The sequence below is a fragment of the Erigeron canadensis genome, chromosome 9 (genome assembly GCF_010389155.1).
Source record: "Erigeron canadensis isolate Cc75 chromosome 9, C_canadensis_v1, whole genome shotgun sequence".
Classification (NCBI taxonomy): Eukaryota; Viridiplantae; Streptophyta; class Magnoliopsida; order Asterales; family Asteraceae; genus Erigeron; species Erigeron canadensis.
This window is the reverse complement of record NC_057769.1, coordinates 8,244,525-8,316,613: the sequence shown is the minus strand read 5'-3', so window position 1 is coordinate 8,316,613 and position 72,089 is coordinate 8,244,525. Positions and strand designations below refer to the sequence as shown.

Sequence of the window (72,089 nt, the reverse complement as noted above, 5' to 3'; positions counted from 1 at the left end):
ATTAGTTTTTAATTTTCATAAGTACGAAAATGTTTCAACCTTATGATTATGAAAGAAAGGACTTTGAATATTATTAGAATTATTTGAATGAATAACATATACTCGTGAGTAAGAATATTGTTACCAGAAAAAGTGAGTTTAAGAAAAAAACAATATCTAGATTTTGAGCAATTCATTTTAGTCGCTATCATTTCTTGGCCTCCCCACAAACAGAGGTATGATATCATTCTGCTTATTTTTTCAACCTACCATTAATATTAGTATTAATCTTTGTTTGAATTCAAAAGGAAAATCTTTTTTAAAAAAGAAACAAATTCTTACAGTAAAATAAATTTTAAAATCATGTATGATGATTACACAACCATACAAACAAGACAAGAAGGCAAAATAAATAAATAAACAAAAAGCAAAAGAAAACAGCTATACATGATTTGGGTTTGTGAAATCAGATAAGGTTGCTGTTTGTAACAGATCTGTAATATGTGAGCAAGAATAGAAGGTAAGATCTAGCATTAATGGTGCCGAACAGTAGTTAATTTGAGCATAAATGTTGATGAAAACAATGACAACCAAATAGGGTTTGAGTTTGTAGTTGAAGAGGAAAGGAAACATGTGAATTTCTTTTTTTTTTTTCTTTTTTTTTGATTTGGGATGGAATGTGCAAGTCACGTGAAACTGGTACTTATACCAAGCCTTTTCTTAACCAGGCATATCATTCACATGAGAATGAGAAGTGAGAAAGCTCCCGTTTAAATTTTCATTCTCCACCTTTCTTTACCTTTTTTAGTGGAATCAAAAGTAGAGAATGAGAATGAACATTTCATTCCATGTTTCCATTCTCTACATCACACAAACAAGGGATGTGATTCTTTTTCCTTTCTCACAATTCCTTTCCACCCTACCAAACATCCCCTAAGTTCCTTCATTACATTACTTAATACTAGCTTATTGGTGGGCTGTGCAATGCAAAGCCGAATGAACGCTAGTATATATATGTAATTAAATAAATAGGGAATTGGGTCCTAAGTGCAGACATGGGTGCCACGTAAGTAATGACCGGCTCCACATCATGCCTCAGCCGGTACGAACCTATAATAGATGCTTTAGCCGGTTTTTGTCCCCAACATAAGACAGATTTTTGTTTGGACCTCAATAAAGTAAAAAGTGACAAGTTTAAGTACTTTCTAAATAAAAAGCCCTATATATATATACTAGCTAATAAACCCGGGTTTAACCCGAGTATTTTAACTGAAACTTTTAAAAGCAAAAAAATTATAAAAAAAATATATGTAATTTTTGTTATTGACATATTATAACTTGGTTTGGAGATATTAAATTGACTACCATAATTTATATATACGAGGGTTGGTGTCCGCGCGTTACGACGGTTAAACGGTGATAATAATACAAGCAGTGGGGGAATCAATATGCGTGTGTAAATATGAAGGAGAGAAAAAAGTGACTATGTGTTAGATCTTGGTAAGGTGTTTGTCTGATTGTGTTTAGAGATATAGAATTAGAGGTAACGTGTGAATTAGGGGTAATATGAGGATATTGAATAGATTGTTGAATTTCTAAAATAGTGAGTCCAATATACTTTATAAGGATTATAGATATATGGGTACCTTTTGCATTACCAAAACATAAATATATTTTTAAATAAAAAATAGAAATTTAAAATAAGTATTTAATGAACAATTTATCTTTAAAAAAATTCAATATTAAATATAACATCATAAACAAAATAAAATTTTTTTAGAAAAAAATATAAACATGCCACATAATATTGTTTTTTAAAAATAGTTTTGTAAGACAATTTTCTTTTATTATATATATATATATATATATATATATATATATATATATATATATATATATATATATATAGAGGCTCCTACCTAAAAGTTAGACATGAAACTTGGATATAAATTTACTTAAAAATAAACACAAATCAAATCAATCCTAAAAATAAATAATATAATTAATACATAGAATGATTTTTAGTTTGCCATCCAAGTCGGATGACTGCATCAATATGATTATTTTGTTTTGAAATAACAATAATCAACGTTGAATAATTTATTAAAAAGTAATCTTGACATTTTAGTATCATTGATAAGAAGTTTAGAAATTATGTGAATCCTGATTGCTTATTATGGAAATGGTAAATTTTGGGGTCCATTTGGTGGGTGTAATGGAGGTTCACCGCTTAGTTGTTTGCATTTGTACGTTAGAAGTTTTTGAGTTATATTGCATTGTTAGATATCGATGAAGTTATTTATTTTTTATTTTAGCATTTCGATAGGTTTAATCATATTATAACATCTGTATAGTGTATAGAGGCTGTCGAGTTAGTTGTATTTCTTGGTTGGATCATTATATTTTCTGTTTTTATAATTTTTAACTATATTAAAATTATACATCACCTTCAAAAAAACATATTCAAAATATGACATACATGTTAGAACCTTTGACTAATTTCTAGGTTGGACTAGTTTTGCCTTTCCAATTCGTAATTGACAATTTGACATATATGTTAGAACCTTTTGTTAACATCCATGTCATATTGAATACAAGTGTCACTCTCATGACTTATGGTTTAGACTTTGGAGTGTGTTAAGAAATCTTATATTCAAGATTAATTTGACTATGTAATTCGGATTAGGGGTGTTCATTGGTTTAGTTTTCGGTTATTTGGTCTATCTAGTTCGGGTTTTTCGGTTTTTTTTTTTTTTTTCAAAACAAAAACAGAACCAAAACCTAATTCGAAATAGAAAAACCAAACCGAAAACCAAATTAGAATTCGGTTCGGTTTCGGTTTAAAACCGAAAAAATCAAATATGAAAAACACAAATTTACCATTTCTTTTTGTCTAAGTTGTGATTAACCAAAATAGGTTCGTAATTTCAATTTTCACTAAAGTAGTAAATTTAAACCATATGGATAAACAAATAACATAAATGAAACAACTAAACTCTTGTTTGTCATTATTATTAAAAATTATTCATCAAAATTGAATTTATCTAATTTCATAAAAAAAAAAGTTAATATGATAAACAAATAGACATAAAAAGTAAAAAATACATTAATGATTGTCCATAAAAAAAGAATACGAATTAAATATTTTTAATAATACATAATAGTAATATAAGTTATTCGGTTTAACCAAATTCATTATCCTTTACCCATAACCAAAATATAATTCGGTTTCGGTTACAAACCAAACCCAAAACCAAATTCAAAAACAATTTGGTTTGTTTTCGGGTTTTTTAAACGGTTCGGTTTACAGTTTAACCGGGTAAAAACCAAACCGTGAACACCCCTGATTCGGATCAATATTAGAAAAATTTTTAAAAAAAAATTCAAAATTTTAATTAAAAAAAAAAAGTTTTAATGTTAATGTTGATGATTATTTATCATTGTACATATGTTTTAAAAATTAATTATATGAGAATAGAAAAAGAAATGAAAGTTTAAGATAGCTAAAAAAAGTAAACATTGAGTTTAGGGTATAGTAGCTCGGAACTAAGAACGACAATTCCGGATAATTCTACATTTTAGTGCTGACACTAAATTTCGTGTAAATATAATGTGCTTCAATGTTAGTAATATGGATTACACTAAATCTGATGTGACGAATAATAGTATTGCTCAAATTACGCCATCTAATAGTATTGCTCAAATTATGACAATGACAATTAGTTTAACTGGTCAGAGGCACTCTTAAGTTTACCCAAGGTCTTAAATTTGATCCTTCGGTATAACAAGTTTTGGGGTTTTTTATCTGAATATTTGTAATGACATATAGCCAACATTTCATTGTTTAGGGTACGTGCAAGGCTTCACCATTATACGGTGATGTTTCCCTGATGTCATGTACCGACTGAATTTTCGAAAAAAAATCCTTTTTATTTTTATTATTATATTATAGGGATAAGTGCGCCGGAATGCAATCAACTAATCATGAAAAGTTATTGTGTGCACGAACTTTAGGTCAGCTTTATTGTGTTCTGGAAACTTGAAGTTATGGTTATAGTAACACTCAAAATGGATTTTGCTTATGTAGAACCAGTTACCTCTCCACGTGGATGACAAATTCCAAATCAATATCACAAACCTAATATTGAGTCAACTTTTCATTTTCAATGTTATAATTAATTAAAAAAAAACACAAAAGAAATTAGAAAAAGAAAAAGATTCAACAACTTTTTCTTTCATCTTCTCTCTTCGATCTCAATTCCGTTGTTCAGCAAATCGATCTGAAATTCATAAGGTTTTACTCGCGGTCAAAATCCGAACAGAATGATGTTTTTGAATCTTCGATTGGTTAAGTTTCACTGACGATTCGTTTTCCGGCGAGACTCCATATTTTCCGGCGACGTCAAAACAGAAAAGCGGTCAGGGTTTGTGCGGAAATCATCACTAGGTAATTTGGTGGAAATTTCAAGTTTTATCTCGAAGAATCAACAAAGTTATCACCGTTTTAATTTTCCCAGCGAACGGACATTTTTTCCGGCGATCTAGATCACAACAACTGTTGGGCTGGGTTTGTGCGGAATTCAATTCGGAGTACTTTGATGAAAATTTCAAGTCTTAATTCATAGAAACAACATGGTTATCATCATTTTAATTCTTCTGGCGAACTGACATTTTTTTCGGCGAGTCTCAATCAACTTTATTTTGGATAGGATTTGTTCGGGATTTGATTGTGAGTGGTTTGGTGTCATTTTCGAGTCTTACTTCGGAGAAAAGTGAAAGATATCGGATTTAGAAGTTTTTCCGACGAAGTTTTGTTGTTTTCCGGCGCATAACGAAATTGTCCCTCATTAGATGCCGATTTTAATGGACCACATATTTGAAGTTCTTGATCAGATTTCATGTTATTTAATTTGATAGGTTTTCTTATAGATCTTGATAGGGCTTTATGTTATTTGAATGACCACAGATTTAAGACTCAAATCTGATGGGATTATCAAGATGGGTTTGAAAGTGAAGAGGAATTAAAACGAGTAACAAGTTCAAGAAATTAGGGAACATATAATTTGGGGATTTGTTTGGATTCAGATACATGTTGTTTTTGTTGTGCATGCCACGTAAGGTTATTGTGTGCATAAACTAATCTCAAAAGGTTATTGTGTGCATGCCACATAAGCAGTCAACGGGTCAAACTGAAAGTGGTGACCGACTAACTTTTACCTGGTCACTTTTGCATGCTATGGGACTCTTGAACAAGTTTCCTGAATACAATAAAGCTGACCTTAAGTTCGTGCACACAATAACTTTTCATGATTAGTTGATTGCATTCCGGCGCATTTATCCATATATTATATATCTATATACTTGTACAAGATATTAAAGAATAGTTTATAATTAACGTTTAACTTATTTTGTTGAGCAAACCATTATTTAACATTGTGTAACGTTGACCAAAAAATTTAACAACTACTGTTAGGCTGGACGGAGTGTCGTGGGGACCAAACTGGTACCTGTCCGGTACTGGATTGAACACCAGTCCATTCGACCGGTACCGGTAGGGTGGGGAAGAGATTGGGAACCTTGGTGCCGGTTTCACTGCCGATTGATGACTGTTGCTTATGTTTTTTTTTTCTTATTTTAACTAGCTTCCATTTCCATCGATATATATATATATATATATATACACGCAGCCAGATTCCAAAAGGATAAAGCATTATATATATTTACATTTTACACCTTGAACTTTTAAACTAGTTATTAAATTAGCTAACAGTTTTTCTTTTTGTTTTGTATAAAATTATTAGTTCTTTTAATAAACTATTATTATTATAGGGGAAGGGAATATGAGGCTGTTAGGCATTTAAGTTGGGTGAAAAATCCCTCACATATATTTTTTAAACCATAAAAATCATGGGGGAACATACAACTATTCAAAATATTAAAATATTGATATGTGGTAGGTTTTTTCACTCAAGTTGAGTGTATAACAGCCCCATACTCACTTCGAGGGAGGAGAAAAACTGGAGAGGAGAGGGGAGGGGTGGCGAGGCGCTCCCCCCACCCTTATAACTTACATTATTTTGTTGAATCAAAATATTGAGCTAGTACAATACTTAAGATCGAGGTTTCTAAAGATGGTCCAGGGCTTCTAGTAATAGTGTGAAACCACATATGGATGTATACATAGGACGTAAAATAAGCTAATCATTCTTTCCCTGCTGTCCAATCTCATATGCTCCATATTGTGATTAGTCTTATGCTGTACGAAGTAGTAAGATATGCTGCTTTATCGATTTCGCATTATATCGAGAAAAACTTGTGTCACGAAATCGACTGCTTGTACTCTTTTAGATGTTTAATGATCAACATACCTTGCATTACAATATTAATAACATGCTCTCCAATGTCTATTTGACTCGTTTTTAATCATGTAATCTCATCTCTGACAAGCTTAATTATGTGTAAAAATAATTACTCTCTCCGTATCATTTTAAGTGTTTTAATTTGACTTTTAAAATATTTTTCTTTAAACTTTGATCGTAGATATTTTTGTATTTATTACGTAATAGTTGATGAAACTTATATCACTGAAACCTATATTAAAATTCAATACATATACATATATATATATATATTTCATATTAAGTCACTACAAATAATTTTGCATTGTCCACACTTTTAGTTAGCGTGAACAAATTTAAAATTTTATCACACTTTTATGTGTGTAAAAATATGTAGAACTAAAAGTGTGTAGAAACTTATCACACTAAAAAGTGTGTAGAACTAAAAGTTCACACTTACACACTTCTTAGTATGAATAAATTTATACACATTTTTAGTTATATATATTTTTACACACATAAAAGCGTGACAAAATTTTTAACTTGTTCACACTAATTAAAAGTGTGGACAAATGCAACATTAATTGTAGTGAGTATCTAACAATAATGGTAAAAGAGAAACTTAAATTCAACCATAAAAAATATGAACCATTGGAAGCAATTTTGTTATTAAATTTGAGCCATTGATCAACAAAGATGACGTTATCTTTGACTAGCTTTTAGTCAAGACCAACTTTAGTCCTTCAATATCAATAATTTTTATTTAATCCCTTATAAAATAAGTTAATTTAGAGAATTAATTAAATTATCATATTTTTGGATAATTTTAATATGTTTAACATAGAATTCCCAACTTATTCCAGTTATGAATTCCAAGACATACGTCTATTTTTTGATAATGGTTTGTACAAAAACATACAAACTTTTGCAATATTATAAACTTAATTAAATATTATATATATAGACGTTTTTTATGGTTTGTAATAAATGTAAATCTTTTATTTTGATATTCACTGTCCCGTTAATAAAAGAAGAAGAAGAATTTAGCACCAAAAATCCCATTTCTTTTCGTTGGTCAACAACCAACAAAACAAATTTATTAGTTATTCACTACTCGTACAGGAAGGCCTCTCTTTTTGTATGGAGGAATCCTTTATTCTCAATCAAATGGTAAAAGAATTTTAAAAATATTGTTATATAAAGTTCAAAAGGTTATATTTAGGGTGTATAAAAAATTATATTTTTTTAAAAATCAAAAGTCTGATTTTTGAATTCTATTGTAAGTGTACAACTATTTTATGCGGCTTAATGACAACATATGATTGTATTTAGCAATACTCAAAAGTTTCTCAGAAGTTTATAAACGATAGAAGATAATGGGACTATTAATGCATGATTTGTTATTATTTTGGGCTTGATTTCTGTTTATTTTATTGTTTTCACGTTAGAATTATTTGTCTCATTTAAATTTTACCCGCTTTGAATATTAACAAGAATAGGAATAAATACGTTATATAGTAAGGGCAAACGCATAAAAAGTTTAGTTGACGTTGTTTGACGTCCTTGATAGTTGTGTAACAAAAGAAATTATAATGTTAGTACGTTATAAAGTTGATATTTTTATTTTTTTATATTTGTTTTTATTTTGACTTCTTATAGACAATAGAAGATAATAATATATAAATATAATATGAGTAATTCTTAAGATTTACTATTGTTGTTAAATATAGTTATCCGCGTATTACGCGAGCATTAATCTAGTTATATAACATAGCCAAAGATAATTACGGTTAAAGTTTGAAGAAAAAGACTTTAAAAGTTAATGACACTTAAAATGGTACGGAAGGAGTATAATTTATCTTAATTAACCAGAAAATCTCAGAGCATCTCCAATGGTGTTTTTATAAAACTTTTTCTAAGACTTGATACTATTATAAAAACCTTTTATAAAGACTTTTTTATCATTGAGAGTAAAAGCTTTTTTTCCAATAACTTGTAAAACTTCAAGCTTTTACACTCTCTCTCTTACATATTTTATTACAATTTAAAGGATTTAATGCTAGTTTCAAGCTTTTACCATTGGGGCAAAAGCTTTTTTATAAAAAGCTTTTGGGAAAAAGCTTTATCATTGTGGATACCCTCGTTACCTATGCCTATTTGTTCGTACTCTCTTTATGAAGAACAACAAAGGCGCTCTCTTTGTCTTTGATATGATGTTATGATTAATCTTTTTGTCGCACATTCATGGATATGATGATGCATTGTGAAAACTTGATTGCCGTGCATTATAATTCAAGGTATTGCTTCTTTACTCTTTCTAACCACATATGCCAACTAGGGGTCCATGACTCCATACACATCTTTTATGTATCAACAATCCACAATTTTTTATATCTCACTACTAGAAAAATTGCTTTTAATGACACCGATTGCGTGTCATAAAAGGGGTTAGATTACCGAGTGTAGAATGCTACCAAACGGAAATTCAGCTAACGATTTTTGTCCCTTGAGTAGCGGAAATTCAGTTACATGCGTGTCAGACTTCATAATTCTTCTGGTAAGATGGTCCTTTCCTACCACTTGATCTAAGGCTCTAAATGCAGCAAGGTCAAATCGACTACTTCTTCGATGGCTGACTAAAACCATAACATAGTCCAGGATGAGTGCATCAAGAACAGTATCATGGCAGCACAACTTACAAATGACCCCATCCATCGTCACAGAACGACTTAACGAGTTGCTATAACTTCCAAGAAGCAGAGCTCCCTTACCAGCACAACAAACTCTGCAAACCTTGCGTCGACACTCAGAGCACGTAAATATGGATATAAACGACACTAATTTCACATAATTCGTACAAAAACAGATATAGATTCAACTATATAATCATATATTATTTCAGAACTCATAAACTTTCACAATTCCTCTCTAACTGCAAAATTCAAAATCAACCAAAAATACTGAGCAAACACTCGAAAACTTTCGGTGCATATTATCATAAATCATTCCGGAATCTAAACCCTGGCTCAACAACACTAATGTCACATAATCCGTACAGATATAATATACACACAACATACAGATTCAATTGTAACTGTAAATACTATACACACATACAATATATAGATACAATTGTAAATATGAACAGAGATATAGATACAGACATATTATATATATATATATATATATATATAGAGAGAGAGAGAGAGAGAGAGAGAGTTGAAGTTGTTACCTGTTCCGTAATGATAAAATCGGCAGCAGAAAATCAAATGTAAAAAACTGCAAGTAAGAAATCTAGGGTTTTATATTAAGATAGATAGATCGATCGTTCGATAGATTGAAGAAATCCGTGAGCTTATGTATGTATGTGTGTGTGAAAAACTATATATACAGCGAATTAGGAGAAGATTATGTAGGAATTTTGGGGGCTCGATTCATCTTAAAGACATCAAGATCAAGATCAAAATCAAAATCACTTGTGGCTTCGATTTTGTGGGAATTTTGGGGGATTGATTTTTTGGATTAGCAGGAAAGTAAGCTTTTATATACGGGAACAAAATTATAAAACGACACCTTGAGGATGACACACAAATGTAAGCGTACTCCGCGTTACACCACATTTTTTTACACTAAAAATTGAGTGTCATAACCCTTCAGATTTTATAAGTTAATGACAGTTTTTTTATGACACACATTTTTGCTTGTCATCGTAAATGCGTGTGTCATAATTTTAGTGTTATTAAAGGCTATTTTTCTAATAGTGTCTATATACAAATTATAAGGCACAATGTACAAGTTCTTTTATCTATTTATAATATCTTCATACAGTAAACAAAAATTCAGGATCCAATCACTCGCTTTGAAAAAGTATAGCTACAAGAACAATATATAATCCGATCAAAGACAAGATATGAGGAATGTAACATTCATACATCTACCCAAAGATAAATACACCAATTCCATAAAAAAAATTGTGGTAAAAATATGTATCTTTAATTATGGCCCCTAAAACTTATTAATATCATATGTGAGCACAAAAGAAAAACAAAGTCCCACAACTTAACTAGCTATATAAGCCCATTACGTACAACCATATAATGCATTTACGATTATTGGTACAACTTTACCCATAAGTCAAATTGGTTACAAGTCCAAAAGCTCATGACTTCGATCTTTTAAGGTGAGGACTGAATGAGTATGGCCCTGCTTTTAATACGACCTTCACATGCATTGAAAAGGATATATAGTGACGACAATTGTCCATCGCTATTGCCGAATGGATGGTGCTCGATCTCTTTATTGTGAAATTATAGAGTTCAATTTCAGCACTATGCATGTTGAGAGACTCTTTCACTTTATTTTTTATTAAGAAAAAACCCCTTCTTCCATTTTATCTCGTTGAGTATATTGTACACGTATTTAGGTGAATATATCCCTTCTCATATAATATACTAGATTATTGAACCGCGTAATATGCGAGTTATCATACTTTCTAATTATTTAAAATAAAATAATTATAAGAAAAATTTTAGGACATTTTAAATGACATTAGTTTGTAAGTTATTTATAAAATATTATACGTATTAAAGAAAAGTGTAGTTTTTAGGTCCGTCCAATAGACGGGTAATTTCAAAATATATGTCTTGTCAATTTTGTTTCAAAAATAATTGATAAAGGCTAATAAGTTTACATTCACACTCTGATTTATAAAATCTTTTGTCTTTTCAACATTTTATTGGTTTATATTTAATAAACGGGTAGTTTCAAAACACATATCTTGTAAATTTTGTTTCAAAAATAATTGATAAAGGCTAATAAGTTTACATTCACACTCTGATTTATAAAATCTTTTGTCTTTTCAACATTTTATTGGTTTATATATATTTTCCCTCCCCAAAATACCCTCCACATTTACATTATATTCACACATCTTATCCCTGGCTTCCGAAATTCCGCCGCCGCCCTCCTTTTCTACCGCCTCTCTCGATCTCCACCACCACCACCACCTCCATTTTATATTGTCTTCATCTTTTAGCCCCAACACGCGGACACTATGCTCGTTCTATAATAAAATAAAATCCATAGTAATCCATGATCATGCTGTGAGATTGCTAGATGCATTGTACTGGAAAAATTTAAAATAGAATAAATATTGTAAAAAAAACTACAGTATTAGTGTACCACAAAAATATACAACTTTCCCATTTCAAGGTCTCTAACACACTCACAAAATCTTTGAAATGCTATTAGGAATGTACTGCAATTGAAGAGGAGACCAATATCACTTTATGTATAAATGAAAAGTTTATACTACACGAAAAGTCTAAAAACGGACATACAAACAGATGTTATCATAATTGTTCATGCTGTCCAGAAATAGAGTGATTGTCACAGCTTCTTCCTAAATGATAAGTATGGAAGTAACCGATGCATATTTTGTTCCACAACTTTTTACTAAATTTTTCACCTCCTCTACAACATAGGTAAAAATATCAAACCAACGTTACATCAGATTATAACCAAGTCTTAAAAATATGAATCAAGATAAAGACCTGAAGAATGTAGTCATATCAACTATAGCAGCTTGCAAGATCTCATTTTCAACGTGAGCCCTAACAGGGTTCCGATACGGGTCTCCTTTTCCTATTTCGCCTTTATAGGCAGAAGTGTGACTCAGAGTAGATATCAAATTCTCCAAACACAATGATGAGAGTTCATTGTGCTACGAAAAAGCCTATAAAGAAGGGGAAAGAAAGAGATTGATTCAAGATCATTAAGATCAGCTATAAAAAGGAAGGCTAGTGAAGGCCTTCTAATCTAACTCATTAGATCATCAAGTGAGCCCAGAGAGCATCAAAAATGCAATATTCACTCAAGTATTAACCAAGTCAAGGACCCCGACAAACTAAAATGGTAAGTTGTGATAGAATTAATGACAATGGTGACTCAAGTAATATTCCTATATACCAAAATCGACGGAAACTCACATAAAGCGCATCCTGCATTGGCCAACCACATGGCATTCCAATTATATCTTTAGTGACTATATCTCATGCTGCGACGTGTGGTTCTTTCATGACCTTTCGCCTTTAACCGAACAAACAATTACTTATCTGAGGCATTCCTACATAGAGTAATATAAATTGGTTAGGCAGACAAACCTAAAGTATAGAATAATCTAAATATATAGAGTATAGAATAATAAATTGAAAAACGTAATAAGACATACTATTTCATTCCTTCAACTTCTCCATATGTAGAAAAATGACGAATCAGCATAATGATTTTTTGAAATATACTTGCTTAGCCGAATAGCATATGAGTCCCATAAAGGCATAAAGCACATGCAATTTTATTGCCATTACACGCATTCAGATTATAACCATTCATATAAATATGTGTGATAATATATTGGTTGATAAGATATGATAGTAAAATAATACTAAAATAAAAGAGGAATACCGTAGATCTTGAAGTTCTAGAGTTAATTGTGTTTATCTCTGCCAGCCTCGTGGGTAAGAATCATAAGATCAACAGAGACTACCATACCGACAACATCCGTAGGAAAAAAAGAAACAATTATTTGAATTGAAATTAAAATTAAATTATAAAAGAAAACTATGAATATAGTTAGCATATAAAAACAGGAACATATTACCGAAAGCAACACAAGTATCCATCTATGAATATAGTTTGAATATAAAAACATGAACAACCTACCAAAAGCAACACGAGTAGACAAGTTTTTTGTCAGCATATCACTAAAGCTTGGAAAGATATAAGGATATTATCAAAATCTATAAATATTTTGACCTTTATTGACTTACAAAAGTTTATCTTGTATTGATGATTAACTAACATATAACTTCCTGAGTTTGAAGCTATTCCGAAATCACTTATAACTCTAACCGTTCCTTCTTCAAGAATACTTTCAAAGTCTGGGATTAGATTTTTCTTGACTGATGCTTGGATCTTAGTACCCTAAATTGAGTAATATAAAATATAATTATAAATCATATAATAAATAATATGTAACCAATAAAAACATACAGAATTTTTGATGTTATAGACAGTAAATAGATATACCTGCTCATCCATTAGGATCATATAAAGGCTGGAGACAGCATTAGGATAATTCTTGAAGGCCTGTTTCCACCGCAAAATAACTTTAACCCTTATAGTCCATGACTCTTTGTTGTTATTAACATCAGCAACATTGTCATAGATAATCTGGTTTGTAGCAGCCATGAGTTATATTCTACAATTATATAATTGAATAATAATATTCGACAATTATGATATTGAATAATAAGAAAAAGAAAGTAAAAGGGTTTCTGAATCGTAATGTACGCCTAATCTATATATACATATACATATATTGGGTGGATTGATTGGCAAGGTATATTAATTTTTAGTAAGACTCGTAAGAAAATCTAAAAGTTTCCATAATACAGACATCTTATCTTAATCTTAATTTTAATATATACTAAAAGACAACTGACCTAACTTTAACTGACCAATTACAACTCTCAATTTCACAATTAATTAAATCAACATATGTCTAAATTAATTTACACTTTTTGGTTTTCCATCATCAATTTACACTTTAACCCAATTTAAAAATTTTTTATTTACACTTTTTAGTTTTCCATCACCAATTTACACTTTACCCCAATTTAAAAGGTATTAATTTACACTTTTTGGTTTAGTCTATCACCAATTTACACTTTAACTCAATTTAATTTAAAAATTATTGATTTATACTTTTTGGTTTTTCATCATTAATTTACACTTTCACCCAATTTAAAAATAATTAATATACACTATTTAGTTTTTCATAACCAATTTGCACTTTAACCAATTTAAAAATAATTAATACTTTATTGCATAATGTCTATTTAATAACAAAATATAGCTAAAAGTTAAAGAGGTTACAATATTTGGATTAATACGAATTAAAACTAATCTCCTTCATATATGTAGTAACGATTGTCTACATAAATACAATAAGGTATAAACTCTCAACGTCTTATCTAATTGTAATCAAGATAGCTAATTGTAATTTCGTTGTTATTAGTAATTGTAATCGGACTATAATTAGGATAATCATTATTTTTATTAAGAATTGTAATCAAACTAAATTTAAGATACATATTCTTCTAATAATAAACCGAACCCTACTAATACGTTCAAAAAAAAAAAAAAATCACAACCCACGAAATCATTGAAAACTCACGAACCAAATACTACTTTTATAGTTCTTAAGAATCATGGCTAACGAAAATAAAATTATTTTTTGCTAGACATCAATGAGAACTCGGTCAGTTGTGTAATCAAGGTTAAGATATTGTTTTTTTGGAAGATTCGGTATAAAAGAAACCATGTTACACCATCCAATCTTTATATGATTTAGCATTCAGTATTTGCATTTGAATATCTTAATTTGTTTTTAAGTACATTTTTATATTTTAATATATAAGTATTTTTTATAAGCTCTAAAACCCGTGTATTTGACATCAAAATCTATATAAATATAAATGTAAACAGTTAATATTCTAATTATAGTTATAATTCCTAATTTTTAAAATAAAGTAGATCCAAACTTAAATATAAATTATATTTATTTATATTTACTATTATAATTAGAAAGAAAATAACTATTTTTAAAGTTTCCATAATACAAATGAAGTAGATCCGAAAATATAATTTTAATTAGAACAATTGTTACTATAATTGTTTAATCGTTATAAATTGAATATAAAAATAAATAATATGATCTTAATAAAATTTAATACACATATAGTTTTATATGACTGGAAGTTCCTGGAAGTTCATCGAATGGAGGAAAGTTGCGTACTCTTTTACATATAGTTTTATATTTATTTATATTTATATTTTATATATATTTATAATTAATAATTTATAATTATTTTACGGTTTATGATATATTTTTAAGGGGGTTATTTGTCTAATCATATAAAGTAAAAGTATTCATATCGTCATTTTACAAAGATGAAATAATTAAATTTAATCTAATGGTTGTAAATCAAAGTTGAAATTCATCCAAGGCTTCCTATTTGTTTAGAAATGAATTTACGACTTTGTTATATATATATTGGTAGATCATTGGTGATTGGAGTTTTGTCCAATACACACCCAAATAAATTGAAAAATGATAATTATACCAAGAAATTTTTAATCTCTGAACAATATTAATATGCTTCACATAGCTATACATTTTACACTAACTAAAAACTCGTTATGTACGTATAAGGTTCGATCACTAAGGTTCTTTGAATATTAGGGTGTGTAAGGTCATACTATTCATATTAGAGCTATCAATGGGGGAGGTTCTTTTTGCGTGTCTTGCTCTCTTTATATATTAATGAATGTCGCTATTTTACGTGTTTGTAATTGTTGTTATTTTACGTGTTTGTCTTTTTTAAAGTCGTGTTAGAGTTCTTAATCCTTTTCCTGGAACGTACGGTGAATATTAGCTAGTTCTTCCAGCATATCTTACTTAATATAAAGTTCAATGCCATTAAAAAAACTATTCATATTAAGGGATTTAATTTGCCTTTTATTAATTTTTTCAGAAGAAAGTCTGAGAATAAATTCGATATAACATTAGTTTTGTATAATTAGGCCAAAGCACCATAGAAAGAATTCGAAAAGAATTAAGCAAAACATATATCCATAATCTTTAGCTATAAAACAACTTAAAGCTTTTTACAACACAAGGGTCCCATGTACTATGGTCGATAATTAGTCATTTAAGACATAGTTTGTGAGGAAAAGGGAACTAAAAAGACCCCGACCCTCACCATCTTACTTTGACCTACATTAGTGTTGTTATATCATAAATCAAATTTTGCTTTAGACCCACCTTGTATATGATTCGATATGCTCAAAAAAGATAATTGGAATTAGGGAAGAAGTTTGATTATTTAATCATATATGTATTTCAGCACCACCACTTTGGAATTAAAAGGGTAAGGTTTCTATTCCCTTTAAAGAAGAGTGCTTTTTGTCTCTTCATAAGTCCATACATTCATATACTAATTAGTTTATAGTTTATAATAAACATAAAAAACAAAAAGAGACTAGAAAAGAAAAAGATATATCTCATTTGACTATATTATTTATTTATAGTTTTTTCAAAACTATTGAAGGACTTGACTTAGTTGTTTTTGCCATTTGTTTTTGTTTTTTTTTTATTATTCATCAATTGGACGATAATGTCCTATCAAATTACACATCTTTCATCCCATCGTTTTCATCATCTTTTTTGTTATTGTTATCGAATTTTCGAGTTCACATGTTTAAAACTTATCAAAGGCAAGTGAAAAAATTATATCTTTTGATTCCATGTGTGAGAATGGTGACTTATCAGACATGAGTTCTATGCAGTGTGAGCCCTGAGTACCAAAACGGTACATGGGACAAGAGGGTTCCCACCTATTTACCGTTTTTTTAGTATGACGGTAAACAAACTAAGTGTTCGTTGAATCGTTCATAAACCACTTGACGAGTAATTCGTTGAACAATTGTATATTTGTTTATCTGTTCGTGAACCTTTCATTAAGTTAAAATGTTAAATGAATAACCAGGAAAAAGGTTTCAGTCCTATTTATTCGGTTTGTTTATAGTCCTATTATAAAGTGCTAATTAAACTTTTCAACGATATAGAAAGAATACACAACTCCTTTGCATTTTGAAATCGCTACAAATTAACTTGTTATCATCGTATGTTATATATCAAACTATAAAAGGGAAACACAAATTAGTCAAGAGTAACAGAACTAGAAAACATTACCCAAAAAAACAGAACTAGAAAACACTATATATCGATTTCAAGCTCTCTCAAGTCTCAAGATCATTATAGTCATAGAGAAGATGATACAACTAACAACCACAACCAGAAAAGAATGGATATCCCTCAAAATTGACATCCCAATGAAGGGGACCAAAATATGAATATTGAGAGTAATGATGCTGTTTCAGTTCCACAACACACCCATGCAAATTGAAAGCTGAAAAGAATGGCACACTCAACTATCTCTCATGTGCCTCCACAAACATCCATACAAATATAATTGCTCCACACCCATCTATACATGTATATGCAGCATTACATTGGCGTTATCTCTCAATTACACAAAATGCACATTAAACTTATTGCATAGCAATTATCTGTTTAAGTTAAAGGGATGTAATTCTTAGTTCAGTTTACTATATGCGATTTCATTAATTAAACTTCTAAATGGAATTGGTCTAGGTCAATATCTCACCAATGTTGAATATTTCTTATGAACGACAAATTTCATTAAACCAACCAACAATATTACACCTCTAATTACCTTACAAAAAAGACAAAACCTTTTACCTTCCTCTTAAACCACTGGACTAAGAAGTAAGAATTCATTGGCAAACTAATGGCCACATCGAGTTCCCCAACAGGGAATACTCCATTTGAGTGTGTGTTACATAAAGTTTCTATGATCTTTTTTTATAGATTCAAAATAAAAGAAATGTAACTCCTTGTCACTTTGTGCCTTGACCAAATCATAGACCATAGTATCATGCTAATCATACATTACCACAAAAATCCTAAAACCAACAACACAATCTCACATTGCACAAAATGACAATAGCATAACACAAAAATACAGCTACCAAAAATAACATTAAAAATAAAACAAAAATTATGAACTACATCCATAAGCAAAAGAGAAATTTATTCACAAGAAATACATTATAATCATTAATCAAGATGATATATAATCTCATGTTTTCCCCACACCAAAATTTAATTAAATGAATCTAAAAACAAACCCCCCACACCAAAAAAGTTATACTATATAACTTTATACTAAATATATATATATATATATCTATATAAGTAACAAAAATACAAAAAAAAACCTTATTATTAACCTTTCCATTCCATACATTGTGAAGTGGGTCGGGTCTTCTGGGTACCCGCATTGATCGGGCATGGAGTTTGAACCGGAGGGATCATACAATTATATTGCAAACATAATGAACTACTCATGGGAATATTAGCCCTTGGATTAATTGGCATTCCTGTCAAAAAATTATGTTGTAAATACAAAAGTTGTATACTTCCTGCCATTAACCGGTCCACGAAAACCGTTGGAACTTTACCCGTGAACCGGTTGTTATTTAAGTAAAGATTCTGAACCGTTGCAAAAAGGGGTGAAACTTGACCGTATAGCATGTTGTGACTTAGATCAACGGTTTGGATTGTGACAGAACCGGCTGGTTGGACCGGTCCAGTGAACTGGTTTCTTTCAAGTTGGAGATTTGAAATTGGGAATGTGAAGATGCATCCAGGGATGTATCCAGAAAATTGGTTTAGACTTAAGTCTAGGTAATTTAACCGGTTTAGTTTGGGTAAGAGTTGGTCTATTGGACCGGATAACCGGTTCCATGATAAAGAAAGGTATTGTAATGAATGAGGTAAGGAATTTGGGGAAATCGAACCGGATAAATCGTTGTGTTTAAGGTCTAATCGGGTTAGTGTTTGTGACGCGAAATAAGGGATTGAGCCGGCGAGATGATTATGACATAATATGACATTGGTTAAGGATCGTATACCGGCAACGTCCCATGGGATATTGCCAGTAAGCTGATTATAGCTTAAATCAAGCGTACGTAGATTTCGTAGCTCACCAAGTGATGCCGGGATTTCGTGAGAAATAAAGTTACGACTTACCGCTAAAAACTTAAGGTTTTTTAGCTGGGACAGTGTCCAGGGCAATGCGCCCATTATCCTCCCTGGCACAACGGTGAATTCTGCCAAGGAGGATAATTTACCTATAGCTGGATTTAGGCGACCCGATAAACCAGGAGCACCCGCTCTTGGGTCGCCTAAATTCAGCGCAACAACTTTCTCCCCTTCGCAATAAACACCAGCAAAATTGCAAGGGTCGGAAGTAAAATCCCATGATGAAAAGTAGTTAGAACCCGGCATGTCTTCTAAGGATTTACGAATAGATTGTAATGCCAAAAAATCCACCGGATCCATTATGCCAAAACACTGACTAACAAAACAGAAACCCAACAAAAGAATGCCTAAATGAGGAGACATTCCTTTTCCCTTTCCTTTCATCATATAATGAAAAGGGATATATTTATTTATAAATATTGATTGATTGATATTAAGATATACACAATGAATGGACTATATATATGTATGTATAAAATATGTGTATATATATTGAGAGATTTGATCGGTTGATAAACTTAACCGTGAAGGGAGTGATTATAATTTCACTTTCTGTTGGGAAATGTGGCTTGTGAATGCTTTTAATGAAAAAAACAGCTAGCAAAAGCTCAAGAAAAAAAAAATACAATAGAGACAGAGAGATAGAAATAATGACAAACAAATATTTGTATTTGATGATGAAAAAATGGCTTGGGAAGAAAGCAAATGAAGAGGTGGGTGTTTTTGGCTTCTTTGAGAAGGAGCAATGACTCTACTACTGATGAAAATAAATCTCTGTTTTTCTTTTTGTTTTTGTGAATATTATTCTCTTGGTATTTGGTATGGGGATAGGTTCGGGTGAAGACAACGGTTGTCCGAGCCTACGTGGAAGGTTCGGTAATGACAGGTCAGGTGGTTTAGCGGTGACATGGACCAGTACAACGTGACATTTGTGGAACCTGCCACATACATTTATTACTTTGCTATTGACAGATTTTTATTTCTTTCTCTTATAAACATACATCTTCTACAAAGACAAAATTTAAAAATTGTTTTTTTTTTTCATCTTTGTTTTTGTGTGTTTAGGAGTAGCAAACTAGCAATTAATTAACCGAGTCGACTGGAGTATCAAAAATATTTAAATTAATTTGTTTAATAATTATTTCACTTGAATTCAATGATGAAACTATAAGACAATCCCATACTATCTATAAAACTCTATATTTTTAATACTATTTTTATGTATTTATTGAGTAAAAATAAATGTCAACCCCATAAAATATACACTTAAAATCTCATGCCTTTAATTAAAACTTGTTAGTATTATAAAAACTGCTTGTTAACCTCATACTGAAATTCCTAAGAATGTTTTTTTAATAATACATTTTAACTCGATCATGAATAAACTAATTTTGTAGCTTGAAAAGTAATAATAAATTCACTTTAAACTTGTTGGGCTTGTCTAACTCGATCATAATATATGTTTTTTGTTCAAAAAGCTCCCTCACTTCATGAAATTAACTTAGTAAATTTGCGTTTGAGTTACAAAACTTCTATGTTGATGCTCAATTTTAAATAAGTTCGAACTGGAGTAACTCTCGACTCGTTAAATTACACCCCTATTGATGAATTATAATAAATTTATTGCGGGAATATGGTACATAACATTTACTTGTACGATTTTATTGCCATGTTAGCATTTAAAAGTAACAGACAGTTAAATGAAATTAAAGGATAATTTTAAATGTCCAAGTTATTTTGTAGCAACCATAAAAGGAAAAAAGTTGTGGTCTAATGTAATTTTTATTGCCTACATTTGTTATCGATCAGTTATGAACACAGTTCTTCGGCCTTTTGTGTGGCTATCAATAAATATCCATTTTTTAATATATACACCGTATAAGGTTTATTGCAAAATTTAACATGAAACAATATATTACAAATCAGTGTTGAAAAAAGATATATTTTACAAATCACTTAACATACACCTGGAAAGAAGAACGAGCATTCCTAAAAATAGAATCTCCTAAAAAACAAACTAAAAGTTTTAAAATAAGTAACAATACAATCGTTTGAAAACAACTATTAGAAGTCCTTTATAACGTCATCATAATCTGCCTACTCTTCATCGTAATCCATTGTTTCATTGAACTATCAATATCAAATCGAAAACACCGTTTTAAACGATAATGATAAAGCTTATTATTAAAACCTTTTTCTGAAAAGAACCCAACAATCAATAATTAAGATATATAAGAAGTATGTCCTGAGTTGATAATTACTTTCTAATTAACTTTGAAGAAGTTTGTGTCAAGTGATAAAATGCTACTTCTCTTTAATTTGCTCGCAAAAAATGTTTCCATTGGAAAAACTTTGATCAGGTGGTCCATTAAACCTAATTAACCATTTCTTAAATACTAGCCTGATAAACAGTATTTAAGTATTATCTTATGAAATTAAAATAGTTGAGTTTCAAAACTGTGTCTTATTTTTAATGAAGTTGTTCATAGTGGCCCCACATGGCCACAAAATATTTACAAAGAAAAAAATAAAATGTTAAATAAAGCCTTTAGTGATTAAATTAAAGTGCATAAAAAAATTGTACATTCCAATATTAAAATCTTACCCTCTGAATTTTATGGTAAGTATATAACTAATTAATGCAGCTTAACGAAAGATCTTAACACTTCATTTAGCAAAACCCAAGAAAAAATAATACCATTCGATCTGCAATCTACAAATGATTTTAAAGAGCGTTATATTTGTTGATCTAAAGATCTTTTTAAAATTGGTTTTACAAATGATTTTAAAGAGTGTTATATTTGCTTCAAAGTTGACGATTTAGGTACCATACTAATATGGTTTTGTCTTCGATGAGATACATGGCATTTCAGAACAAATTTTAGATTATAGGTTGGACCATTTGATAGAAGCTTTTACTTCTTCGTGAAGAAGTTCATAGTTCAATCGAATCAGCCCCTCACATCATAAGCTTATAAAGTAAGGAATATTCGGAGTCGTTTAGTGATAGAAATAATGCAACTTTTATTCGTTAAAGAACATAATCCGACTACATCTGTGTATCAGAAGGCTTAATGGTGATCATAAATCTATAAAGGCAAACAATAGTAATTCATATATTTGTGATATTTTTTAGTTTAACCTCGAATCCGCTTCTAAGAATGATGCATGCTAAAGAAATTTTGTTTGAAACTATCCCAACTTAACAAAGGGGGCCAAAAAGTGATCGAGTGGCCAGCAAGTGAAATCTTTTCCATTGATTTTTGTAAGTTCTGAAAATAACATAAATATATTTAGCTTTTATACATATAAAGATTATGTTTGCCTTCATTATTAATTTAGGTGGTGCTATTAAATGTTCGACATATACTCGTAATGTATTTAGAAAGGCAAACTATCCTATTCGTCTTGTACTATATACAAGGATGCCATAACATATTTTATTGGCCATTAAATGAGTTATAAAAAAAGACAAATATTATAGGCAAATTAATTTAGGTTCCATACGGCATACACAAATGGAAAGTTCAAAGTACCCTGTACATTTGCATACAACTTTTCTGAAAGTCAATTTACATACACAATACATTTACACAACCACTTATTTGATGAATTTTTTTTAAACAACAAATTTACATTACTTCTAAACTACTATCAATAATGCTAAACATGTTAGGATTGAACCGGGTTTTTGTTTCTAGAGACAAAAACATTTATCATATAGGTTATTTCCACTAGTTCTAAGACTATGAGAAGTGAAAAGGCTTTGGGGCTCCCCACATGGGGGGGACTTCCGCCATGTGGCGGGGGCTCCTTCCAAGAGTTGCCCCTACTTTTTTGTGGAGTGAGACTCCTCTTTTTTGGTTTTATTTTAGTTTTATTTTAGTTTTATAAGTATAAATATAAATAATATATTATATATATATATATATTTAAAATACAACTAAAAAGTTCATTAAAATTAAAAAAAATTACATTACTTAACTAAAATTAAACTACGAACTACATTAAACTAAAAACTAAATTATGACTAATAATTCAACAAACTACGAATAATACTTAAACTAAAAACTACATTACACACATTTTATTTATACTAAAGTACTACTTCTCATCGCTAACATAGTCGTTTAGGTTGAACTCGGGCTCGTTGTCGGGTTGTGCACCGCCACGCCTCCTGTTTGCCCATAGATGATCAACCAAATCCGCTTTCAGCATATTGTGTACTTCCCTGTCTCGGGCGGCTTCCCCATTTGCGATACGTTGTTCAATCGGCGTTTGTTGCATCCAATATGCCGGGTCCAACGTTGGGTCGTTCGGGTTGAAGTCTTGGCAAAAAGCTCTATCTTCATCTTGTAAGATCATGTTATGCATGATAATACAAGCATATACGACATCAACCATAGTTTCTTTTTTCCAATAGTGTGCCGGATATTTTAAAACATACCATCTCTTATTTAGAACACCGAACGTCCTCTCAATAGCCTTGCGTGCCGACTCCTGCTTACGCTTAAACAATCGTCGTTTTTCATCAAACGGGTCGGTGAAACTCTTCACAAACGTGGTGTATTCAGGATATATACCGTCTGTGAGGTAGTATCCGGACTTGTAGAAGTTTCCGTTTGCGTAAAAGGAACCTAATTAAAGACAAATTATATAACTTAATAAATACATATATTTATAAATACTTATATATATATATATATATATACTTAACATATATAATTAAAGACAAGTTATATAACTTACTTGTAGGCGCTAATCCGGAAATGATTTCCTCTAGAACGGGTGACGATTTGAATACATTAATGTCGTTGTTTGATCCTTGTTTTTCGAAGTAGGCGTTCCCAATCCATAAATCATAAGATGCAACCGCCTGAAGCATCAACGACGGGTGTCCAACATCATCGTGTGTGCGTGCCCTGCCACGCTGTGGGACACATCTCTCACGCTCAATGCATTTAGTCAATACTACCTATCATGCCGGGGAATCCATGAACTTCATCATGAACCTCATACAAACGTTGGAGATCACTCCAAGTAGGCCTTCGTAAGTATACGTATTCATACAATTCGCGTATACCTTATACGTACAATTTAATTAAATATATATACTTAATATATGTAAATTTATGCAATATATATTCCGCCTCCAAGTCACCACTTATCTTCAAAAATAAACGCTTCGACATACGAAAACGTCGCCTAAACTGTCTTTGATTATACGTGGGATTCTCATAAAAGTAATGACATTTGCCTCAACCCTTCGTCGAACAAGTGTTGTTCGACAAAAGAATCCCGGTGGCCGAACCGGGGCCTCGTCTTGGGCAACTCGCATTGCGAGTTGAACGGCTGTAATTGCGACACTCTCGACCGCGTCATCGTACTCATCGGAACCGGAACTAGTTGTAGACTCTTCTTGGCTAACAGGAGCGGCTGATGATGCGGAAGACATATTTGATTTTTTAGAGAGAAAAATGTGAAAGATTGGAAGTGTTTAGTAGGTTTTGTTAAATAAAATGGTGAAGTATATATATATATATAAGTAATGTAATTTAAAAATAAATAAAAAATTGAATTTTGGCCCAAAGTAGCCGTTCAACGGCTCAATTTGTTTTGAAAAATAAACAAAGAGGGGCGATCAATATTTGCCAGAAGAGTTGGTTTTTGGTGTTTTCCGCCCGCCGGGACGGTGTACAACGCGGCAGAGGGGCGGCGAAGGGGCGGCGTCGGGACAAAAGACCCCCACTCCGAACAGTCTAAAGCCATTTGATTCGAGATCACAATTAATGTATGAGTTTCTCATATTCAACATATACGTTTTCTTGTTATGTCAAATCTGCAATTCACCTTTGGATACTTAAGAACAGATTGTTTTTCTTGGATGGCTTTAATTATGTTAGATACACAATCAAAGATTTTCACCATTAAATCATTGAAACATCTACATTTATATGGGGACAAACACATAAAAATGTAATAAACTTGTCACATGTTGTTAATGAAAACATTTAACTTTTAAATCTCTATTGTATGTATCAAACTTTAATTCATAGCTAATGTATATATTCGATTACCTCTTCATTGCGTAACAAGGTTTATATTGTTGTGAAAATCATATAAGTTGCCACATCATCCTGTCATGTCATCATAATCGATAACATATCATCGGTTTACAAAATATAAGATGTTACATACACACAATAGCAAAGAAGCTCAAAAGTATGATACATACAATAGAGTTTTTAAGATTCAAAACAAATTTAATTATTTATATATGATTTACTCCTTTAATATATTGGTAAATAAGACTACTGATGAATAAAAACCACCAGAATAAAGAAAAAAAAGTCTGGCAATTCATCTCCCTTTACCAAATGACACCGAGCCAGAAAACCCAACAAACCCGACAAGAAAAGCCAAAGTCTCTTTAAAAGTCAAAAGTTCCATATGGTTTTGAAACCAAGTTACAGTGTACAATTCATATATAGCCTAAACCCATGTGGGTGTAAATGTAAAATATTAAAATGCACATGCATACAAAAAAATAAAATAAAATGAACCTACCAAACTACTGCTTATCGTTTACTCTTTGACCCAACATAACCTAATCTATCTTCCATCACAAGTATCAATTTGGAAGGTAGCTTTATCCAAAGGAACCCAACTTCCACAACGCAAATTCTAACCATAACCTTAAATGGGCCTACAAGGACAAAAATGTCTTTGCACAACAAACCAACAATAAAAAATAGATCACTATACGTGGGTTGGAGACTTGGAGATATGATTTTATCTTATTTTTACTTTACAAGGATTGTGTTCTGCCTATTAGAAAAACAAAGAATGTGTTTGTATTTATGTATGTTAGGTAAGATGCCATTTTCTTTCATCTACACTCATTTACGAGGTTAGATACAAGAAGTAAGAGTCCCCCCCCACAACACAACAATAAAATGTTAATAAAAGAGCATGGTGTTAAATCACTTTATCAAGAAAAAAAACAATGCTTGACACTTGATGTGATTCATATTGCATATAGCACACGTGATTAAACCAAGCTCATATGCAAAGTGCTTTATCACAGCTAATCATCATGCAAAAGAACTTTGGTAAGAGCTAGAGGTATATAAGAAACTAAATTAAGTATAGATGTGAGGTTGATTGAAGGTGGTAATTGTCTCTCATTCATGTGAGTAGTTAGAATTCGAGACACCATAATAATATCCAGTTGGGTAGTATGCGGAGCTCGAACCACGCATGTCGGGGATGAAACCCAAGACTCTCAACCCCCCCCCCCCCCCGAATTTCCCAAAATCTAAGACCTTACTAATGAGACAACAACCAATTGGCGAGTACTAAGTAAACTTAGTTTATCAATATAATATTGTTGGGAACTACCATATATTATAAGCTAAATTGAAATCGGTTAAATTGTTCAAGAGTCGTGATAAAAGTATAATCTTATTCATTAAAATTAGTTCAGTGCTCTTATTGTATGATTAGATTATTGCAGGACTTGACAAGACAATTTAAGATGGAGAAGGGTTGAAGCTGTAAAAGTTCATATAGCAGAAGGATAAGTCGGTGTATAAGTTAAGGGACCAAATGTGTCAAAAGAGAGAAGATGGAGCTGGAGTATAAAAAGAAAAATATTACCCTAATTTCATAATCAATCAATCATTTTGTGAGTGTTGTTAATTGAATTTAATGATCTAATTGAGATTAGATCTAGATATATTATTCTTGAGAGAATAATAAGAGATTATTAATAATAATAATATTTTGTTCATGGTATCAGAGCCAGGTTCCAAGAATCGTTGTGTTTTAATCGAATTAAAAAATAAATAATAAATAATACTTTTTAGAGTTTTCGATTAATTTGGGGATTTTTTGTCTTGATCTGGATTTGAGAACGGCGTATGATTATCTAATCACCGTTTAATTATCTAGATTCAATTGTCTTCTAAGAACCCTAATTTTTTGAGAAAAATTAGGGTTAAGAATTTCAAGATCTGATTGAAGATTTATTAGGTTTATCTTATTGACTAAGTGAATCAATAAGTAAATCTAATTTCTTGGTTGTTTCTGCTGCAGTTTATTCATCATCTTCTGATCCTGCTACGTTTATTGACTAAGTGAATCAATAAACTAGTAGGGTTCCAGATTTTGCGTCATTCTATAGCACTGTTTGCATCTTCTTTCCCTCTCTCTTTATTTTTCTGTTTTTGAAATTAATTTTTTCATCTTATCTCATTCAAAACAATTGTGTTAAACTTGACCTACCTCCGTGAGAGGCAAGGAATCCTGTCCCTGACACTTTTGGGAGATAAGATTTATTTTTCAAAATATATATATATATTTTCTATTTTCTGTTTTTGTTTGTTTAAAGTGATTAATTGAGATTAATTACTTGTGTGAAGCTGTTAATTGAGATTTACTTGCTTATTTGCGATTATTATTTGTTGTTTGTTAATTGAGATTAACTGTTTGTTTGATACTGTGCTTGATTAATAGGTTAAAATGGATGATGATAATGTTAACTTTGATTATCAATATGAAACTGATTCTGATGTGAGTAATGATAATGTGACTTTGATTAGTAAGCTTGATCTTGGTAGTCCTTTACATTTGCATCCTAATGATTCCAGTACTTTGTCTATTGTGTCTATTAAACTGAAAGGAACTGAGAATTACAAGGTGTGGAGCTGTGCAATGATTTTGGCTTTAGAATCAAAAAATAAAATTGGATTTATTGATGGTACATGTAGGAGATCTAATACTGATGAGGTTCTAGGTAGACAATGGGATAGATGCAATGCTGTTGTAATTTCTTGGATTTTGAATTCTATTGCTGAAGAATTGTATCTAGGTCAAATTTTTTTTGGGAAAGCATCTTTAATCTGGAAAGAACTTAAAGAAGCTTACGATAAAGTTGATGGTTCTGTCACATTTAATCTTCATCATAAAATTAACTCTTTGTGTCAGAATGGTATGCCTATTGCTGATTATTATCATAAGTTGAATGCATTGTGGAAACAGTTTGATGCTCTTATTCAATTGCCTAGATGTACTTGTCATGCTGCTGCTGATTTCTCTAAGAATAATCAATTGTTGAAACTTATGCAGTTTTTAATGGGTCTTGATGATATATATATGCATGTTAGAAGTAACATTTTAACTAAAGATCCTTTGCCTGATGTAAAAACTGCTTATTCTTTGATCTCTAGAGAAGAATCTCATAGAGGGATTTCTTCTTCTTCTATGTCTCAAAAATCTCAAAATTCTGTGTTTGCTTCTAAATTTGTTAATAAAGGGAATACTGCTTCAAATCTATTTCAAAGAAATAATAAGAATTCTGTAACTCAATCTGGTTATAGAAATCAGTCTTCTGTTGTTCGTGAACACTTTGGTTTTAATGGTCATACTATGGAAAAATGTTTTAAGTTGATTGGTTATCCAAGTGATTTTGGAAAGAAAAAAGGTTTTCAAAAAAAGGTTTCAAATAATTCTGTTGCTACACCACAAAGTAGTGATGGAAATGTCCAGTTTTCTGATGAACAGCTTGCTAGGATTGTTTCTATGATCAAAGAGTCTACTCAAGAAAAGAATGTTGTTACTAATATGGCAGGTTTGTTCTTTAACAATAGTAGGTTGTTTAACAAAAAATTTTCAAAATTTTTTTGTTCAAATATAAAATCGAACATTACAAGAAGAAGAAAAAAATGGATTTCAGATTTTGGTGCAACTCATCATATAACTTTTTCTGAAGAAAATATGGTTGATATAATTGATATTTCACAATTAAAAATCAAAGTAGGACACCCTAATGGTACTTATGCATATATTCAGAAAATTGGAAATCTTAAATTAACTAAAACTTTAACTTTGTTTGATGTTTTCGCTGTTCCTGAATATTGTGTTAGTTTACTATCTGTTCATAAACTTGCTAAAGATAGTAAGATGTCAGTTCTCTTTGATGATTATAAGTGTTACATTTTGAATCAGGATTTGAGTGCAATGAAAGTTCTGGGGATTGGTAATCAGTGTGATGGATTATATTATATTTGTGATGAATCTGAAGGTATTAATTGTGCTTATGCTTGCAATGTGTCTAAAAAACTTTGGCATTATAGGCTTGGTCATCCTGCAGATATTGTGTTAAAAAAACTTCACCCTGTTTTACAATATAAACATTAAACTTTGGATGTTTGTGATATATGTCATCATGCTAAACAAACTAGAGATCCTTTTCCTTTAAGTGATCATGTGTCTACTGAACTAGGTGAACTTGTTCATTTGGATGTTTGGGGACCTTATAAAGTTATTGGCAGAGGTGGTTTTGGATATTTTCTTACTATTGTTGGTGATTATAGCAGGGTAGTTTGGGTTTATCTTTTGAAATCTAAAGATGAAGTGTTTGCTAATGTTGTAGTTTTCTTTAATCTATTAAAAAATCAGTTTGGAAAAACCATTAAAACTTTGAGAAGTGATAATGGGACAGAGTTTATTAATAATTCATTTGTTCAGTTTGTTGAAACTAATGGGATTGTTCACCGAACTTTTGTTGCTTATAGTCCTCAACAAAATGGAATTGTGGAAAGGAAACATAGACATCTTCTTAATTTGGCTAGATCTCTTATGTTTCAGGGGGGAATACCTCTTAGTCTTTGGCCTGAATGTATCTTAACTGCTACTTACTTGATTAACAGGTTGCCATCTTCTGTGCTTTTAGGAAAGTCTCCTTATGAGTTAGTCTTTGGACATGTTCCTTCTCTCTCACATCTTAGGTCTTTTGGTTGTCTTGTTTTTGCAAAAACTTTAAATAATTTTGATAACTTTTCAAGTAGGTCTATTAAATGTATCATGTTAGGTTACTCTAATAGAAAGAAAGCTTATAAGTTGATGTCACTTGATGATAGAAAAATATTTTTTTCAAGAGATGTTAAGTTTTTTGAAGATAAATTTCCTTTAAAAGAAAACCTTAATAACAGTACTGATAATACTATTAGTGATAATAGTATTGATCAGTTATCAATTTTTGAACAAAATGAGTATCCTAACACATCCTATGATGAAGTGAGAGAGAATGCATATCCTAGTAGTGAAGGCAGTGACCCTTCTCATTCTGGCAGTGTCACTGAAGACATTACCAATGAGGAGGTTGTTGCAGCAACACATGAGGATAATGAAAATAATTCTGAGGGTGATGTAATTGCTGAAAATGATAATGATTTTGTTGCTAATGAAAATGCTGAAAATGATAATGATCTTATTGTTAATGATATGATTGATTAATCTAATGTTCAAGGTCAGAATTTGAGAAGATCTGATAGAAATTCTGTGTTTCCTTGAAAATATAATGATTATGTGGTGTATAGTTCTGCCAAGTATGGCTTAGAAAATTTTGTGAGGTATGCAAATCTTAGTAAAGATTGTTTCAGTTTTGTTTCTGAACTTAATAAAAGTACAGAACCTCAAACTTATTTACAAGCTAGTAAAGAAAAGCATTAGGTTGATACTATGAATAATGAAATAGAAGCTTTGTATAGAAACAATACTTGGGAACTTACTGAATTACCTGCTGGTAGAGAAACTATAGGTTGTAAATGGATTTATAAAATTCAATACAAGTCTAATGGTGAAATAGAAAGATATAAAGCTAGACTTGTAGCAAAAGGTTATAGTTAAAGAGAAGGTATTGATTTTGATGAGACCTTCTCTCCTGTTGTTAAAATTGTTACTATAAGATGTCTTATTACTCTTGTTGTTCAGAAAAACTGGCCACTATATCAATTAGACATTAACAATGCTTTTTTATATGGTGATTTATACGAGGATGTTTATATGAAACCGCCTGAGGGTTTTTTTGATGAAAGAGATAATAGAGTATGTAAGTTAAATAAATCTCGTTATGGTTTAAAACAAGCTCCTAGACAATGGAATGCTAAATTAACTAGTGCTCTTTGTGAAATGGGTTTTGTTCAAAGTAAAAATGATTATTCACTTTTTACCAAAAATAAAAATGATGTGTTTATTGCATTACTTGTGTATGTTGATGATATCATTGTTACTGGAAACAATGAAAAGGAAATTGAAAATTTTAAAACTTGTTTGAAAACAAGTTTTCAAATAAAAGACTTGGGAAAATTGAAATATTTTCTGGGAATTGAAGTAGTTGAAAATAAAGATGGTATTTGTTTGAATCAAAGAAAATATTGTCTTGATTTACTTTCTGAATTTGGTTTGTTAGCTTGTAAACCAATTAATACTCCTCTTGATCCTAACATGAGTATTTCTGATGAGCCTACTAATGATGATCCTTTGTTGGAAAATATTTCTGAATATCAAAGGTTGATTGGCAGATTGATTTATTTGACACATACTAGACCTGATATATCTTATACAGTCCAGTGTTTGAGTCAATTCATGCATAAACCATTGGTTTCTCATTTAAAGCTTGCTTTAAGGATTATGAGGTATTTGAAGAATAATCCTGGTAAGGGTATCTTTATCTCTAAAGCTTCTGATCTCAAACTAGAAGCTTATGTTGATGCTGATTGGGCTAAGTGTGTTGTAAATAGGAGATCAGTAACTGGATATTGTGTTTTCTTTTGTAACTCTCTCATTTCTTGGAAAAGTAAGAAACAAAATACAATTTCAATATCATCTACAGAATCTGAATATAGAGCTTTAGCTGCAGTTACTTGTGAAGTTATTTGGGTTATCAAAATTTTACAGGATTTACAAGTTTCAAATATACTTCCTGTTGATATATTCTGTGATAGCAAATCTGCACTTAAAGTGGCTGCAAATCCTGTATTTCATGAAAGAACCAAACATTTAGAAATTGATTTGCATTTTGTTAGGGAAAAAATTTTAGCAGGAGTTGTTCAAACAAGAAAAATTGAATCTGCAAATCAAATTGCAGATATTCTCACTAAAGGTTTGAACAAACATTTTTATAACTTTTTTTGTGAAAAACTTGGAATGGTTGATCTGTTTAGGAATAAGATTAAGGGAGATGATAAAAGTATAATCTTATTCATTAAAATTAGTTTAGTGTTCTTATTGTATGATTAGATTATTGCAGGACTTGACAAGACAATTTAAGATGGAGAAGGGTTGAAGCTGTAAAAGTTCAGATAGCAGAAGGATAAGTCGGTGTATAAGTTAAGGGACCAAATGTGTCAAAAGAGAGAAGATGGAGCTGGAGTATAAATAGAAAAATATTATCCTAATTTCATAATCAATCAATCATTTTTCCTTATACATATTCTGCTGCTCTCTCTCGATAAATAGATATAGATATATATTCGATATTCATAATTTTGTAATAGTACATTCAATAATTAGTTGGATGATCATCACTTGATTAGCAGGTGATGATATTGTTCTGATTGATTATATTTTTTGTGAGTATTGTTAATTGATTTTAATGATCTAATTGAGATTAGATCTAGATATATTATTCTTGACAGAATAATAAGAGATTATTAAATGGTAATAATATTTTGTTCAAGTTGTCCCGACAGGAGTCATTCTCACCTTGTTTTCACGAGAATGTGAGATTGCCATTGGCACGGAGTATGTTCTCGACACGTCTTGGAGGCCGTGTTCTCTACAGAACGAGGATAACGGGAGGGAGGGGGTCCAAGTGATGTAGTGTTTGTATGAATTGTGGTTAATATATAAAATGTTTGAAAATGAAAAAAGAGCATGTTATTGTTGTCACGGGGTGTGTTCTTCTAAATTTTGGGAGGAATAAATAATATGACGATGATGTGGGAGTGAGAATTTAGGAAGAATGGATGCATGGTCGGGAGCCCCCTAAAAGTCGTCAAATGTGTACTTAGTTCTGTGACCGGTTTGTTAAAAAGTTCAATCATAATTTTGATTGATTACAGAGTGATATATGCACACAACTATATTTAGTCATATACAACAACTACAAATTACATACGACACAGTATTCAACTATGTGAAACGTATCGTAATTGACTTGTTGAGTATAAACAAATTTTGTTGTGCATATATCATTTGATAGTCATTGGTATGTTGAGCATACACATAGTACATGAAATTTAACAAAAAGGGACAAAAGAATCATTGACAAATGTTCCAAACAGATCTATTTCGGCCCACCATGATACTCATTTATTTTGCCAAACCATCTTTTACCCGTTTGCTAACCCGGCCCATGGCTACCTGTAGAGGCGACAATCCTAGCCAACAGTCCTTAAAAACTGGTCCTTAATGCCACTGGTACGTGGTAGTGCTACATAAATTAGAATCGGTACAGTTTGACTTCTTAAGTCAAAAATTATCCAATTTACCATCACAGAAGAATCAGTCATTTTCGATCATAGTTATTATCGTCATCCTAATTGATAAATTAGCCTGTTACGAAATTCAAGAAAAAACAGACACCAAAAGGTCTTAACGGGTCTACTCTTCCCCGGCCAGTTTTGCTGCTCCATACAATGTTTACCTGTCTAACCCGGCCCGTTTGAGGAAATACTAATAATTGCAACAAACCCAGAAGTACTAGAATGAAAAGAAAATATTGTATGCTTGGTTTTACAACAAAAGTCAAAATGCTATTGCACATGCCATGGATACTTGGAAAACATTTCATTTCTATTTCTGTTACTTTTCTTTTGGATTACTTTCTTCAATAAAAAAGGTATATTCTTTTACACATTTGGAAATAAAAACTTTAATTCATATGACATATATACAAGCAAACATGATAAGAAGAAAAGCACATGTAATGGAACCAAATAATACTCATTCTCTTCACCAAATACCAGACCCACCGTTAGAATTTCTTTTTATTTACATTTTACTAAAAAAATATATATGATCAAGTGATCAAATATGAGTTTTGGCATTTTTGTAATGTTCACTAGGGAGTAGAGTAGTCAATTTTAAACTATTCACTTATGAATGAGTCATTTTCTCTCCAATGGGTCAGAAGTGTAGTGTATACATGTAAATTAGCTAACACGAGTGGATCAAATGGGCTTTCCAATTCATCATCAAATCCTTTTATAATAAACCTAGAGGCTAGAGTGGTATTGAGATAAAAGGACTTTTGTAAATAATGATTGACACTCTAACTTGACTAAAATGACAGTTATGTATCCATTGTATCATCCGAAGTTGAACAAAAAGATATACCATACCAATATGTTATGTATCCATTGTATCATCCGAAGTTGAACAAAAAGATATACCATACCAATATGTACTATGTTATAACTTATACAACCTGTCAAGTGTCAACCACATAGAAATATAGTATAGGCTAATAAGCCATGGCCACATTCCAATAATGGAAGCAACTGATCAGTACATTAAGCATTGGCCCATAAGGTAAACAAAAACAAAGTTGGCCCAACCTTAAGGCCTAAAAGTGGGTGTAAACTAGGAATGGTAATGGGTGAGGTATGAGATATATTTAGCTGACCCGTACCCGATTAAAAATCCCTGTCCCAATCCTGGACCCAAACCTTTCAAGCATACGGATTGGTTACAATTTTTGATTGTCTTTTTTGCTACTTTTTTCTCTTCTAATTGCGGGAATCAGGAATTTAGTCAATCACACACTATTGTGTAATATGGATCTGTTGGAAAAACTTATGAACAGAGAACACACCAATCATGCACAAAATCAAATCAATTAAAAATGATTGCTAATCTTTAATTTCCAAAAGTAAATTTGAATAACAAGAAAGCTTAAATTAGAAATCTAATATCATGATTACTTTTCAGTTTTCATGTTGGACTAGATGAATATATGCATTCGCCCCAAATGTGCCCAAGCTAGTTTTTTGCTTTCACCATTACATATATAATGTGTAAATTATAATATAGTGATAGTGATATATAGTGAAGTGAGTTAGTACTACGTACGTATACTACTTATGAAGAGATAATTTGGTTAATAGCTTTCTTCACTTGCATTATGCTAGCTTTCCTTCCGTTATTACCTTTTGCCTTCACCTGATAGTTTAATCCACAGATAAAGCTAAAATTATATATCATTCTTCAAAATAAAATGATAACGAAAAGCACGTGTAATAGTAATGTATAGCTGTAATTTGTTACCAATTAGTATATCCATGATATATTTACCTCATGTTATGCTTAGTAACAAAATACAACTGCATTACTATCACCGATCATTTTCATAGTAGATTGTTCTTCTAAGCAGTAAACTAAATACAAATAAGCACACGGGTCATTACCTTAGCTCTCATCTCAGCCGTACACATCCCGTTATTGACACAAGATTGAATGGTTGTGATTTCAACTCCGAGTTCCCTCAACCTTTTCATCACATCAAGCAACAATCCATCTCTATGTTTACATTGCATCTCCACCAATGCATCACTCTCTATTATCGACACCTCAACTTGCATTGCGGTCCCTGTCCTTCTCATGCCACTACCATTTCCACCCTCAATCACTCTTATCTTCCTCTTTTCCGCGACCTTCAAACTATTCAACGCCTCAAGATCATGAATCTTTTTACACAATTGTTTCACATACTCAATTGTGTCACCAAGAATTGATGCCTTGTCCATTTTAGTCACTAATGGTACTAGAGACCTAAGGATAACAAACCGCTCATTTAGCCTCTCTCTACGACGTCTTTCTGCTAATACATGATTCGCGCTAAGTTCCTCGTGTGACGTGGCTTTACGTAGTGTAGGTGCCACGGATTCCGAGGCTTCCCCATCAATAGACTTATTAATGTTGGAGTGAAGATATGGTACAGTGAAAAGGATGTATTTTAGAATGGATTGAGAGCTTGAGGTGGTTGTTATTCTGTTAGGAAAACGGTTAAATTGACGTGTCCACGTGGTGAATGATGATTGGTTGGAGTAGTTTGTGTTTTGGCATGATGGTATTATTGAGTTTGGCCGTTGAGTTAGTTGGTTGTTGAGGATAGCAGTAACTGTTTCAGAGTAGTGAGTGTCCTCTTGTACTAATTTTTCTGCTTGGAATTGAAAATTTGTGTCAGTTTTAAGAATTTGTATACATATATACGAGAGTAAGTATCCGCACGTTGCGGTGGTGAGATGATGAGGGTGATAGTTAGGTTATAGAATGTGATATGTCATAAAATGTGATATGTCATAGGAGTTGATATGTTATTACTACAAAAAAAGTACCATTTAGTGGCACACACCTTTTAATGGCATATATGTTATGTGCCATTGTATCCAAGTTTTTAATGGCATAAAGTTTTTGTGTCACAAAAACTATTAACTATATAGTGGCATTTAAAAGTAGTGTCATTAGTGTAACTCACCTTTAATGGCACTTTTGTTATGATATGCTACTAATGTTTTTAAGTATCATAAGAGAAAATTAGGCGGTCATTTCAAAAGAAGTTGAAAATATAGGCTGGATTTTTTTTCCCGTAGAGTATGATAGTCAAATGCCTTAGCCGTACGGGCTCCGTCTTTGAATTTAAAATTTCGTCAAAAGTATATCAAATGACATCTCTAATGAAAGAGCATATAATTTTAAGAACACCCACATAATTTTTATAATTTATCGATGTATGGTTTTTGAGATAAAAGATTTTGAATGAATTGGAGGAATAAATGATTTATGGAGGAGAGATGAAAAAAAATGATTGGTTGAAATTTAAGAAAAGAGAAAGGGTATTATAGTTATTTTAAGTAAATATAGAATAGATAGGAGGGACACTTTAGAGAGGTACTTAAAATCAATATCGAAAATTTAAATCTAGAGACTTTTTGCTTTATAATATAGTATAGATATGGAGACTTTTTTATCCCCTTCTATTAAAAATCATAGTTTTATACAACATAGATTTTTTTTATATAGTTACTAAAGCATAGATATAGAGGACAGTTTAGTATAATCTAACAGAATTTGTCATTTAAAGTATATAGATATATAGGACAATTTAATACCTGATGCAAGTAACTGAGTGCTTGGTGGGTTGTGCAAATCCAAATTATCTGACCATCCTGGGGTTGACTCAGCTCTACATGAGTCTTCATGGCTCGTCAGGAACAAGTTACTTGAACCATCATTGGGTGATCCGAACCTAATATCTTCAGACATATCAAGTCTCAATAGCTCATCGGCTTCCATCATTGCAATCATTGAATGTTTATCTTGATCGGCTTCCACCACAAAATCTAGCCCGTTTTCTTCTTCTTCCGCGTCATCATTATCATCATCTTCTTCTTCTTGCTCATCATCTTCGTCAACAGAATATGCATTATTGGGAAGTTGAATTGTATTTGAAAATTGATGAGGGGAAAAGGTGGTATTGGAAGAATGAGACGAGAGGGCCTGTTTAGGAGGTGGCGAAAATGGCTTGTCAAAATTGTCGACCCTGAAGAAGAGTTTCACGTGGCGAACGAATTCAATAGCCTCTTCCACCTATATTTGCATACATGCATGTTACACATATAAATATATATTCTCAAAAAAGCTGGTTTTGTTATTTATACCTCTTCTTTGCCATTTATCATCATGCTACATCAATCCCAATTTAGATATCCTAATTTGACATTTTTTATTTTTCTTGTTTAACTTTGACCTTCATTTAATTTTTTTATGTTATATAATACTTGATGTAGAATATATGAATGAATTAGGCTTTTGACGCAGACGGAATACGGAATACATAATTGATCCTGTTAATTCAAAGAATACCCAGGAACAACTCTTCAAATTATCATTGATTCGCAATGAATACCGAAAACTTGGAAATTTCACACACACTTGTGATAGAGAGGAAAAACGAAATTCATATATGGATCAAAAACTGTTCAATAACAAAACTTACATCCCGATTTATAATGAGAATTATCATAAAAAAATCAAAAACATTTAATAAACTATTAAATACGTAGGAAACTAAAAAGTTTGGAGATAAAACAAATAATATCTTGATTGTTCTAGATATTTCCGCATCGTCCTTCTGCATTAGTTTTAGATCTGTTTTATATTGATATAATTTTCATGAAGTATTATATAAAAAAAAAATTATTTACGATCAAAATTGGGACTTGAAAGTTATAATATGACATTTAAACTAGGAAGGGGGATTTATCAAAGTATATCGGTACATAGATCTAACCTTTTCGATTGTGCCAAGTTCAATGACTCCATTTAGTATAGGGATGCATAGAACCGTCTGCATAATTGACATTGGAAGTTAAGCACAACAAGCTAGCAAAGATTAGGTAAGATGCGCGTATGAACTGGTTAAAGGGGGTGAAAATCGACTTGCCTGTATATGAGCACTCTAGTTCAAAAATGGAACCCATAGCAAATCAGCATATTTCATAGAGATGATCAAAAAGTTAGACATGGTCGTAGCTCTATTGCTTTAACTTAACAACAATTAAACAGCATTCATATATATATATATATATATATATATACCTTGGCAAGGATAGCTCTTGTGAAAACATTGCTATCGACTTCATGTGCACTTGTGAGCCATAGATGCTCCTGCTTTGCATATGCTTGTCCAACTAATCTGTAACCATATAATTAATTAGTTGCTACAATGAGCTTTTGGTCAAGGTGGCCGGAGACACGTTTAATTACTAATTTTGGTCTTACCTCAATCCTAAGTTGCTAGCTAACACACTTTTGTTTATGTTTGGCTGTATCAAGAATTTCTAACATAAAATTACTACTTAGACTATATATTAGGAGTAAGACTACTCTTTGAAACCAGGCAGGGACTTCCGCCACGCGCTACGTTAAAGCCTTCAAATTAAAAAGCTGGAGTGGGGCTAGCTAGCTGGCATGTTGGGCGACTTCAGCCATGTGGCACCTCACGGTTTGGGCTACCTAGCTTCTATTGTGACTAGCGTTGGCTCTAAAAACATATCAAAATAAGGGCCTCCGAATTTAGCCATGAAGGCGAAAACCGCCAGCCATGTCGCCACTGCACTTGGGGCGGTGTAGGTGGACGCTAGGGGGCCTACTAGGGGGAGACTAAACGTACACCTTATACCTAATAGTCTTATAAAAAAGTAACGCGCAGTGCCGTCTTCTATGGGTTTTGGGTCCCAATACCTCGACGGTGTATGAGGAAGGTTAAGATGTAGACACTCTTACCCCCACCACGACGGTATAAAGAGACTACTTTCAGGTTCTATCTAATAGTATACGGTAGTTTATTTTTATTTATTTATTTATTTTTTTGACATTGTTACACAAGTATTAAATACTACTAAATCCTATCCAGCTATGGCCAATTAATGCAACAATACCAATAATTATACTAACTAAAAACAGTACGTTGCATAACTGTAACGATATGAAATAAGACCTTTTTAAGAATAGAATTTAAATAGCTTTAATTACGTACATTTCATTATGACCAACTAAAAACATAGATGATAATAATTATTTTATGTAAAGTATGAACAAGCTATAGTAGCTAGCTAGAAACAACATACCCAACTCCAGGAGCAAAAGTGAAAGAAACACACATGAGATAGAACCATTCAGATTCAGTAAGATCCTCAGGTGACAACGCCACCGACGGGCGTCTAATCGCTGGCTGCTGGTTTTCTGTCATCATCTGATGATCACCGGCAGCTAACGAATCGTAAAGCTCTCTAAGCTGCTCGCTTCTACTTAACGCTGCCTCTTCCGTGCTAACTTCAATGGACTGTACTGTTTTCCTTGTTTTTATTACACCATTGTAGTATCCATCTCCCCATACTAATTCCCTAATTAACCATTCATAAAACACATCAAATGAGTTAATTAATTCAACAAAAGTTAGCCATACACGACAAGTGTTTTATTTGTTTTTTTCTTTCTTGAACTACATTAATTTATTATTAAAAAATGCTATACGAGTAGCTAGCTAGCATGGAAACTAGCCAATATAGTATAGATCAAATATGCAAACAATATTTGTGTGTGTGTGTACCCTTGTTCATGACAAAATTTCCAGAAAATAATGTAGGTCCATTGGACCGATTTCACAGCAGCCTGTAACATCTCTTTGAGTCCATCACAAGGTGGATGATCAAAGGTTGCCATATATTATCAAAATCCTCTAAACTTAATTACGTATATATATATAGATACATATACATATATAAGAAAAAAAGGTTGTGAAACCGCGATCACTCGCTCATACAAACTAGCAACGTACAACTTCAGAATAAAAATGTGCAAAACTAAAATTATTGCTGTTTAGTTCATTTAGATATATATCTATCTATTTTTGATAGATAGAAGTGGTATCAAATGAAAGGGAATTGAAGCATGAAGAAAGATAGGTGCTTAATAATTAATTAAGTGATGGTGATGGGGAAGAAAAGAATGGAAGGGGGGTTGCAATTTGACTGGTTGGTATACCAGACTCTTATTTAATTTGCTTGTTCAATATTCATGCATATAACTTGTTGCAATCATCGACAAAGACGTGTGAAAATTTTTGTTTCTTTCGTTTCCTTTCCAAAACTGATCACTCATAATTAAAGACTATTATTTTGTCAATCTATAATTAATACTAGCTAGCTATATACCACTTTATTACGGAAATAATAATTTGTCGATGTAACGATGTTAGAAGGACAAAAAGATAATATCTAATTAAGATTACACATGTGACAAAGATATATACCATATATAGGTGGGTAGGTAATATTTACGATCACGTATATATCATTGTTTCACACATTACCAATCGATCAAGTGATTAACATTTTGTTATTCAGAGACGGAAGTCAAGAATTTGATTCTCATTTCTTAAAAAGTCGGCGGATTTTTGTACCTTTAGTATAAACTGGAAGCGACCTTTCTACTTTTTACTTTAAGTAGAGTATTAAGACCGAAAACTGAATTATTGGATGATGGTGTTACTAAATACTTATCATTATTTCACACATACTTATTATTATTTCACACATAATGCCAAAAGTAATTGAAAACTTACTATATATATAAAAGTACGAGTCAAGCTCATGTATAATTAGGTTATATAAAAAGTATCAAACAGTTTAAGGTGTTAAGAGTGAAATTAATGGTAACAGGACAACTAAATAACCATTAAAAGGGAAGAAATAAAATCCGAAAAATTCATTCCCCACTGCAAACTTGTATGTATTTTTATTTTCAAGTATATCCATTACGGCATTGCCTAATAATGAAACCTCTCTCTCCATAAGTATCTGTTGGGCCGAGTCCAGAAAATATATGTATGGGAGTTTTTAAGATATTGAGGCCTGAATAAAAGTATCGGGTATAGGCCCAAATTACGTAATTAGTCACACACCTTTTTTTTTTTTCCTTTCCTTTTTTTTTTTCTTTTAAAAAACAGCCAACTAAGTCAGGTATTTATATGTGACAACTCAATGGCTAAAGGTACACATAACCGGTCTAATTTAGACGGACAAATCACTAACCCACTTAACTACACGTTCCTAGAAAAAGCCCACTAATCCAACCGTAGGTAAAAAAATATACTTCTCAAATTACATAAACCATCATCCCATCCCACTTTCTCAAATTACAACTCCAATTTACCTAAAATGTCCCTCACATTCAGCATACCTACCACCTAACATAGTTGGTCTAATAAAAAATACACTTTATGAAATGATTTACAACGTTTATCCTTCAACTTCCAAAATAACTAAACTATCGTTTTTTAAATTAGGGATAAGTGCCCAGAAATGCAGTCAACTAATGTTCAAAAGTTATTGTGTGCACGAACTCTAGGTCAGCTTTATTGTGTTCACGAAACTTGAAGTTTTGGTTATTGTGAGCATAAAACGGGATTATGGCTATGTGGGACCGGTTACTTTCACGTTCATCCGTTGACTGCTTACGTGGCATGCACACAATAACTTTTTGGGATTAGTTTATGCATACAATTAAAAAAAAGATTATTTTTTTTCAAACTCGCCGGAAACTGCAAATACACGCCGGAAAACTTAAAAATCCGATTAAACCTTCGTTTCTTCGAATTAGACCACGAAATTCGCACCAAAATACTCAAAAATCAGTTGCGAACAAACCCTCAACAAAAGTTAAACCGATTGAGACTTGCCGGAAAATTTACCAACATGCCGGAAAAATTAAAATCACTATAACTTTGTTGTTTATTCGAGTCTCGACTTGAAACCAACACCAAACTGCTCAAAATTGTTGTCCGAAACTCGAAGAAACAACAAAGTTATGGTGATTTTAAATTTTTCGACGAGTTGATAAATTATCTGACGAGTCTCAATTGGTTTAACTTGTCGAGGGTTTGTTCGCGGCTGATTTTTGAGTATTTTGGTGCCAATTTCGTGGTCTAATTCGAAGAAACGAAGGTTTAATCGGATTTTTAAGTTTTTCGGCGAGTATTTGCAGTTTCTGGCGCGTTTGAAAAAAAATAATCTGTTTTTTTAATTGTGTGCATAAACTAATTCCAAAAAGTTATTATGTGCTAAACTAATCCCAAAAAGTTATTGTGTGCATGTCACGTAAGCAGTCAACGTGAAAGTGGTGACCCACTAACTTTTGACCCGGTCACTTTTGCATGCTATAGGACTGTTGAATAAGTTTCCTGAATACAATAAAGCTGATTTAAAGTTCGTGCACACAATAACTTTTGAGCATTAGTTGACTGCATTTCTGGGTACTTATCCCTTTAAATTATAACCTGTACACCCATAACCTACAACTACTTGTCGGCATTGCACGGACATGAGTCTAGTTAATGACCGCTACAACCTTAAACTTGAATCTCAATCTACCCTAACCACGCCTTCATTGACTAACTCTCATGCCAATCCTTCATAAATAAATCGATAATTACTCACTAACACCTATTTATGGGTGTCTGGCCAGAAATCGATCGGTTCCAAAACCGGTTAAATGAATATTTCAGTTCCACATAATGATGTTCGTATGGTAGATACACCCCAATAGTATTCAAACAAAAGTATTATCATAAATACAATCATACAGTCGTTTAGTTGATTTACAGGTTTTTCAAAGTAATTGATATTTTCTTTCATTAGAATAAAAAGTTTATATAGTTACAAACCATTTAGTTAAAGTTCCTTGACTATGTATAGTTGTTTATAGCTCGTTGCATGCTAGTGGGTCAAAGAACTAAATTGACTCTTTTAAGACACGTATTTTCAATTTTACATTTGTTTTGGTTTATGCCTATGTCTTTCTGTCATTCGAGCAGTGGTATGATTTTGGTTTGATGAATATATATACAAAAGTTGCATGATGTCTATCTCTTTCTTAACATTTGTCACTCTGTTACCTAAAAGGGTTCTAATCTTTACATCACCAACTTTTAACTGTATACCAATAAATATATTTTATGTTGTTCTACAATATATTTTATTATGCATGTGGTATTTATAGTATCTATATAAACAAACTATCCCTCTAATATTTAACACTTTACCTTTAAAATCTCTAATTTACCCTTTTAATCTATATTACCATCAAACACTTTATCCCTGAAATTCCAAAAATACCCTTAAAAAAAAAAAACCCTTACGCGTGCCCCTTCCTTTCTCTTCTCTGCAGTTGCTCACATAGTATACCAAAAAAGCTCACATGTGTTACTGGATTTAATAATCAATCAACATAAAAAACGCTCACTCTAAAACAACAACGACGGTTTTCACTTTCGGCCGGACTAAGAAACACTTAAGTTAAATAATACATTGATGTCATAACACGGTACCACTACTTAATCAGTTTTTTTTTCCTATACCCCGCTGCATCGCGCGAGTACAAAGCTATTACAGTTAAAAAATAAGGATATATATAAATATATCACCACCCTTAACTATAATTGATATATATATATAAGTATATATCAACCAATTAATAGTATATGGATTCTATATATATATATATATATATATATATATATATATATATATATATATATATATATATATATATATATATATATAGTGAAAAGTTATTTTGAGAACCCTTTTTTTGCGAGAATCTTTGACAACTTTTCAAATCTAGCCCAACCGATGATTATTCTTTACATGAAAATTGTTTTTTGATTATTTTCTGAATAACTTATGTGTAATTTTGAAGTTTATAATTGTGTGGAGGCATGAATTATCATCCGTTATACAATTATGTGGAGATTTGGATTCTTATCACATGTGCACGAATATTGCTATGATCACATGTATGCAAGTCGATCACATGTAATCATAGCAATATTCGTGCACATGTGATTAAGAATCCAAATCTCCACATAATTGTATAACGAATGATAATTCATGTCTCCACACAATTATAAACTTCAAAATTACACATAAGTTATTTAGAAAACAATCAAAAAATAATTTTCATGTAAAGAATAATCATCGGTTGGGCTTGATTTGGAAAGTTATCAAAGGTTCTCGCAAAAAAAAAGTTCTCAAAATAACTTTACCATATATATATATATATATATATATATATATATATATATATATATATATATATATATATATTATTAGTACTTCAGTAACATAACTCGATCAACCTATTTTTTTGTTTCCTTTTATTTATAAGCTAATGAACTAGGCATTCAAAACTGGTTTTCGCTTAGGACCTCTAAAAACCTTAATCCGACCGCATGACACTAAAGAGAATGAAAACGTAGTTGTGTAGCTCTTGTAGCAGTGCTTGGTATATTTGTGGATCTCGTTTGAATGATCGGTAAATTGATTTAAAGATTATGATATAAAGCTTATTAGGACAACCAACTACGTTGTGATTGGGAGGTTACACTCTACATATTTACATCATCACAAAAAGAAGGTGGAATATGATTTAAACCTAACATAAAGTGATGGGTAACCTTTTGACCACAAACTATAGTAAATCATCATTTAAGTGTAAAAGAGACAATGACCCTCCCTCTAGTGATATACTAGATTTTAAATCTGTGTTCAACACTGGATACGAGGTTTACGATATTATCAATATTAGATTTTCATACATTTAAGTCATAAAATCTGATAATTTTAAAAATATACGGTTCCAAGTGTCATATTTTGCAAGTTGTGGTACAATAATCATAGGTTCGTCACTATCATTATTAGCCGAGACATATTGATGGAATTGTTTGTTGTAATCATTCCACATTGCACATCCCATGTTCTGTGATCATCCCATATTCGGTGATTCTTATTGTGTTTAGGATAATGATGTTGTATATCGTCATCTGTTATCATGTTTGGGATATGTATCTAGAATTTAAATTGTGTTTATATTAAATATTAAGCTAAATATTAATATTTATAATTTATAAAAATCTAATCTAATATTTTTTATAAATCATTAGGTTTTGAAATAATTTTTTGAAAACAATACTTCATATATTGAATTTTTTTAATTAATTAAATGATTGTAAATTTTAAAAAATCCTCTCATGTTGATGGCTAAAAATAAATATAAATTAAGTATGCAGGGCTAAAAAGTATAAATTATTGATGGAAAACCAAAATGTAAATTAATGAGACTTTCTCTACAAATTAATATAAATACTAATATAATAATATATTTGGATAATGATTATTAGGATTTTTAATTTGTAGTTAATCTAAATGATGACATAAGCGAGAATCAATTTGATGAAATCGAGCGATGTGTTTGGTTAATAAGTTATTAGTTCAACTGTCTTATAGTATAGATTAAGATTAAGATAAGATAAGATACCCATTACGTCCAACAACATGGATGAATATATTTATGGTGAAAACGCTACAGGTGTTGTAGTGACACCAGATAATTTTTTATAATGGGTTCTTACTGGTGGTTAAAAATTACGTCTTTTATATTTTTGCAAAACATAATTATGATTTTCATAATTTTAACTTAAAATATGTAGGTTGAATTAAAATTAAATGAGTTACTTGTAGAATTAAAATGTTTGACTAGATATATGAAATTGTTTTAATCAAAAATCAAATTGTAAGTATGTATGATAATGCTAAGTATATTTTAATGAAAATTAAACTAATATGAGACAAATTAAATAACAAGCAATAAATATGCTTAAGAAGAAAAACTGAAGACCTTCTTCTAAACATATCTCAATGGAGTTTCTTTCAATTTTTATTAAACAAGACAAAAAAGAGAATAATCTAATGGATAAAATAAGATTTTACCATACATTCATACACATCTTAAATAAATTTAAAAAATTCTCAAACTTTTATCTTTTTAACTATAAATATAAGGTTAAAATAAATTAACTATTAAAATAAAAAATAAAATAGTCATTATTTTTTTAATTGAATTTCGTTATTATGCATCATATTCGGTACCAATAAATCATGGAAGTTTCTGTAACATCCGTCATTTTGACCGGTCAACGCTAGCGAACTCGTAAAACGAAAATTAGTTAATTTGAAGTAAATAAACATTTGTAATGAAAAGATAAGCATGTGAATAGTCGTTAGAGCGTAATTCCAAAATATGTTTGACTTTGTCGACAAAGTATTGAACGAATCTCTAGTCAAAGATTTTAATAAAACGAATCATTTCTCGGGAGAAATAGGAACTAGTTGAGAGAGTGTCTTGGGGGAAATAAATCCCTCCTACCCTTTTCTTTTTCCTTCATTTCTCCATCTTCCTTCTCTCTCTAAACTATCTTTTCTCTTTTTCTCTCTCAAATGGATGAGCAAAAACACCCTCTCCCTCCTTCTCTCAAAATCGGTCCAAGAGAAAGAATCAAAGGAAGAAAACAACTAAACTTTTATGTAATAATAATCTAGTGCATGATTCAAGACCTCCATTCCTTTCAACCTTGCAAGAACAAGTGTTCATCCTCCCTATTTGTCTCAAATTTGGATTTCATGCTTGTAGGACGAATTGGTAAGTGTTCTATAGCTCAAAATGTTCCCCTTAACTAATAGAATACTTCCTTGTTATAGATCTAAGCAATTTATGGTCGATTCGAGTGTAAAATGGTTGTTTTTGCTTAAAAACGGGTTTAAAAGAGGATCTTGAGATTTTGAAAGTGGGTTTGTTAATTGGTATGTTTTTATGGTGTGATTATACTTGAATTTAGTTATGTTAAAGTTTGGAAACTCGATTTGGCTCCTAGGTTGGTCGATTTTGATGTCAAAACCCGTTTTTGGTTTGAAATCTGGGTCAGTGGGGCTCACTGGTTTCTAGTGCTACCCACTGATTCATTTTTGTGGTCAGAAGTATTCTAGTGCGCCCCACCAAAATTCTAGTGAGGCTCACTAGTTGCTGGTTTTGATCAGGTATCATCCTAGTGCGCCCCACCAACTTTTTGGTGAGGCTCACTATCTGGAGTCTAACTTTTTGCTTCGTTTAACTTTTGTACTTGATTTGTGGGAGTCTATGGGTTACGGGAACTTTCTCAAACCTTCTTAGGAATCATGGCATGACTTAAACTAACTAGACCAACTTGTTTGGGAAATTTAACCCAATATTACTTGCTTTTGCTGATCAAGGTGAGTTCCGTAGCTCCCTACTCAATTGAGATTCAGGCTGAAAAGTGTATACATACATGGTTGATTGTTTGATTGATTGCTTGATTGGCTTGAGTTACGATTGTCTTACTACTTGTTTGATTGCTTGAATTGTCTGTTTGTCGGTTTGATGGATTTGTTGATTGTTTGGATTGGTTTGGCTTAATTGTAATGTTATGAACATATACGCATTGTTATACACGATTGGAGCGGTTTACACGCAAGCACACCCTATTTGGTACTTTAGTGACATGGTTGACATACGTTTGATATGCATTATGACATGGACATTTCCCATAGCTTAAGTAGTTGATTATTGATGTTTAAAATTCATTTTCATATACATTTGGTGCGTTTATGGTATTTGTTAGTGTTTCAGGTTGATAACAGGTACCTAAGCGATAATCTGAAGAAAACGAAGTTTCTGGAGTAAAACAAGTGCTTACGGACGTTTTACGAGGCAAGAGAGTGAAGGTTAGAAGAAAGTCAATGCTAGTCAATGCAAGTCAACGCGTACTGCGGCGCAGGCTCATGATGCGTCGCAGTAATGTTTGTCGAGGATAAAACTGCTTCGCAGTAGGCTGAAACTGCGACGCAGTTAGACCATATACACCAAAAGACCAGTCAAGGAAGTCAAAGTCAACAGAAGTCAAAAGGGGAGAACTGCGACGTAGTCTGGGACTGCAATGCAGTTTGGCGCCGAATCTGCATAATTTTGGATCATATAAATAGCTTGCAAAAACATTCTAAAAACCCCAACTTCACTTTCCAGACGATTTCTGAGCATTTTTCAAGGGTTTTTCTTATATTCAATAATTTTGAAGGATCTCAAGCTTGATTGTAATCATTCCGTTATTCGTTTTCAATTCCTTGCATTCAGTAACGATGAATTCTCTATATTTGATTCGTTATTCGTATTTTAATATGAGTGGCTAATCGCCTCTTCATCCATCTTGATGGAGTGAGACAATATGTAAGGAATGCACAATATTTTATAATTCAAGTGATTTGATTTAACGTTGTGTCGCGATCTTAATCTATTAATTCTTTGTTATTTAATTATTAATTGCGAATAATCTTTATACAAGCTTAGTGGCAACTAGGGTTGGGTAGAAGTTATTTTGATCGCTTGGTTAGAAGCGATTGGTTCTATGACGGGTACGGTAGAAGAGAATTAATAATTAATAAGGATTAATGGGTTGATGGTTGGGTACAACCAATAGACACAATTGTTATCTGAAATGATCAAAACCATTGTTGAACTAGAGAAGTTATAAAAAGGCGTCTCGGGGTACCGGTCTTAATAATGGAACTAGTTTATACAAGAGAGTCAAATAAGTTGTAAACTTGACGGGTACGGGGTTGAAGATTAATTTGAGTCTCGGTCATTTAATCAACAAATTGGATTTGAACCAATCTTAACAAGTTGTCGAGCAAAATCAAGATGGGTGACCTTTAAATTCTTGTTTTAAACAACAAACTCCTCTTTCGATTAATCCTGAGGGATTACTAACTCTTTTACTAACTACTTGCAACGTGGCAATTCGGTCACAAAACCCCTCATTTTTACTTGAATCACTTAATTGTTACAATTACTTATAATAGTCTTTGTGAACGATTTCGGCTTACCAGCTTTACTATACTGCATGCGATCAGGTACACTGCCTGTGAGTGTGTAGTGGTCAGTATTTAGGTAAATTGTGTTTATAAATTTTATTACTAGATTTCACACATCACATACATACTATGCATGATTCGATATTGGCACTACTTGTGGCCATTCATTACACGTATTTACTATGCATCATATACTCATATGTCAATTGGTTGATTATACATTCGTTTATGATTATGAGATGTGGTTAGGATAGTTGTACATATATGGAAGACGATGATACATTTAATGAATTTGAGATGTGGTGGGAAGGCTACGGGTGACCCTATATATAAGCATCAATGATTCCTTAAATGTAAAGTCGTATGAAATGTATGTGCATGGTGGTTTGGATGATTTGTGGGATGAGAGACTTTACGCGCTTTACACCAAACTATACATATGTACGCGTTTTACACGCAACTTATACATACTGTCGCGCTTTACACGCAACTATACATACTATCGCGCTTTACACGCAACTTATACATATTGTCGCGCTTTACACGCAACTTATACATATTGCCGCGCTTTACACGCAACTATACATATTTTCTCGCTTTACACGCAACTATACATATGTACGCGCTTTACACGCAACTTATACATATTATCGCGCTTTACACGCAACTATACATACTATCGCGCTTTACACGCAACTTATACATATTGTCGCGCTTTACACGCAACTTATACATATTGTCGCGCTTTACACGCAACTATACATATTGTCGCGCTTTACACGCAACTTATACATATTGTCGCGCTTTACACGCAACTATACATATTTTCGCGCTTTACACGCAACTTATACATACTATCGCGCTTTACACACAACTATACATATTGTCGCGCTTTACACACAACTACACATATGATCTTATTCTGATATGACATTGTGACATGGTTGGTCTACATTGTGTTGGAATTAACCATCGACATAATTAAAAACGAAGACTTATAGGCTTAATTATATTAGTACGTAATTAGAAGGTGTGATTATGTAATTAGATAATACTTGAAAGGGTGTAATGGTTGGCCAAAAGACACAACCATCACCACCGTAGGAAAGGGTGGCGGTTACCACCAAACACCACCACCGAAGCATTGCAATGGTTCACTCGTAACCATTCAATTAGTATATATAGGATATGTACGGTAGACAATTAACAAGTGTGTAATAACGACAATTCATTCTATATTCAAAGTTTATTACATATTTCTTGTTCTTGATCCTACTGGGACAACAGTGGTATCAGAGCACAGTTTTCGTGATATGGAATCAACCCCAAATCACCAGTTTTCATTTTAACAAAATCAGAAAAACATACCTTACAATTGAGTACCGTTCTTACTCGATTGCCGTTTAATAGACTGCCATTTTCAGTCACTTCGATTGCCGTCTTCAATCGCCATTTACAACCGCTTCGATTGTCGTTCTCAATCGCCGTTACAACAACTTCGATTGCCGTTTTCAATCACCGCATACAACAACTTCGATTGTCGTATTCAATCGCCGATTACATTCATCTTGATTGCCGTTTTCAATCACCGTTACCCGATTGCCGTTTCAATCGCCGTTGATATAATCCATCCAGAAAATAAGAGATTCAGTTCGCCGTTACCGAATAACCAAAATATCGAAACCGTTTTTCGATCCGTTACAAACATTGAAACATTAGTGTTTCAATCAGAAAGCAAAAGAAACCGTTAATTGTTCGTCGTTACCGAACAACAGACCATCGATCAGATTTTAAAATTGAAACTGTTGTTTCAATCAGATTACTAGAAAGATAAATAGAAGATAACTTCATTCAGAAGAAGAAAATCGATTCAGAAGCATATCGATTCAGAGAGAGTAGAAGAAGAACCCTAATTTTTGGGGGTTTTTGTGCGACAAATTTGGAAGAAGAAAGAAGCAGATTTGGAGATATAGAAGAAGCAGTGTATAGCGGAAACGTGTGGAGAAAAAGAACCGCTGTTTGATTGAATAAAGTAGAAAAGTAAGGTGTAAGAACCGACACTACTATTCCCAGTTTTTTATTATTAAAACTCATCTTGTTTTATTAATAAATTAAGTTAGTTTTATCCGTATAAAGAAAAGGTGTCATACAAAAGATGAACAGTCAAAGGCTAGTGTTTTCTATTGTGAAAACATATAGTAAAAAGATTTATCAAAAGGATTTTATTTTATAAAACTAAGATTGTTTTAGAAACTTTTATAAAATAACTATGGGTAAAGAAGATGCGGAGAATTCGAATAACAATAAGGGAATAGGATCGACACACTATTTCCAATGTCCCTTGTTGACGACAACAAATTATACGATATGGTCGATAAGAATGAAGATCATTTTACAAGCAAATGATCTATGGGAAATGGTCGCGTCTGATAAAAGTAAAGCCGATGAAAAGCGAGACAAGACCGCGATTGGGTATCTATTTCAAGGATTACCTGAAGATATGATATTGCAAGTAGCAAGTTGCACAAATGCAAAAGAAGTTTGGGATACATTAAAGACTCGAAATGTTGGAGTAGATCGAGTACAAAAGGCGAAACTACAAACTCTCAAATCCGAATTTGAGATGTTACAAATGGAGGAAGACGAAACTATTGATTCATTTACCGCGAAAATGACAAGTATTACATCACAAATGACAAGTTTTGGATCAACACTCGATGATGCAACCCGTGTGCGAAAATTGTTAAATTCTGTACCAGAGAGATTCATTCAAATTGTGGCGTCAATTAAGCAATACTTGGATCTAGATGAACTGACTTTCGACGAAGCTATTGGAAGATTAAAGACCTTTGAAGAAAGGATAAAGATTAAGAAAGGAAAGATCTTCGAGCATCAAGATAAACTATTATTTACAAGACATGACAACAATGGTCGAAGACAACGCTATGATAATCAAGGAAGAGGAAGATATGTTCCACCACATAACCGAGGTTATGACAATTCAAGACAACATGGAAGAAACGATAATTATTCGAAAGATACATTCAAGAGTTACAATGAAGAAAAGAAAACCCCTCAAGATCAAGAAGGATTTACAAGGAATGTGAATAATGTAAGATGCTATAATTGTAATAAACTTGGACATTATGCATTAGATTGTCGACGAAGACCTCAAAGACGACAAAGAGAAGAAGTATCAAACCTTGTGGAAGAGGACGTAGAACCACAATTATTAATGGCGTCCACAAGCTTTAACAAGACTCAAGAAAAACTTAGCAAGGATGCGCCAATGAATCAAAACAATTTGTTTGAAAATTTCGATGATGATGAAGACTTAAAGTGGGGAAAATTTCTACTAGAAAAATATGAAGGAAGACTTGATCAAGAGAAAAAGACTAAAGAGGACTATGAGGAACTAAGCATGGAAGATCAACAAGTCAAAAGCAATGATATGTATGAAGGAAGAAAGCCTAAAGTCAAGACACACTTTTGGAGCACTATTACTTCAAAGTTGGTTCAAAAGATCAAGCATAAGTTGAAAGGAAATTCAAAGTACAAATAAAGATATTGCTCACAAGATTGAAGATTAACTACGTCAATGGTTAAGGGGGAGAATGTTGGAATTAACCATCGACATAGTTAAAAACGAAGACTTATAGGCATAATTATATTAGTATGTAATTAAAAGGTGTGATTATGTAATTAGATAATACTTGAAAGGGTGTAATGGTTGGCCAAAAGACACAACCATCACCACCGTAGGAAAGGGTGGCGGTTACCACCAAACACCACCACCGAAGCATTGCAATGGTTCACTCGTAACCATTCAATTAGTATATATAGGATATGTACGGTAGACAATTAACAAGTGTGTAATAACGACAATTCATTCTATATTCAAAGTTTATTACATATTTCTTGTTCTTGATCCTACTGGGACAACACATTGGATATCCGTCCCGACATATGCATACACACAATACATGACTTGGATATTTTCACCACTTGTGCTCATTCGCTCATTCATCTATTACACGTAACTACCTTACTTTATATGTCCTTATCATGATTGACATTGTGACTATTGACAATGGTTCCTTGCGAACCATTACTACGAACTCACCAACCTAGTGTTAACTTTGTTTAGTACACTTTTCAGGTAAATAAGAAATTCTTGGATGTGAAATTTGATAGATACTTATGTTGGACTCGGGCTTGGACTTTTGTGGATCAAGGATTCATTCGTCCATTGCTTTACTTTATGCGTAGGATCGATAGCCATCTTTGATAATGCATTTGTACTTTATATTGAGGTTGGATTCATCGGATCCTTTTTATTCATTTAGACTTATTCTACAATAATTCCATGCATACGCTATATATTTTCGGTAATATTTCGAGCCTAGCTCGGGGTGTTACAGTTTCATATGTATATAGTTGTTTATACACACATCATTTGTAAATTTTTGTGCATTTCTTTATATAGAATCTTTATGCATCAATTTTATTCTTATTAAATCTTGATCATGTTTTAAATGATCAAGATTTTACCTTTTTTTATTACTATAATATTTGTTTTTATTTTATGATAGCTAACATTGGTGTTAATTCGAATAAAAACTTCAATGCAAAATAAATTAAAAAATTGTATGATGAATTAGTGATGACATATAGCTTATGACTAGATTTTAGACTCGTGTCTAACACTGGACACGGAGTTTACGATATTATCAATATTAGATCTTTATACATTTAAGTCATAAAAGCTTATAATTTTGAAGTTAAATGGTTCCAAGTGTTATACTTTGTAAGTTGTAGTACAATAATCACACGTTCATCACTGTCATTATTAGCTGAGACATATTGATGGAATTGTTTGCCGTAGTCATTCCACATGGCACATGCCATAATAATTTCTCAATTATACAATTTTTTGAAACCAGTTGTACTCATAATGTGATACTATTATGAAAGATAATTAATAATTAAAATATAAATATACTTGTGATAATGTACTTGACATTCAAGTATATGTATTTGATCATGAAGCGGATTCATAACACAAATAGGTTTGTTTTTAATCACCTGTCCTATAATAATTAGATAACAACTATGATTGTTTTTCATATTCTTTGATAACAATTAGGACTCTTGATTTGAGTGACAATTGTAACTTAAAAACTAATATATAAAAAAAGAAATTTATGTACTTTTTTGATTAAGATATAGAATAAATCTTGAATGAAGTTATTGATTTGGATTTAGTATTCAAATAACCCTATGTTGTAGTTGAAATTATTTTAATTAATTAAATGATTGTAAATTTTTAAAAATCTCTCAAGTAGATGGCTAAAAAATATATAAATTAAGTATTCAGAGCTAAAATTTGTAAATTATTGATTGAAAACAAAAAAGTATAAATTAATGAGAATTTTTCTACAAATTATTATAAATACTAATATAATAATATATATGGATAATGATTATCAGGACTTTTAATTTATAGTTAATTTAAATGATAACATAAACGAAAGTCAATTTGATTTAGACCCGTGTCCAGTGTCAATATTAGGTTTTCATATATTTAAGTCGTAAAAACTTATAATTTTGAAAATATACGGTTTCAAGTGTTATATTTTGGATGTTGTAGTACCATTATCACAGGTTCGTCACATTTTTTATTAGCTGAGACATATTGATGTAATTGTTTGTCGTAGTTATTCCACAAGGCACATGCTATAATTATTTCTCTCTCATCGAATTTTTTGAAACCAGTTTTACTCATAATGTGATATTAATATGAAAGATAATTAAAAATTAAAATATAAACATACTTGTGATCCTGTAGTTGACATTTAAGTATATGTAATTGATCATGATGCGGGTCTATAACACCAATAGGTTTATTTCCAATCATCGGTTTTATGATAATTAGATTACAATTATGATTGTTTTCATATTCTTTGATAACAATTAGGACTCTTGATTTGAGTAACAATTGTAACTTTAAACATTAACTAGATTTTAGACCTGTGTCCAACACTGGACACAGGATTTACGATATTAACAATATTAGATCTTCATACATTTAAGTCATAAAATCTTACAATTTTAAAAAACACGTTTTTAAGTGTTATATTTTGCAAGTTGTAGTACAATAATCATAGGTTCCTCACTGTCATTATTAGCCTAGACATATTGATGGAATTGTTTGTCGTAATCATTCCACAAGGCACATGCTATATATAATAATTTATCCATTATAGAATATTTTGAAACAGATGTACTCATAATGTGATACTATTAGGAAAAATAATTAAGAATTAAAATATAAACATATTTGTGATCATGTACTTGACATTTAAGTATATGTATTTAATCATGATACACATTCATAACACGCATATGTTTATTTTCAATCACTTATTCTATGATAATATGATAACAATTAGGATTATTTTTATATTCTTTGATAACAATGAGTACTCTTCTAATATTTGTTAATAAGTCATTAGGTTTTCAAATTATTTTTTGTAGAAAATATTTCATATGTTAAATTTTTTTTATTTAATTAAATGATTGTAAATTTTAAAAAATTCTCTCAAGTTGATGGCTAAAAATAAATATAAATGAAGTATTCAAGGCTAAAAAGTATAAATTATTGATGGAAAACAAAAAAGTGTAAATTAATGAGACTTTTTATACAAATTAATATAAATATTAATATATTTGGATAATGATTATTATGATTTTTAATTTGTAGTTTATCTAAATGATGACATCATCAAAAGTCAATTTGATGAAATCGAACGATGTGATTGGTTAATTAATCATTAGTTCAACTGTCTTATAATATATATTAAGATACACAAAGTTAATATATAAAAAAAAGATAAAATTATGTACCTTCTTTTATTTAGAGATTATGTTGAAATTTTTTTAATTAATTATTAATTAAATGATTATAAATTTTAAATAATTTTCTTAAGTTAATGGCTGAAAATAAATATAAATTAAGTATTCAGGTTAAAAAGTGTAAATTATTGATGAAAAACAAAAAAATGTAAATTAATGAGACTTTTTCTACAAATTAATATAAATAATAATATAATAATATATTTGGATAATGATTATTAGAATTTTTAATTTATAATTTATCTACATGATGACATAAGCAAAAGTCAATTTGATAAAATCGAACGATTTGATTGGTTAATAAGTAATTAATTCAACTGTCTTATAGTATATGTTAAGATTAAGATTAAGATTGTTTAAATAAATCCAATTGAACTAGAGGTGTATTGAATATTGATAAATTATAATTTTACTGATAAAGATCCTCTAATGTTGAATTAACTTTATAGATAAAGTTGTATTGATCTCAACCTTTGGATTACTAACCTAAATTTTGTGAACTTTGTGTTAATAAAACACAACCGTAAACTAATGCTTTTTTCTTTCTTTGCCATATATCTCCCCTAATCCCTATATAACATGGCTTAAACAACACATGGGGAAAATTCTTTAGTGGGTTGTTCAATCAATATTTGTCTTATTTTTTGACTTTCTACCTGGGACTTCTTGATCACATATGATATTTCTCCCAGTAACATCATTTTTGATAATATGAGTGGGTGTCAACTGTCAAGTTATCAACTACAGTACATTGTAAGTATACGAGTATATGACTCGTATGTATAAATATCAATATAAAATATACAGTGACCTTATATTATCAAGTAATACAAACATTTGGCCTGTTGCCTAAATGATACATATGTGACTTATATAGTTATATATAAATTATAAACTGTCATGTCCATCAAATACACAACTACATACTTAAGATATCAACATTTGAAAATTGGATAGTAAATTAGAAGGATTGCCACTTTCCAATATATAGCTTATGTAGCGTACCCACAAAGACAGACTTGACTTGCTCGTGGTCAACTACTTCAGGTACATTTTAGTCATGTATTCGGGAGTGCCACAACGTCATCCTATATCATACAATAATAAAATAAAAAAATAAAAAAAACTTGGTTGAGTTGCTTTTAGCTGCCTTGTTTCTTTCGTAGGCATACAATGAATTGTAATGTAGTTCTATCTTACCATTTGCGAAGTTTCTTTATTTTTATATGCTGCAACCTGATATCGAAACTGAACTAGATCAGGGATTTGATAGGTGATAAAAAGGCACCATGTCTCATTACACACTAGACATGTGATTATACTTGACTAGCGACTGATGAAACATTTCTAATCAATATAGGTATTATCATAATAAATCTTTATTCACGGAAGCACTACAATTACAATCTTTATTTGAAGTGCAGAAGATGAAGATAACAATATTAAAGGTATGCACATGCACATATATCACCAACTAGGTCCACTATGAGTATCTCCTGAACCTTATTCTGAAACATGGTATGATGGGATTATTTTTAAGTCAATTTTCAGTTGATGCATTATCATACAAGGCCGGACCGATGTCCTACATTTTTAGTTTTACCTAACATGTGTCTCTGTGATTCAATTTCGTTAGGAGAATCATGATTCATCTATATACGAAAGAAAAAAAGCTCACCAGACTTGAGAAACGCATTCAAGTTGTCGCAGTCCTTGTCTCCAACTTATGAAAGCAACTCACTTTCAGCCTCCCATATACTGTAGCAAAATATATCAAGTTCTCTAGTTTAGTGAACAACTTAACAAAAAAACATCTGATAGCTAACAAATCCTAGCAAATTTATAGAAATATCAGAGAGAATGATTCTTCAGTCAAGAAGATATCATGAAATAAGCTTTCACAATTGATCAAAAACTATTGGAATATTAAAAGTCACTGGACACGCACATAGTAGACGTCATAGTTTTGACACATTTTAATTAGTCCATTTGGTTCTAAATTATGAGTATCTCATACGGGTCAAAGAGGGAATGAGTTAACGGGTTAAAATTGGGCCAAATGCCCAATAGTGTTTGAGCGCATTCAATCTCAAAAATTCTTTTATAAATATGTGTATATTTATCTATGATAAGTTGATAACAACCAATAAAAGAATAAGTTGTTACGGAATCAGCCCGACTTGCACTAAAAATACCCGTAAATAAAAATCCCAACCCATTTTGACACATTACCCAACCCGAGTGATCTGTCCATCTTGTCACCTATAGTAAAGTGGGTTAGCCATCGGTGTAGTGGTAGCAACTAGCTAAGTATGAACACGTTTACCCTGAAATTTCTTTTAACTTTCGGTGATGTAATGAAAACAGATATAGAATATAATATGCCAAGGCTTTCAAGAAAATTTTATGTAATGGCAGCACAACATACCCAAATTCAAATACCGGTCCCGCCAATATATGTAGAAGCACTAATGAACAATCTCTTTCGATTATAAAGGGACTTTCCTTCTATCAAGTAAAGTGTTTGCTATTAGCATACAAATATTGAATTCATTGCTTAAACATTTTTAATTGGCAGACAGAATTAGCCTTCCATATTTCACCACTTGTTCACTAGCAAATATAAGTAAGCTTAAAATAAAATTAGTAGGGTCAAGAATCATTATGAAAGGAGAATTGGAGAAGCAATTTTGGCTTTTTCGATTAATTAAAGCCTAATTGAAGTATCAGCCGTGTTTAGATCGCGTACACTATTAGTTGCTTTAACCTTTTAATTATAGTGGTACACATTTTTACCCATGATGGTATATTGCAAAAGGCACCTAATAGGTACGGATGTTGGTACACTCATATCATCATCATATGGAAAAAGACATATACATTGCTCACCTTTCAGTATTCTTCGTGCCTCCACGTTTAAAGCACCATCTACATAAACTTACAGTAGAAAAATCTAGTTTTACCCAAAGGCCATGGTCTTACTGGTATTTGAGGTGATCTATCAACCAACGGGTTGATAGAAGTTGTTTCTATGTTAATGATAAATAAAAAATAAAAACAAAGAAGAAATAGCCACAGAATCAAAATTCAGTTCGTTTTTAAAAGGTGGCAGTCTCTTCGTGACACTAAATTCAACATGTTTCACTAATCAAATCAGAAAAAATACTAGACTTCTCTTAAACCCAAATGATAGAGTTCTCTAATCATGGATATAATGTCATTACCTACTTTTAATGATGTATATACCATCATTACCATTTTTAGTATAATTAATCAATCTATTTTGTAGTATGAACAAGTAAACAAAGCAGGGATCACGTGATCAAGCAAAGAATTACAGTACTATATTTGTTTCGAGAATTTTGGTTTGCTTCAACTTTTATAGTCAAATCAACTACCCAAAATTGGAAATTGATATAAACGTAATTGTTGGTACAAATAAGAACATTCTACTGTCACAAAGAGAACCAAAGAGAAAAAGTAGGATTAGTGATGCAGCACCAATGGCTTAATTCCTTCCCTTTATCTACTTTTGGAAAAGTTAATAATATCACTATATTTGTACTTGAATCAACATCTAAATCCTTTATCTTCAATCATGGTTTTGTGGACTTTATCTAGATTAACTGCGGTTGGTGACCTAAATCACGCATTTAAACAAAATGTCATTGTATACATGTGTTAATTACTTCAGTATCATCTTATTGCACAATTAAAATATGAAAAGGTGATGTATAACTTTCAAACTAATACTAGTTAAATTGGACTCTCACAATGAAGTTTCTGCTCTATTGTTTGCGAAACACATGATGAATGTACCAGAAAAAGTTAGAGAACAACTTAGACATGAATCTCTGCAGCTGCAGCACAGATATCTTATGACAGGAAGATTAAGTTATATTTCTTTAGTATTAACATATTTGATAAAGAGGAACGATATATCCTCCTAAAAAATAACCTAATAACCAGAAACTATATAATAGGGAGATATCATGCATTATACACATTCAACTAGTTGAATACTGAACCATTAGTAATAACAAAAAATAACAAGAGACTTGCCCCTATTTCTAAACTAATTCATGCTACTCTATTATTTGTCCTATTTTGGATTTAGATGTCGAACAAATTACTACTGAACTTTTATGTTTGGATGTTGGATGCCTATTACATCTCCTTATATACTGCAATATATCATGACAAAAGAAAGGGGAAAGGAAGAAAGATGTACTCTATACTATAGAATTGACAAAACATATATAGATATTTAAAAGACTAAAAGAGTTGAGAGTATAAACGTGTAAAAGCACAAATTGTTAAGCCCTACCACCAATGAAGGATTTGGTAAACATGAAATCTTTCAAAAGCATAAAATATTGATTATTTTATATCGTTATCAACCTCATTGAAAACTATACACATAATAACACAAGTGTCTTTGTTGAGGTCATGCATAAATAAATGTTACCCGTGTAAATCAGGTTTAACTAATTTATAAAAATTTGATGGCCATCACACACGTATTCATCTTTTGAGAAAGAAGCTACCATGAACGTACGGATTTGGTACAATATGCGAAAGCAAAGTTCCCATTACTTTAGCCTTTTTGGCACCAACCTATACATGTCAGCAGCACTGAGAACAGGGGTTATGATATTATAACCTAATCTCAGATGAACCATTGTGGTTGGTAATTTTCACTAAACGATATTACTTGTCCTAAAGTATCACTATTTGGTAGGCAGAAATGTTTTTAACTATCATGCATGTACCGCATCATTACGTTTAATTTATAAGTACAGAAAACAAACAAGCATGAAAATGAAAGTTGATAAAGATAAGATTTTTTTTTACCTTGTAATCATAACGGCAATTCCAAGATCATCTGCATGTGAGACACTATATTGAGATGAGGCCACCATAATGCAATCTTGAAATGAAGTGCACTGAAATGCTAATCAACTTGGATTCCATTTACTGCAGTAAGTTAAGGCATTACAAACATTTACTAATCAGTGTTAATTGTCCTATAATATTTTCAACCAGGAATGCTAATGTTGGTGATCATGTATTAACATTCCAGAAAAAAAAAATCTTTTACAGTACAGACAACCTATAGTGGTACAACTCAGATATACTACACTATAGTTTATATGGTGTCATTTACCAATCAGAAACAGAACCTCTTGATTTATATAAAGCTATTACTCCATAGTAGTGACCCAGGTTTTATGAGCCGTAAATATTCCACAAAATGGAAGCAAGCAGAAAAACAAATAACCATCGTCAAGTTAGGCTGAATAATAGTCTATTTTTCAAAAAGATGTCACAAGTATCATCCCCTTATATACATGATCTAGCAGTCAATGAAATTTAAAGTTCCACATTCTTAGATCTGTTTCTGCCTAAAATATCTATGCTATTTTAAGATTCAAGTCGAGTACATAGAATAAACACGGATACGACATATATATTAGATGTGGCAAGATGGGCAGGTTGGGTAATGACTGCGGTTATTCTTTAGTACGGGGGTCTAAATCGGCCCATTAATAAGTACATGGTTCTGATTGCCACATCTAGTAAACTATCACCAATTAGACTATCACCATCAACCCACATAAAGATACCAACCCATGCCAAAAACCACCGGAAAACAAGTTGAGAAAAATCTAACTTCAGCGCACTTCATATGTGATTGATTGTATGTATACACGAAAAAATCTCAGGGAAAAATTTCATGTCAAGTGATAATTAAGAATTTGAACTTAATCTGACAGAAGCAACCATTTAGAAAAAGCTATAAGTAAACTTAACTAATTAAGAAAAATAAAAAATTTATGTTCGGTATTGGTCATGCCAATGGACATGCAAACTGCACTCACTCGCATTATCTGCTCCCTGATCAAAGTTTAATCGAGTCAAATCATATGCTGGGTACTTAAGCGATTGCACTAACGTGTTGTGAAAAGACCACTCTCCATATAAACAAAGATAAAAAGATAAAAGGACAAGTATGTTCCACTTAATTCACTAATCTCACAAATGAATCCACTTACTAATAATAATATATTTTTATGAAGTGTGATTGGTCAAACGGGGAGAGTTGCCACGAGACAGATGTAGACTTGGCACTTAAGTATGTTTCGTATCTGATGGGATCGTCATGTATATAAGTTCCATCCCCGCAAATCAGCTTACATAATAAACTCTAACTTAACCATAGAGAAACCATTAACCATGAGCACCACAATAGACATTACCAACGAAAATGAAACTTCTTACAACTACAAGAAGCCAAGTAAACTATCTTTTTTGCATAGTTTTTCTTCTGTAATAGGAAAACTGTATGAGCAGCATATGCAAAGAGTCATTCATAGCATCAAGGTCGGTATTGCCTTGGTTTTGGTTTCACTTCTTTATCTTCTCGATCCACTATTTGAGCAAGTTGGGGAAAATGCAATGTGGGCTATTATGACTGTTGTCGTTGTCTTTGAGTTCTTTGCAGGTTCGTTGTCAACTCTTAAAATTACTAACCAAGCTTTTGTAAATCCTCATATCTACTCTCTAAATTACTCAGCTTTATGTTTTCAGAATTTCATCTCTAAAAAAGGCAAGCACCATCAAACCACTATATATTTTCACCCTTTTCACATTAAATCCCTACACAATATTCTTCTCCCCGTTACATGCATAAACAACTTTTTGTTGCACTCAAACTATTTCTAACACTATGCGCATGCCAGGTGCCACGTTAAGCAAAGGGTTACTCCGTGGACTTGGAACTATACTTGGAGGCGGATTAGGTTGTTTGGCAGCAATTGCGGCAGATGATTTGGGAAAGATTGGAAACGCAGTAGTGGTTGGTGTTTCAGTGTTTATTTTCGGTAAGTACAAAAATAACAGTCACCATTTGAACCAAATAAATCTTTCTATTAAAGAGCAAACTATGAACCAGATTTATCATGCAAAGAAATTTCTTGTTAGCCAAACCTGTCATGGATAGCATAACATAAGTGCAGTATGACATTCTTTTCTTATACATTTATCAAGTAACTAGTCTTGTGACATCTGTCCCTGACATTTCCAACTATTCTAGAGTCATACGAACTAATTAAGATCTGACACAACCGAACATATTAAGAATCTTCTACCTCATATTTAATATTCTAACCTGCTTTTGTTACATTTATAACACACATACGCACACACACATATATATACATATATATATTGCCTACATCAAGTGCATAAAGACTATTCTGTAATGTGTAGGTGCTGCAGCAACATACTGCCGAATGATTCCAAGCATAAAGAAGAGATACGATTATGGGTTCATGATTTTCATTCTCACCTTCAATTTGGTTGCAGTATCCGGTTTGCGTGCTGATAAAGTGTTAGAATTAGCCCGTGAGCGTCTGTCAACAATTGGCATGGGTTTTGCCGTCTGCATGTTCACCAGCTTACTCATTTTTCCTATGTGGGCTAGTGATGAACTTCATCGCTTGACATCTTCAAAATTCGACAAGCTAGCTTGCTGCATTGAAGGTACGTTACAGACTAACAATCACTAGAAAAAGAGTTGGATATCTTTATACTATCGTTATCTAAAAAAATTAATATGATGAACTTGCAGATTGCATGAAAGCGTATTTTAGTGTAGTTAGTGAAAAAGAGAGGACACCAAGCATTAATGTTAGTGGCTGCAAGTCCGTATTGCACTCCAAATCAAGTGATGAATCACTGGTAACGTCTCTTAAAAGTTATCGGTCCATGTTTATGAAATTACCTAACAAACATGAGAAAATTACTCAAAGTCTATTTGATTTTCAGGCAAATTTTGCAAAGTGGGAACCCTGGCATGGAAGATTTGGACTCCATTATCCATGGGGAAAATATATGCAGGTAGGGGAGCTTGTTAGGGAACTTGCTTCTATTATTCTGTCAATGCAAGAGTGCCTTGAATCGTCATTACAGGTTCTAATCTCATCAACGCTGATTATTCAAATAATTATATTTCTTTGAAATTCAAGCATATGTGTGATCCTATCGCACCAATTCACTTAACTGACTTATACTGTTAATTTGTCGTACTCAGCCATCAACAACGTTACAACAAGCAATCAAAGAGCCATGCAAAAGTGTAGGGTTGTCACTAGGGCTAACGATGAGAGAGCTAGGGGAAAGCATCATGAATATGAAAAGATGCCAGGTGAAAGTCCTAACATTACCAAAATTGGAGTCCATCAAACTAGAGCTCATTCTACTATCGTCCTCACCAAACCTAAAAGGGATTGCAAACCTTGAATCTCTTGCCATAGCAAACTTCTTGTTTCTATTGATGGAGATAGTTGATAAAGTGGAAGTTCTGGCAAAAGAAGTAGAAGCACTTGGAGAGGCTGCCGGTTTTCAATCCAAATAGTCTAAATCGAACGTTTAAAAAGAACAACTACAAACCACCATAACCTATATATTTTAAATATAGGTTGATGCAAGTGTTTATATTCATACTAATAGAATGTATGAACTAAACAAACTTATCGACGATCAATGTTGAAAACTTTCTTTTTTGGCAGGTGCCATTTGGTTAATAGGAACATCTATGTTCTCAGATAGTCAGCGTTATCGATTTATACTATGATAGTTTACTAGTGAATTCATAGAATTTTGATCGTGAATCACATAGTGATGGTGAAAACTGATCTAATATATTACTAAATTTTTAAGGATTTTTCCTGTTTACTATTGCTTCTCTACTTTTCTTTCATTCTCTTTCAGATAAATGAGATTTATTAATCTTAGTTATATACCTTAGGGAGTTAGGGGTGTCAATTTCTAACAAGACGCCAAAATAAGTGAGTTTGGGATGACTGTTTAACCTATTGGTCATCAGCTACATGTTGTATGATAAACATTTCCAACCTACCAAGCCATTCAAAAATACAAATTAAGTCATTAAATATTAGAATTACAAACTTATTTTGTTCTTTCAAAAACCATAATTATCGTATATAAATTTATTATTTTTTAATTTTTAATATATTCATTTAAAAAGATATATGATTAAAAAATCTAGTTCAAACATAAATGGGCCGACACAACAAATTTACTTATTAAAGGAGTTGGGTTAGGGTTCAAACTTTGACACTTGGGTTCGGGTTGGGATATATAAACTCGTCAACACGCCAAACCAAAAAAAAACGACATACTTTAAATTCACAACTTAAGATAATGTGGTAACTAAGAATAGCAAAATATATTTTTCTCTTAATAAAGATAAGAAATGACATCTTCTAAATCTACGATTGTGGATCCTCATAAAGCCTGTTTTCAACCATGGGTCATATTATTTTGTCCCACATACATGGGGCCTTCAAAATTAGAACAAAGTTACATTCTACATTACACATAAGACAAGCATAATGGACAAAAAGAAGGCCAGAGGACATTTTTAAAGATGGAGAAACCAATAGATATATGGACCATTTCTATATATCATTGGAGATAAAATACATTCACAAAGTACTTGCAGATAATTCAACAGATAAAGCATGAGTTGTCTAAAGAGACTTATTATCACCGGATTGTTTATCAGGGTATTTGGAATTTGCAGAATTGTAGAAAGTGCTCCGAACACCAACGTGGCAAGTGTTCTTTGTAATTCAGGCATTTATACCAAAGGTGATCCATTCACCATTAGTTTGGCCTATGTTCTTGATGAACTACCAAAAGTTACACCTTATCAACAAGGTTACGACTACAGAAATATCTCGCCTTACCCTAATGCTTTCGCCTATGGTCATGCTTCGTGTAATCAAAACCTTACAAGTATGGATTGCAAAACATGTCTTGATGCAGCAGAAGTTCATATGCTAGACATCTGCAGCTATAGGATTGGTGCCAGAGCAGTTCTTAATGATTGTGCTATTCGGTATGAGCAATACCCATTTGAAGACTAACTTGTTTGCAATCAAGTAGTTACATTGTTGTTTTCATCTGGATTTAGGCATGTAATTTGCCTTAACCTACATATGCAAGTTCTATATATTAAGGTCTGTATTTCCCTTATGATTTGTGGGAGTGTGCTATTTAGTACGAGCAGTTCTTAATGATTGTGCTATTCAGTATGAGCAATACCCATTTGAAGACTAATTTGCTAGCAAATTAGTCTTCAAATGGATAATCCTAGTGCCCAATAGCACAATCATTAAGGTTTGTAATTCCCTTATGCTTTGGGATTGTGCTATTAGGGTTTAGTGACTGATATCAGCATATATGTATACTACTGTGTTATATAGAATATAGCATATACTAAGCTAATTTAGAGTATTCCTAAAAGTTAAAAATGGTGTAAAACTAAGGAAAGTAGTTCCAATCCTTTGATCATCTATTGAAAATCAACCCCTGGTTCTCCAAACCCATAACCAAACCCCCTCATTCCTCTCTCTTACAGTCTTACTATATAAACCAAGTAACAGTACACACACTAAACACCATACAACACACACAAACACCAAACTCCCTCCTTTCTTTTTACTCTCCAGGCCACTTCCAACAGGTTCATGTCAGGGTCAGTCCTTGGGCAAGGACATCGATCAACAGGATTTTGCTTGAAAAACACACGAAACATCATTTTAGATGGCATGTGTTGAACTTTTAATTTATAGTTTATCTACTTAAGTTATAAAATTTTAATGATGTATTAACGTTCTCGTGAGGACGAGCACCCCAGAATAAGTTCCAAACCCCTGAAAAATAGGGTTCACTTTTAACAAAATTTAGTCGGGACATTTTTTGAATGTGTCCTAGGCACCAAAAGACCTCAGGACCTGACCTGTCTCTTTCTAATTATCATCCAAGCATTTTGCAGGTACGATCTTACGTGCTATTTTATTGTTTTTATATGGGACAGATCAAGAGGATTCGCTCTGATTCAGTCAGCAACAATATGACTTACAAACTTGTGATGTTTTAGTTGAAGGAATCCCTATTGCTCAGGACCACTATGAATTGTAAATCTTCTCAAATTATGTCTCGAGATTGGCCCTCAACTACACCTGTAAGGCTGTAACTTTCATCCTCCAGTTGTTCCTTTAAGTTTCTAATTACAATCAGTGTCACCAAATAATTAAAACCAAACACCCATTTGCTCTACTATGACCCTAATTCTCTATCAATCCACTTTCCTAACATTCTAGGAGAATCAAACATCTGTTTATCAGCTGAAGATGCACATATAGAATGTGACTTTCTTGAATTGGTCCTTCATCATAAACAGATCACAACATGTCTCCAGTTTCGAGAAAATACCAAGTACAATAATTATATTCTACAAGAGCAGGTTGATCTTAGCAATTCAATCTCCTTTACGAAATTTTAAAGTCAATCCAAACCGAATCAGTGGTGATTTGGAAAAAAAAGACGGTTTATGTATTGTCAGTTTCATGATACAACATCAAATTCACAACTTCAGTTATCCAAATATAAATCTTCAAAGAAATCTTGTTGAATCCAACATGCGGTATGATTACACCCCAAATCTTAAACCAAAAGAGACCCTTCCATGACTGTGGTGGCTTTACCTCGAAGAAGTACTCTTTGATTATTCTTATCAAGATGGACATGTACAGTACCACTTCTAGGTGATGCCTGACCAAAACAAACAAAACATGACTAAACAATTTAGGTGGCCGATAGACCATCAATTTGAGCACATTGTGTTCATGTGTGTTTGGGCGAATCCCATAATCGGGAAGGTGGGTTGAGGAGTTGTTTGTTTTAAAAGAGAGATTCATATAGCCGTGAGAACATGACAAACTGGTTGGAACTGCAACTTTTAAACGCGTAAATATATATTGATTATAGAAGTGCTAAAAAAGCCCACAGATATGCTAAAGGTGTTGACAGTCAGCACACATCAGCCAAAGGGGTTAATTTTAGTCTATTCCTACAACACTATATTATAGGCTATGAATTTTACTATCTATAGATGAATTTACTTTATCAACTACAAGTCTAAAACTGCAAAAAGCTATGTCATCTTAAAAAGGATTTGTCATGTGCCTTGAAAAGCAATTTGAGGCTTATGCATATTAGTTTTCTTTCTAAAGTGTGTGAGCTTTTGTTTTGCATCAAAAAGAGGATGGAGGCAGAATATTATACCTGATATGCAATAAAATCACATTTTCCCATCTTCTCATGCCAGTAAGCTGCTAAGGCACAATGTGCACTCCCACAAACAGGGTCCTAAAATAAAAGGCAACATAGAGAAGGTCAAAATTTTCTACTATAAATAACCACATTTTACTAAGTTCAAGCCACTTATGTTTTGGCATAGCAAAGATCACTACTTCTATCTTATTACCTCATCGATACCATATTTAGGGCAGAAGAAGCGACTACAAAAGTCGAACCCTGACCCATTAGGTGCAAGTGCCGTAATTATTATCCCTCTACCCGGTGCTTCTTTGATCTTATTAATTTGCGGCTTGAACTCCACAACTTCCTTTGCTGATTGAAACACCACCTGCATAAAAGAAGACAGAAAAGAAAATATAAATTACTACTCTAATCACAATCCATAATTTCCAAATAAGCAAAAAGACAATACATACAAATATGTCATCAGATGCAGTCTTCTTCACATCAACAACAGAAACGCCATTTAGTATTTCAGAAACTGCTGAAACCGCCAGATCATTGAAATCTATAACAGGCAAGACAGGGAAATTCAATTCGATGTAGAAACTGTTTGGTATTTCACCATTTGATGAGTCAATGATCTTGCTAGCGGGAACTTTATTGGCAGTCAAAATTCCAGAAAGGGTTGAGAATTCTACTGTGTTAGCGTTCACCAGGCCAGACTCGAAAAGGAAATGAGAGGCTGCTAAAGTTGCATGACCGCAAAGTTCAACCTATTGACAGAACAGACCAATTCAATATTTTATACAAAAAACTTATCTTTATATCAATTGAATACAATTTCAGAAACCATGATTAATAATCAGCCATCATCTTAAGACCAAAAATCAAGATATAACATGGTCCGTTAACCAGAACTAAGAAAAGTAACCAACTTAACAAAATATAGCACAGTAATTTATTAATACTAATTGGTAAAAGGATGGGGGTTCAAGCAAAATGAAACTCTTTCAGTCTTTCTCAAGCAAACATGCGATGTAACTAATTAAAAACTTCAAACAAATTTTCTGTAAATATTGACAGATACGGAATATCCTAATCGGAATATCCCCATTCCCCGTGACAATTTTCAAACCCTTTCCTAGAACCCCCTAAAATGTTTACATGTCCAAACCCCGGACCTCTTGTAAGGACACAAGGACATATAAATAAAACTCGAAAACATATATATAGAAACATATACTCATTCACATTCACAATATATACTATCTTTTCCCTTAATATTAGTACTAATCCTAAATGAAAATCTTTCTCAAGTAGACTTGTAACTACGTAAAATCTTCAAACAAATTATATATAATATATATATTTATATATATATAATATGAAATGAAAACAACCTCGGCAACAGGAGTGAACCATCTGAGGTGGAACCTAGGAGGAGGATTGTCGGAATGTTGACCAGCAACAAGAATTGGAGTCAAATAACATGTTTCTGAGATGTTAAATTCAGCAGCAACTGATTGCAACCACTCATCGTCTTTCTTTATGTCGTCGCCTAACCAACACACTGCTGCTGGGTTTCCTTTGAATGCCGCGTCACTAAATGCATCCACCTGACACAGTTTTTGTTTTCACATATTTTTATTTTCATTTCATTTTATTTACTTATAAAGCAGTTTATATAAATATATGTTTACGGAACTTACAACTGAGTATTTGACCAGCTTCTTCACCATTTTTGTTTCCCTTTTTTTTTTAAACAGATTGTTGTTTTATTCCCCCACCGGTCTCCGCCTAAGTCGGAGTCTATTCTGGTTTCACGTTTAGTGTGTGTATTTTTGTCCGATTGTACAAGGGTAATTTTATATCAATTTGTCAGAAGAATTAAGATGCCCTTTTGCCTACTTGAATTTTTTTTTTTTTTTCCGAACATATATGATGTGTGCTAATTGCATAACGGAAGAATCTCGCACTAAGCGGATCTTAAATAGCCTTTCTCAACATACCACATCCTTAATTGGAAAATACCGTCGAGGAGAACTTACCAAGGCTCGAACTTGAGACCTTAGAGTAAACTCCCCTAGGGCCCCACATAACAGGTTTAGTGAAACACTCTTAACCACTAGGGTTTAATTGAATTGTTAATATCATTTAGGATGGGTTAACGCTGGATAACTAGTTAACACTCCGGATAGGTTAAGGATTCGTAGGTTGTTTATTTTTTCTATCAATAAACTAAAGTTGGATGATATATTCTTGAAATGATTTATTTTATAAATTAGCTTTTTAAATTATATATAGATTCAATTTGTTTATTAAATTTAGAATTAAATTCTAATTTTAGTTTATAAATACAAAACATATTATAACCTTATTTGATTGATCGTTTTCTCATTAATAAAATTGTTTTTTTTCTTTCTTAATTCTTCAACTCCTATTACTTATATTATTTGTCGTCACCCACTATGCTTATAAGTTCCGATTTTGATGTAATTGTAAAACTAAAGGTAAATCCAACATTCCAACTAAACATATATTATATTTATCATTATTGTTTATTATAATTTAGCTTCGATCATTGGTTTATTTTAACCACAATTTATTTCATACCCACGAATCATGTATGTGGGCATATTCAAATTTATTTACAATACAATTTATATAACTAACGTACATCGTACTGTTATTAGGACTAATATTAAATAAAACTTGAAAACAGTCTCTTTATAAGATTGTCTACATTTTAACCTCCCCAAACAACGTTGAGGTATTTGGATCAAAAACGCGTAGATTACGGCATTAGGCAGGATTTTTTGAATCAAGTACTTATTTTCTTTAGGGATAATGATTTATGAGTGTAGTGAACAATGTCAAAATGTCTATGTTATATAATGATTTAATCGGGTGTCTATGCAATGTAATAAACTTTTAATATTTGTCCATTTGATGTACTTTAGAGGGTCACTGCTTAGGTGTACCAAGTTAATGCCACGTATTGCCTTGTCAAATGTCACGTATAATACATACAATAGACATTAATAAGCCAAAATTCATGTGGTTCTAATTTGTTTAGTAAAAAGCACATGAAAACAAAATCATCAAGTTTCATTCATTCACGTACTAGTTCTAATACCCATACGATGTATGAATTGATTATATATACGTTGGAAAATTATATTGATTTATTCTATTAAATTTGATATTAATTATTTTAGATTATTTGGATTAGAGGCTTTTTATAAAACTTGGATTATGATTTGAATAATTAGATAATAACCTAACAAAATAATAATACAAATTGGTTAGTTAATCGGCTAATTTATTTGTGTGCTATAATTGTTTTTTCAAGATTTCGAACATATCATAAAGAAAGTGTACATATAATATATTCGATGGATATATAGCAAAACATACATTGATTTGATTATAAAACTAAAAATATTAAATAGATAGGCAAAAACATGTTATATAATAATTATTATTATATTATTAGTATTTGATAATTATAAAGAAACTTAAAATTAAAAAACTTAAAAGGGACACATGTCATTTAAAGAATGAGTCAAATATCGATTATAAAAAGCTATAATCCTATTTTATTTTATTGCTAGATACCTACAATCTAACGTATAAAAAACATCTAATATGCCCCGTTTTTGAGTATGGTATAATTATGTGTTCTTTGTCCATCCACCCTGTATTCAAATTCAAAGAAAAGAATTGTAATAAATCACATTTAAGGGATAATTGCATATATACCCAATTTCAGCATTTAAATTACAAAAATTCCCAAGTAAAAATCTAAATTGCAAATATATCCAATAGTTTCTTTTAAAT

At 31.8% G+C, this 72,089-nt stretch overlaps 6 protein-coding genes and 1 long non-coding RNA gene across 8 annotated transcripts; 3 read left to right on the top strand and 4 right to left on the bottom strand.

Annotated features, from left to right (window-relative positions):
• Positions 1–18,038: 18,038 nt before the first annotated feature.
• On the bottom strand, positions 18,039–19,621 carry LOC122582292 (LRR receptor-like serine/threonine-protein kinase ERL1). Its single transcript, XM_043754663.1, has one exon. It carries the CDS (start codon positions 19,453–19,455, stop codon positions 18,250–18,252), a length of 1,206 nt encoding a protein of 401 aa, XP_043610598.1. The 5' UTR covers positions 19,456–19,621; the 3' UTR covers positions 18,039–18,249.
• A 7,970-nt stretch (positions 19,622–27,591) lies between these two features.
• LOC122583139 lies at positions 27,592–30,366 on the top strand. Its single transcript, XM_043755572.1, has 3 exons — positions 27,592–28,699; positions 28,889–29,152; positions 29,354–30,366. The coding sequence occupies exons 1-3, from the start codon at positions 27,592–27,594 to the stop codon at positions 30,364–30,366; spliced, it is 2,385 nt and encodes a 794-aa protein (XP_043611507.1).
• Positions 30,367–34,791: 4,425 nt separating this feature from the next.
• LOC122581536 (basic helix-loop-helix protein A) lies at positions 34,792–40,279 on the bottom strand. The gene is made up of 8 exons (XM_043753766.1): positions 40,028–40,279; positions 39,546–39,821; positions 38,515–38,611; positions 38,360–38,374; positions 38,207–38,263; positions 37,026–37,503; positions 35,322–36,073; positions 34,792–35,076 (listed from the first exon to the last, which is right to left on the bottom strand). The coding sequence occupies exons 1-8, from the start codon at positions 40,138–40,140 to the stop codon at positions 34,996–34,998; spliced, it is 1,869 nt and encodes a 622-aa protein (XP_043609701.1). The 5' UTR covers positions 40,141–40,279; the 3' UTR covers positions 34,792–34,995.
• Positions 40,280–57,089: 16,810 nt separating this feature from the next.
• Positions 57,090–61,026, bottom strand: LOC122581006. 2 transcript variants are annotated; one of them, XR_006320946.1, is made up of 4 exons: positions 60,966–61,026; positions 57,790–57,869; positions 57,312–57,347; positions 57,090–57,199 (listed from the first exon to the last, which is right to left on the bottom strand). It is a non-coding gene; the product is annotated as an uncharacterized LOC122581006 (long non-coding RNA). The 2 variants fall into 2 exon arrangements; XR_006320945.1 differs by lacking the exon at positions 60,966–61,026 and adding an exon at positions 58,374–58,429.
• Positions 61,027–62,339: 1,313 nt separating this feature from the next.
• Positions 62,340–64,559, top strand: LOC122583990 (aluminum-activated malate transporter 13-like). The gene is made up of 6 exons (XM_043756361.1): positions 62,340–62,616; positions 62,855–62,995; positions 63,384–63,656; positions 63,745–63,854; positions 63,942–64,085; positions 64,207–64,559. Exons 1-6 carry the CDS (start codon positions 62,349–62,351, stop codon positions 64,528–64,530), a joined length of 1,260 nt encoding a protein of 419 aa, XP_043612296.1. The 5' UTR covers positions 62,340–62,348; the 3' UTR covers positions 64,531–64,559.
• A 980-nt stretch (positions 64,560–65,539) lies between these two features.
• On the top strand, positions 65,540–67,216 carry LOC122581858 (antifungal protein ginkbilobin-like protein). Its single transcript, XM_043754167.1, has 2 exons — positions 65,540–66,039; positions 67,021–67,216. The coding sequence occupies exons 1-2, from the start codon at positions 65,660–65,662 to the stop codon at positions 67,058–67,060; spliced, it is 420 nt and encodes a 139-aa protein (XP_043610102.1). The 5' UTR covers positions 65,540–65,659; the 3' UTR covers positions 67,061–67,216.
• A 234-nt stretch (positions 67,217–67,450) lies between these two features.
• LOC122581857 (uncharacterized isomerase BH0283-like) lies at positions 67,451–70,019 on the bottom strand. The gene is made up of 6 exons (XM_043754166.1): positions 69,959–70,019; positions 69,650–69,865; positions 68,723–69,022; positions 68,473–68,634; positions 68,271–68,354; positions 67,451–67,757 (listed from the first exon to the last, which is right to left on the bottom strand). The coding sequence occupies exons 1-6, from the start codon at positions 69,986–69,988 to the stop codon at positions 67,650–67,652; spliced, it is 900 nt and encodes a 299-aa protein (XP_043610101.1). The 5' UTR covers positions 69,989–70,019; the 3' UTR covers positions 67,451–67,649.
• Between the last annotated feature and the right edge of the window lie 2,070 nt (positions 70,020–72,089).

What these genes read in the sequence shown, in the direction of transcription:
- LOC122583139 (XM_043755572.1), top strand. Translation starts at nt 27,592, where the DNA reads ATGGATGATGATAATGTTAACTTTGATTATCAATATGAAACTGATTCT. An exon ending in TGTTGTTACTAATATGGCAG is followed by an intron (nt 28,700 to 28,888) that starts GTTTGTTCTTTA and finishes AAATCAAAGTAG; the next exon opens with GACACCCTAATGGTACTTAT. An exon ending in TATTTGTGATGAATCTGAAG is followed by an intron (nt 29,153 to 29,353) that starts GTATTAATTGTG and finishes CTACTGAACTAG; the next exon opens with GTGAACTTGTTCATTTGGAT.
- LOC122581858 (XM_043754167.1), top strand. Translation starts at nt 65,660, where the DNA reads ATGAGTTGTCTAAAGAGACTTATTATCACCGGATTGTTTATCAGGGTA. An exon ending in CTTAATGATTGTGCTATTCG is followed by an intron (nt 66,040 to 67,020) that starts GTATGAGCAATA and finishes TATATGGGACAG; the next exon opens with ATCAAGAGGATTCGCTCTGA.
- LOC122581536 (XM_043753766.1), bottom strand. Translation starts at nt 40,140, where the DNA reads ATGGCAACCTTTGATCATCCACCTTGTGATGGACTCAAAGAGATGTTA. An exon ending in AAATTTTGTCATGAACAAGG is followed by an intron (nt 39,822 to 40,027) that starts GTACACACACAC and finishes ATGGTTAATTAG; the next exon opens with GGAATTAGTATGGGGAGATG. An exon ending in AACTTGGCACAATCGAAAAG is followed by an intron (nt 37,504 to 38,206) that starts GTTAGATCTATG and finishes ATGCAAATATAG; the next exon opens with GTGGAAGAGGCTATTGAATT.
- LOC122581857 (XM_043754166.1), bottom strand. Translation starts at nt 69,988, where the DNA reads ATGGTGAAGAAGCTGGTCAAATACTCAGTT. An exon ending in GGTTCACTCCTGTTGCCGAG is followed by an intron (nt 69,023 to 69,649) that starts GTTGTTTTCATT and finishes TTCTGTCAATAG; the next exon opens with GTTGAACTTTGCGGTCATGC. An exon ending in GTGATTTTATTGCATATCAG is followed by an intron (nt 67,758 to 68,270) that starts GTATAATATTCT and finishes TGTTTTGGTCAG; the next exon opens with GCATCACCTAGAAGTGGTAC.
- LOC122582292 (XM_043754663.1), bottom strand. Translation starts at nt 19,455, where the DNA reads ATGATGAAAGGAAAGGGAAAAGGAATGTCTCCTCATTTAGGCATTCTT.
- LOC122583990 (XM_043756361.1), top strand. Translation starts at nt 62,349, where the DNA reads ATGAGCACCACAATAGACATTACCAACGAAAATGAAACTTCTTACAAC. An exon ending in GCTAGCTTGCTGCATTGAAG is followed by an intron (nt 63,657 to 63,744) that starts GTACGTTACAGA and finishes ATGAACTTGCAG; the next exon opens with ATTGCATGAAAGCGTATTTT. An exon ending in AATCAAGTGATGAATCACTG is followed by an intron (nt 63,855 to 63,941) that starts GTAACGTCTCTT and finishes TTTGATTTTCAG; the next exon opens with GCAAATTTTGCAAAGTGGGA.